Here is a 72,089-nt window from a genome sequence, read left to right on the forward strand (position 1 = left end):
TTTAAGTTCTTTAAAAGTAATTAAATACATTACTTATACAATATATGTATAACATTATAAGTCTTAAGTATATATGTCAAATAACGTTACGTATTGTTATCGTTTTGAAAACTTAAGTTAGTAGTTTCAAAATACACATATAACTTGTTGTTATTAATATAAAATGAGGTATTAAATCATTCTTTAATCATGTTAAATATGTATATATACATATATATACACAGACGTATAATTATCATATATTGTATAGTTCGTGATATCATCGGTCAAACTAGACGGTCAAACGTTGTATAAAACTCTTTTCGGAAATATAAGTCTCAACAATTTGGATTACTTATCATGTTGGTAAGGTTTAATTTATGTAAATATCAATCTTATAAGTATAGAACGATCGAAAAAGTGCGGGTCGTTACATTACCTCCCCGTTAAATAAATTTCGTCCCGAAATTTTAAAATTGTACCTATTTTGCGTCATCGAGAAACAAGTGTGGATACTTTTGCTTCATCTGATCCTCTTGTTCCCAAGTAAACTCGGGACCTCTTCTAGCATTCCAACGAACCTTAACAATCGGTATATTGCTCTGTTTGAGCTGTTTAACTTCACGGTCCATGATTTCGATTGGTTCTTCGACGAATTGTAGTTTCTCGTCGACATGGATTTCTTCAAGAGGAATGGTGAGGTCTTCCTTTGCAAGACACTTCTTAAGGTTCGAGACGTGAAAGGTATTATGTACTCCGGCGAGTTGTTGCGGTAACTCGAGTCGATAAGCTACCGGTCCAATGCGTTCGATGATCTTAAACGGGCCTACGTACCTTGGGTTCAGTTTACCCCTTTTTCCGAAGCGTATTACACCTTTCCAAGGTGACACCTTTAGCATAACCATGTCCCCGATCTGAAACTCTAATGGTTTCCTTCGGACATCAGCGTAGCTCTTTTGGCGACTACGGGCTGTTTTCAATCTCTCCTTGATTTGTACTATCTTCTCGGTCGTTTCGTGTATGATCTCGGGACCAGTTAATTGTCGATCTCCTACTTCATTCCAACAGATAGGAGATCTACACTTCCTTCCATACAATGCTTCGAATGGCGCAGCTCCAATGCTCGCATGATAACTATTATTATACGAGAATTCTGCTAACGGTAGATATTTATCCCATCCGTTTCCAAAATCGATCACACATGCCCTGAGCATGTCTTCGAGAGTCTGAATCGTTCTCTCACTCTGTCCATCGGTTTGTGGATGATATGCGGTACTCATATCCAACCAAGTTCCTAGTGCCTCCTGTAGTGATTGCCAAAACTTTGAGGTAAATCTACCATCACGATCGGATATAATGGAAATAGGTATTCCATGTCTTGAAACAACTTCCTTTATATACAATCGTAATAGTTTCTCCATCCTATCTGTTTCCTTTATAGGCAAGAAATGTGCAGACTTGGTGAGACGATCAACAATTACCCAAATGGTGTCGTATCCCCAGGCAGTCTTTGGTAACTTCGTGATGAAATCCATGGTAATACCATCCCATTTCCATTCTGGGATTTCTGGTTGTTGAAGTAACCCTGACGGCTTTTGGTGTTCTGCTTTAACCTTGGAACAAGTTAAACACTCCCCAACATATGTTGCAACGTCTGTTTTTAAATTAGGCCACCAATAACGTGTCTTAAGATCTTGATACATCTTTCCAACTCCAGGATGTATCGAGTATCTTGTCTTATGTGCCTCGTTCAATATCAACTTCCTTAATCCACCCAACTTCGGTACCCAAATACGATTTGCAAAATACCGAATTCCATCTTCCCGTACAACAAGTTGTTTCTCGTACTTTTTCATTATTTCATTCTTTATGTTTTCTTCATTGAGTGCTTCTCGTTGAACTTCTTTGATTTGTGAGTTGAGATTCATGCGGATTTTTATGTTCATCGCTCGTACTCGAATTGGTTCTCGTTCTTTTCTGCTTAAAGCATCAGCCACCACATTCGCCTTCCCGGGATGATAACGAATTTCACAATCATAGTCGTTTATTAACTCGACCCACCTACGTTGCCTCATGTTCAATTGTTTTTGATCGAAAATATGTTGAAGGCTTTTATGATCAGTAAACACAGTGAATTTAACCCCATACAAGTAGTGTCTCCACATCTTCAATGCAAACACGACTGCTCCCAATTCTAGATCATGCGTCGTATAATTTCGCTCGTGAATCTTCAATTGTCGGGATGCAAATGCAATTACTTTCTTTCGTTGCATAAGAACACAACCAAAACCTTGTCGCGAAGCGTCACAATATATTTCAAAATCATCGTTCCCTTCTGGTAACGATAAAATAGGCGCCGTAGTTAACTTCTTCTTCAGTATTTGAAATGCGTTCTCCTGCTCCGAGGTCCATTCATATTTCTTCCCTTTTTGCGTTAACGCTGTCAACGGCTTAGCTATTCGGGAAAAATCTTGAATAAACCTTCTATAATAACCGGCTAAACCCAAAAATTGGCGTATCTGTGTTGGTGTATTAGGAGTCTCCCATTTTTCAATAGCTTCAGTTTTTGCTGGATCAACCTGAATTCCTTCGCTATTAACAACGTGACCAAGAAATTGCACTTCTTTCAACCAGAAAGCACACTTAGAAAATTTAGCATAAAGTTGTTCTTTTCTCAACAACTCCAGTATCAACCTTAAATGCTCTTCATGCTCTTGCTCACTCTTGGAATAGATAAGAATATCATCAATGAAAACGATAACAAACTTATCTAAATACGGACTACAAACTCGATTCATGAGGTCCATGAATACAGCTGGCGCATTCGTCAATCCAAACGGCATGACCAAAAATTCGTAATGACCATAACGTGTCCGAAAAGCAGTTTTCGGAATGTCCTCTTCTTTAACGCGTAGTTGATGATAGCCCGATCTTAAGTCGATTTTCGAATAAACACATGATCCTTGCAATTGATCAAATAAGTCATCAATTCTCGGTAGTGGATACCGATTCTTGATAGTTAACTTATTTAATTCACGATAGTCTATACACATCCTAAAAGATCCATCTTTCTTCTTAACAAACAAAATTGGAGCTCCCCACGGTGAAGTACTCGGTCGTATGAATCCACGGTCCAGTAATTCTTTTAACTGACTTTGAAGTTCTTTTAACTCGGACGGTGCAAGTCTATATGGAGCACGAGCCACTGGTGCAGCTCCTGGTACTAAATCTATTTGAAATTCTACCGATCTAAATGGAGGTAATCCCGGCAATTCTTCCGGAAAAACTTCAGGAAAATCTCTTGCCACAGGCACGTCGTTGATGCACTTTTCTTTCTTTTCGACTTTATTAACATGTGCTAAAATAGCGTAACATCCCTTTTCTAAACACTTCTTGGCTTTCAAACAGCTAATGAGTTTTAGCTTTGAATTACCCTTCTCTCCATAAATCATCACTGGCATTTTATCCTTACCAGGAATACGAATTGCCTTCTTGGCACAAACAACTTCCGCTCCTATTTTGGACATCCAGTCCATGCCGACTATTACATCAAAACCTCCTAATTCTACGGGTATTAAGTCGATTTTAAACGTTTCTCCGGCTAGATTTATTTCACAATCACGACAAATTTTATCGGCTTTAATTAGCTTACCATTAGCTAACTCAATCAAGTACTTAGCATCTAGAGGTAATGATGAACAATTCAATTTAGTGTAAAAATTTATACACACGTAACTTCTATCGGCGCCAGTATCAAATAAAATAGATGCTGATAAGTTATTAATGGTAAACGTACCCGTAACAAGCTCCGGGTCTTCTCGTGCCTCTCTAGCATTAATAACAAACGCTCTTCCACGTGCAGGTCCGCCATTCTTTTCTGGATTCGGGCACTGACTCTTATAATGACCTTGTTTTCCACATCCAAAACAAGTAACGTTAGCCAAAGCAGTTCTATTTGCGTTGGTGGCAGGAGTCTTGTTACCATTTGCATTTGTAACGAGAGCCTTACAATCTTCAGCAAGATGTCCCTGTCGATTGCATTTGGTGCACAACACACTACAGTAACCAAAATGATGTTTGTGACAACGGTTGCATAAAGGACTTTGTCCTTTATAACCAAAACCTGAACCACTACTCGCACCTTTTGTGGTTTCTTGTTTCTTATAAGGTTGTTGTTGGTTACCTCGATCATAACTTCCATTCCACTTTTTCTTGTTTCCCAATACCTTCACCTCAGTATTGAATGCTTTCTTGTCCAAAATGACCTGATCCATTAGCTCGTTCGCCATGGTTATAGCTTCATGAATTGTCTTAGGTTTCGATGCTGTAACATTTGCCTTGACCTTTTTGGGCAAACCAGCTTTGTACATTTCAATCTTCCGTTCTTCGGTTGGAACCAATTCAGGACATAGCAAAACTAATTCCATGAATCGCTGGTTGTAGTTGGTGATTTCAGTACCAACCACCTTCAAACTTCGTAACTCATCTTCTAACTTAATAACCTCATTCCTTGGACAATACTCGGTGATTATCATTGCTTTGAATTCTTCCCATGGAGTATCATAAGCTACATCTCCTCCTACCGCCTTCACATAATTCTTCCACCATGTGAGTGCACTATCTTGTAAAGTGCACGATGCAAACTTGGTCATGTCTTTTTCATCACAACCACTGATTTTAAACACCGTCTCCATCTTTTCTATCCATCGGGTTAAACCGATCGGCCCTTCCGTTCCACTGAATGATGAAGGCTTGCAAGCTTGAAACGTCTTGTAGGAGCATCCTACACGAGGATTTGGATTAACTGCAGCAGCTCTTGCAGCCTCAACCCATAACATTCTGTCGTTCACTCGCTGGTTGATGAGTTCCTCAAGTTCTTGTTCCGTCATTCGATTCAATCGCGCCATTTCCTAATGAAAGAAAATAATTATTCACATGGAATATTATAGATGTAGTGTGTATTTATAGTACATTTATAGCTTGTTAATAATACGAACCAGGTATTATTATAAAAGCCTTTTCTTCTTATTAGCGTTTTATAATTATATCTTGGGTAGTACCTACCCGTTAATGTTCATACTTAATAGCTTAGTACAGAATCAATTACTACAATCTAAATAATACTTAACCATGGAAAATTATTGCATTTCATACTTCAATATTTTACATATGCTTATCTTACATCGAACATTAAGCAAACCACACTATTAATATTATACAAAACATTATTCGGTTCCATGGTTTGACACAGCAGCGCATCGTTTGATCTATTTTCTAGGACGTTTAGACACAAAGATTTGCTTAACGCTTATCCTAACTGTCTGCCTATATTTTGGCTGTGGGACTGAAGAACTGGATGCCGGGACAGAACGAATAGGAATAGCGGGGATAGGGGTGGTAGTGTTGAGTGGAATTGGTGCCACATCATTCTCATTAAACTCGGGATTTGGATTTTCTAATTCATTAGCCTTTCGTTTCTTTCCTAGTTCGAACTCGTCTTTTGTAATTTCCTGTATTTCTTCCTCGGGTTCACTTTCCTCCTCGGGTTCACTTTCCTCCTCGGGTTCACTTTCCTCCTCGGGTTCACTTTCCTCCTCGGGTTCACTTTCCTCCTCGGGTTCATCCGGAATTTGTGAGTCTTCCCCAAGGATATCATTTTCGTCATCGGACAGGTTAATGACTGGAACGCCATCTGAAGATTCTGATTCGGAGTCGTTGATTGTGATAACAATTTTTGAGCTCGACATCTATCACACAACAACTAACCCATTAGTACTTATATAATATTTACATATAAATTTTAACCAACAGTGATAAGCAATGGTTTTTTTTTTTAAATCAGACCCGGTCAAAGTCCAGACTTACTAATGTATCCTAACGGCTTCTCGGTTAGACACACTAATGCAGACCTGGTTCGCTAAGACCAACGCTCTGATACCACATGTCATAACCCGTCCTTAACCATAAGAACGTGTTAGATAACGTATGATTTCATTGCGAGGTATTGACCTCTATATGCGACATTTTTAAAAAGGAAAACTGCATATATTATACATTACAAACCAAACCATTATTTTTGTTACAAGCTTTAGACAATAAAAAGATGATTATCGTTTAACGATAATCTTCGACTTACAAACTTTACAAATGATAATAACAACACGATTTCTAGCATATTTTACAACACACGTCCTCGGATATGCAGTTTTATTTTTGACACAAATATGAGTACGCATGATCCTGCTTAGATTCAACATAATGCAGCGGAAGCTTTAATTATCACCTGAGAATAAACATGTTTAAAAACGTCAACATAAAGTTGGTGAGATATAGGTTTAGTGCGCAGCAATATATATATATAGACCACAAGATTTCGTATATAAACATTTCAATAAAAATATTCTAAGTGGTTGAGCACTTGGTAACCATACTTAACATTTTCACGTCGCATATTCCCTTTAATATGAAATCTTACTACACCGTACCAAGTGTAGTCACAAACGAAGTACTGTGCAACCGTTGAATACTGGTCGTCCAGTCCGGTTGGGGTTGTCAGGCCCGATAGATCTATCAACAGGATTCGCGTTTACAATACCGCTGTAAATATTAGTTACCAAGCTACAGGGAAGTATGCCAGTGGTACAACTCAACGTAGAATATATTTTTCAGTTACTTGTGTCCATAGCGTAAAACATAAAATACATGTATTCTCATCCCGAAATATTTAGAGTTTAAAAGTGGGACTATATACTCACTCTTGTCTTGATGATATAAATAATTTGACTCGGTCTTCCGGTTGATATCACGAACCTATCCATATATAATATATCAATATGTTTTCATTTTTAAACAAACGTTATAAATATATACTTGTTATACTTTTAATACTTTGAATAATTCCTTAGTCCGTAGTTAGCAGTCCGATGTTAGTAATTCAATTTTAATGGTTCATTTTTAGATGTTTAATATACCCGCAATGAAATAAATAAAACCCCCAACGAAATAAATAAAACCCCATCGTATATGTATTGGTCGAGATTAATCTTGACCCATGGTACCGGTGTTGTCAAATGACGTGTTGCGTACAATCATGGGATCTTATGATTAATCTTCTCGTATTGTTTACGGGTGATCCTGAACCATATAAAATTGAATTATAAGTACATATATATAAAATATCATGTTATCTTAGAAATATGTGATTTATATCATTTTTTTCCAATTGATCCCGTAGTTGAAATGATCTAGGATAACCAATTTTGTTTCGGTCATAGTTTCTTCGTTACAAATCCGTTTTCGTTGATTCAAATTGCCATCTTCTTGGATCGAGTTCTTCTTTAAGACTATGAACTGTAAATACCTTAGTTTGTATTCAAAATCATACGGCATAAGTGAAACATTAGTGAAACATATGAAGTTAAACATTTTTGTTACAACAAAATCATTTAATGACCATTTTTCTAAAAATACTTATACTTTGAAAAACCAAGTTTTACCTTGTTAAATTAGCATATACATAAGTTATATTACAGGTCTTGAAGTATTTTAAAAGTTAAGTTAGAAGGATCTATTTAGTTTGCAAACAAGTTTGAAAACATTCAAACTATGTTCTTGTTGTTAAACTTGTATACCACAAAATATGATAGCTATATATATATGAATCGAATAAGGTTATGAACATAGATTCTACCTCAAGTTCCTTGGATGAAGTTGCTGTAAAAGAGAAGTAAGAAGCTAGAATCAAAAGGGTGATAGAAGTGGATGAAAGATTGGAAGTAAGTTGGTGTTCTTGGAAGGTTTTCTTGAAGTGTTTTTGTATGGTTTTCTTATGGTGTTTTAGTATGGTTTTTGAAGCTAGATCTTTATGGAACTTTGCTGGATTGTTATGGAGTTTAGAGAGTAAGAAAGAGTGTGTGTTTTTAGTTAAGAGATTGAAGTAAAAATGAATCAAAAATGATGATACATATATACTCCTAAAAATGTGATCTTTAAGGATAACATGACAAAATTCTAGTTTGTATTTTTGTAATTAGTCTTGCAATGATTCAAAAGTAATTACCTAGCTCTAAGGGCATGAATAATGGCTGGTTAGGTGGTGATTTTGATGTGTATTTACTATTAGTAAATACGTATAGGAGCTAGGTATGATACGAGTACAAATACTCTAGGTATACGTATAGAAATTTTGTGAAAAATGAAATGAGGATTCAAATATAGCTATCTTTTGTGAATACACTTATATGATTTTATGTATTTAAGTTCTTTAAAAGTAATTAAATACATTACTTATACAATATATGTATAACATTATAAGTCTTAAGTATATATGTCAAATAACGTTACGTATTGTTATCGTTTTGAAAACTTAAGTTAGTAGTTTCAAAATACACATATAACTTGTTGTTATTAATATAAAATGAGGTATTAAATCATTCTTTAATCATGTTAAATATGTATATATACATATATATACACAGACGTATAATTATCATATATTGTATAGTTCGTGATATCATCGGTCAAACTAGACGGTCAAACGTTGTATAAAACTCTTTTCGGAAATATAAGTCTCAACAATTTGGATTACTTATCATGTTGGTAAGGTTTAATTTATGTAAATATCAATCTTATAAGTATAGAACGATCGAAAAAGTGCGGGTCGTTACACGGTCTATCAAGTTTAGGCACAAATTTTGGAGACACAAACGACAAATTTGCACCGCTATCAAAAAGAATCCTTGCCGGATTAGAATTTACCAAGAAAGTACCTGAGACAACTTCGTTGGATTGCTTGGCTTCGTCGTTAGTCATCAAATAGTTTCGACCCCTAGCCGTACCCGCCGCTTTCTCTAACCGCTTAACGTTATCATTATTCAAATCGGGGCATTCCTGCCTCTTGTGCCCCTCTTTACCACAATTAAAGCAAGTGACTTTGGTTGACGCCTTGGTGCAATCACGGGCCATGTGTCCTCTTTGATTACAATTATAACACGTGGGCCTGAAACCCCCGGAAGCACCCTTCTTCACACTATTAACGCTTTCGAAGCCTTTCTTGTTCTTTTTATTGGAAAAGTTCTAATAACTCGAACCTTCAAACTTTCTTTTAGAAAAAGTGAAATCACTCTTCCTTGGAACCTCCGGCTCAAAACCCCGAGCCAACTCGAATAGCTCTTCAAAAGTCTTAGCCATTCACCGACTAATCTTACCCTTTAACTCATCGTTCAAGGTACGGTAGAAATCTTTCAGTAGCTTGTGGTCGTCACCAACATATTTCGGGCAAAAGCGAGTCTTTGCCAAAAAGGTAGACTTGAGAGTAACCAAGTCCATCAAACCTTGTTGCAAATGATGCAACTCGTCCCGGATTCTATCATGGTCGGAAGAAGTTCGGTATTCTTGGAAGAATTCCTTCTTAAACTCCTCCCATGACAAGCTCATGCATTGCTCTTCACCATATAAATTGATTTTGTCGTCCCACCATAACTTGCCTTCTTCACGTAACATGCTAGACCCATATCTCGTCTTCTTCTTGGGAGGACACTCCGCGGTACAGAACGCTCCCACGATATCAGAAATCCAACAAGTGCTTTTCAATGGATCCCTCACCTCATTAAACGTCGGAGGTTGAGTATCCTTGAAATTCTTGTAGTGGAAGTCCCGTCTCCCTTCACCTCCTTCACCGCGAGGATAAATGTTTCTAGCATCAAGGGCCTCTTCGATAGTGGCCTTCATTCGTTCATTTATCAAATCGGTCACTTGTCCATCGACCGAATCTTGGAAGACCTTTCGGACGTCCGTAAGAAAATCCGCTTTTAACTTTTTAAAGACTGCCTCAACCTTAGCCGAAAATTCGGCGTCCTCACTCGTACTTCCGTAATCATGATCGGGACCGTTTCTTGTCTTCATTCTATAAAACGGAATAGGTTAAACCAGGTAACGAAAAGACATAACACGTAAGTATATACATGTACACCACACTACCCCATCTTGCTCAACAATCGTCGTACATTACTCGTTTGACACGATTTGCACCCGTAACAACGGTAGCTAATCGTTGCTATGCGAGCACGTAGCATTAACTCGCTAGTACGACGTCCGTCTTGCTTGAAGATTGCTAAACACAATACAAAACAATTAGCACAAGTTTAGTTCACATAAACCAAGGCACTAACAATTCCCGATTAGACCCAAAGTCCTACAAGTCCCGCATAAAGCGCTCACACAATAAAGCCCAAGTCTAGGCACCTATCTCAAGTCGCCTAAATCCCTTAGACCATGCTCTGATACCACTTGAAACAACCCAACCCGTACTCCGTACGATAAATTTTTATTTATTTATTTTTTTAAAAAATATAATACACATTTACGCGCCAATTAAATATGTAACCCATTCCACACGATTCGTCAAAACATACTACGAGTTTAATGTTTACAAAAAGGCACATAGGCCATTAACGAATGTGATACAAGTTTGACCAACAACAAATGATAGTTTATAATCCAAATGACACTCGAGCATGGTTTGGGGCTAAACTACCCAAAACGTTCGGCCACTTCAAAAGCTATCCCAAAAGCATCCCCTGTCAACACAAACGGGAGACAACTAATCCAACCGTATGCCCTTACCCATGTCCAAGCCGGAACCTATAAAATGGTAAACAACGAGAGGGTAAGCAATGCTTAGTGAGTGCAACAATTATACATACATTTATATAACCTATCCATTTGCAATCACAATACCAAATACCTCATACGAACTTGCAACTCAATTAGCATGTCAACATACCCGTAACACTAACAAGTCGTACATTATCACACCACTTCATTAGAATATACTCAACTCAATATATTTTATATGCTAAACAAACAACAATCTCAATATGGTTAACCAATAATGCTATGGTGCTACCGGCTCGTGGTTCACACCATACGCATTTGAGTCATACTCGTTTATAGTGCTACCGGCTCGTGGTTCACACTCGATGCTACCGGCTCGTGGTTCACATCTTAGTTTATAGTGCTACCGGCTCGTGGTTCACACTCGATGCTACCAGCTCGTGGTTCACATCTTAGTTTATAGTGCTACCGGCTCGTGGTTCACACTCGATGCTACCGGCTCGTGGTTCACATCCCATCCCACACATGTTATGGCACTACTGGCACGTGGTTCATACCATAACATTCACAAATAAACATGCCATATACATGAACGCATAATTATTCCACTCCCCTTGTCACAAGGGTGATGATTTAGCACTTTCGAGTTTCAACACAATGTACCTAAATCATTAAGTGCACATTCTATGATGACCCGAAAATTTTCAACCAAATTTAAACTTGATCTTTATATTATTTCGACACGATGAGCAAAGTCAATAATGTTGAGTCACAAATATTTTGAACTGTTTCATATATTAAATTGACCTTCGACCATTCCCGACGATTCACGAACAACTATTTGCGAGTAGATATGTATAAATATAGATAAATATATGTACATAATAAATGTTATTAATCGTTATATGAAATTATTATTATAAATAAATATGTAAAATAATATACAACTTAATTGTTAGAAATAAGTATGAAAAATGATGAAATTAATAATAAAACTTATTGTTAAAATAAATCTATATACATAAAGTATATTTTGAATATATATATATATATTTGGTTTCGAATTAATTTAGTAAATGATAGTAGCACTCGCTCATCATTCAATGGATATTACATAAGTTAAATTCAAACTATTATTATTTTAAAATAAACGGTTAGCCGAAAATGAGTTTTATAAATTTTAGGCTTATTAACATATATTTGGAAGTTGTTTGTCAAATTTTAAAAGTTTTTATATTTTACTTGGGGGATGGGGGTGAATAATTAATGTAATTTTTATTTAATAATTTATGATTGAATTTTATACCATAATGACCAAAATAAATAAATAAAGTTAATCTAAAAATTTGGAATTTTTTTGAAAGACCTTTATCCGCCACTTAATTAATCAACGGGGCATGATATAATAACCCGTAAAGAGTGTCGGTAGAATAATTCAATGTTGTGGCTGCATTACTATTTAATTTACTATTTCACACTGTTTATGCACGATTAATAATTAGATACTGTAGATACTGTGTTTGGTTCTTCTATAACTTAAATTCTATAATATGTATGCACATCATACTTGCATAAACCACACCCACATTTCTTAATTGTTTAAGTGCCTACTGTCAACCACACCTACACCAATCACCTTACACCCACTACTACTAATTATTCTTTAAATAACTCTTTATTTGAAAACTGCATATCCATCCATTTATGTTTACAGGTTCATCTACCGAATCATACCATTAAACGAAAATTTTAAAAAAACACAAAAATCAGATCTTCTCCATCGACTACTACCAACACAAAACCACCGACACCCTTCACTATCATAAACCATCTCCGCCATTGAATCAACCCAACCAATGAACCGACACCTTGAACTTCGGTCACCATCCTAAACCGTCACCTTGAAGACACCATCAAAACTACCTTGAATTATCATCTATTGAAAACTTTCTCCCACTTTGATCACCAACCATCAACCACTTCCCACTAACTCCTAACATCATCGCCACCACCACTGGAAGAACCACCACAACTCGGCCACCATCTCCTTCTCCTCTCTCTCTCTCTCTCTCTCTCTAAAACCTTTGTTTGATCAAACCTACTAATACCATCACCACCTTCCTCTATCTCCCTCTTACTACTTATCTTCTGTTTAATTGAGCTAATCGAAACTCACAACCGTCCCAAAACGACTCAGAAACTTCTTCTTCTACAACATATTACTGCTGCTGTAATATTCATACGTTTCTGTTTGATCGAATCCCAACCTACGAACCATTAGCTACGGCTGCCTTTTCTTATCAATCTCACAACAAACCCAGATACAAAACCCTCAAACACCACCTGCAATTATTATGGAATCGATGAATAGTGATGATGACAAATGAAGGTGATAATGAACAGTGACAATGAAACGTGATGATAAAGTTCGATGGGGATGCATGATGATAACTGATGTTACTGTTCTCGCTGCAACCTGTCAAACATAATCAAGAAAACAACTTGTTGCTGTATATTTTTTTTCCTATTATCCGAAACCCACTTACTTTTTAATTCAATCATAATCCAAACAACACCCCTATTCGATGAATCAATACAAACCCAGATATGTTAAAGGGACGACGGTTTCTGCTGTTGTGTGTGGATCAAATCGCATACAAAAACCAAACCACTCGTTTACTGGTACCTCGAGTTTAAAAGAAACTGAGAAACCGTATGTTTAAAAGATACTTGGATTAATTAATTTTTGGGCTAATTGTGAATCTAAATCATCACAATAATTTTGGGCTGCTTTTGATTTATGATCTTGGGCTTCTATTGGGCTACATGTATAATGAGATGTTGGGCTAATTGTTATCAGACCATAATATAATTTTAAAGAGGTATAAACATTGTTATTTTATTATTATTATTATTATTATTATTATTATTATTATTATTATTATTATTATTATTATTATTATTATTATTATTATTATTATTATTATTATTATTATTATTATTAATATCACTATTAATATTATTACTATGATTACAACAAATATTATTTATATAACATATATTTATTACGTACCTATACTAATATTACATAGTTTTGTATTTTTAAACGAAATATTATCTTTATTAAGTGATACATAATATGTAAATATCTTACACAATATAGATAATAATATGATTATATATGTAAAAGTTAATCTTAATACATTATAAACTTAGTCGATTAATATTATACGTGTTAATATATATACTTGATATAGGTTCGTGAATCCGAGGTCAACCCTGCATTGTTCAATATTGTCATATGTATTTTTACTACAAAATACATTAGGTGAGTTTCATTATTTCCCTTTTTATATATATTTTTGGGCTGAGAATACATGCAATATTTTAATAACTATTTTTCAATATTTATATGCGTGAGTTTCATTTGCTCCCTTTTTCTCTTTACGTTTTTGGGCTGAGAATACATGCAAATGCTTTATTAACTGTTTTACAATAATTATATGCGTGAGTTTCATTTGCCTTTTTACCCTTTATATTTTTGGGCTGAGAATACATGCGCAATTTTTATAAATGTTTTACGAAATAGACACAAGTAATCGAAACTACATTATATGGTTGAATTATCGAAATCGAATATGCCCCTTTTTATTAAGTCTGGTAATTTAAGAATTAGGGAACAGACACCCTAATTGACGCGAACTCTAAAGATAGATCTATCGGGCCCAACAAGCCCCATCCAAAGTACCGGATGCTTTAGTACTTCGAAATTTATATCATGTCCGAAGGAGGATCCCGGAATGATGGGGATATTCTTATATACATATTGTTAAGGTCGGTTACCAGGTGCTCAATCCATATGAATGATTTTTATCTCTATGTATGGGATGTATATTTATGAGAAATGGAAATATGAAATCTTGTGGCCTATTAAAATTATGAAATGATTATTTATGTTAAACTAATGAACTCACCAACCTTTTGGTTGACACTTGAAAGCATGTTTATTCTCAGGTACGAAAGAAATCTTCCGCTGTGCATTTGATCATTTTAAAGATATTACTTGGAATCATTCATGACATATTTCAAAAGACGTTGCATTCGAATCGTTGAGTTTATCAAGATCATTATTAAGTCAATTATAGTTGGATATATTATGAAATGGTATGCATGTCTGTCAACTTCAGAAGTAAGGAAAGATTGTCTTTTCAAAACGAATGCAATGTTTGTAAAATGTATCATATAGAGGTCAAGTACCTCGCGATGTAATCAACTGTTGTGAATCGTTTATAATCGATATGGACTTTGTCCGGATGGATTAGGACGGGTCCTTTCAGTTGGTATCAGAGCGGTGGTCTTAGCGAACCAGGTCTTGCATTAGTATGTCTAACTGATAGTTGTTAGGATGCATTAGTGAGTCTGGACTTCGACCGTGTCTGCATGTCAAAAGTTTTGCTTATCATTTTTAGTCGGAAATCATCTGCTTATCATCCTTAGGAAATTAACTGCTTATCATTCTTAGTCTAGACACATCTTACTGCAATGATTGCATGAATAGTGTATAGACAAAATTCGTATCTTAACGTATCTGCTAATTCATATCTTAGCATATCTGTTACTGTAGACTTTGTCTGACAACATCTGTAGATTCCTCCGTAACTTATGAGATTTTAGTATTATATATGCATATCTAAATTATGTATTACAGGGTGCTAATCTGCATCCTATAATCTATTTTTTATCAAAAATCCTTCATCTGATCGTACGAGATGAATCCCTCAACAAGTTCGAGTCCCTCAGATTTCGATAGCTATTTCGATAGTTATTCCGACAGCTAATTCGACATGGATATTCACCTAAGCTCCGAAAGCGGTGTCACCAGAATAAATCAATCAATCAGCCATCCCTAATTCATCTGATGGGTTCGTAGCCAACTTAATCAATGGAGACGCGAAGAAAGCGATCCCTTCCACCAACCAGATTCACCTCTTGGTGAAGAACCTGAAGCACTTACCGGCGAACCTGTCCGAAACATCATTTTCACTCTCATCTCCTGAATAGCTCGTAACGATTACGAAATATCCATAATTCTAAACCTTATTCATCCGCTCGTTCCGACCGACAATCATCCTGGAGTAATAAGTCAATGAACTTCGCGCTCGAATAATAAATTTGGAGAATATGGTGCAAAATGTACCAGCTTCAGCAACATCACCGACATCAACAGAACCATCAGTAACAACACCAGTACCATCAACAATCCATGCCTCGACATCTCATTCTGTACCTCGAATATAATTATTGTTCTACGAATCGTTCTACATCATTTATCTTCGTTCGACATGGCGATTATGTAATCTCTAATGTTTTAGAGATTATATATTCATGTTCTAACGATAAATCAAATGAGTTTAATATCATATTGACTCATTAAATCCATGATTACATCTGAAGAAAATATATATGTATATATGTTTTCATAAAGATTGTAATTAAAAATTCTTTTGTACAAACTGTTAATGGTGATAATATTTTAACGGGTAGGTAATACCCGAGGAATATTTAAATTTCACATTAATAAGTTACACTGTATATTCTTCGAATCTGATTCAACAGTTATTCACTATCCTACTTACATCCACCGATATACAAATTCGTTCACCACAGAATAACCATATTCATCCAATTTCATATTGGGATTTTGATTTATCAGAATCCAACAAGTGGCATAATGAAGAAAACATTTGACAAAATAAAATCTGTTAGAAACAAACAATTTAACTATGAGAAGAATTTTGTTAAGAATCCACGCTAACAAAATCATAGCTAACTATTCCTAGCTAACTGTTAATTCCGTATTACATTTTATTTATTGCAATTTATTTATCGCAATTTAATTATCGCAATTTATTTTATCGCAATTTATATTCTCGTAATTTTATTTATCGTCATTTAATTTCTGTTATTTACTTTACGCATTTAATTTATCGTCATTTAATTTCTGTTATTTATTTTACGCACTTTAAATATCGGGACACGTATACAAAGTTTTGACATATCATATCGACGCATCTATATATATTATTTGGAATCACCATAGACACTCTATATGCAGTAATGATCGAGTTCTCTATACAGGGTTGAGGTTGATTCTATAATCATATATATAATTTGAGTTGTGATCGATTCTGAGACATGTACACGGGTCACGATACGTATTAATTAATTCGAATATTATATATTAAATTATATATGAATATGAATTATTGGACTGTCAACTGTGGACTATCCACTGTGGACTAATAACATTGGACAATTAAAATAAATTAAAATATTGACTATAACATATGAAACTAAACAATTTTTCAAGTTTGCCACTTGATTTCATCTTAAACCTCATTTGTATCTTGACAATTCTAATCTGCGTTCAAATCTTTCATAATTCTTGAAAACACCTCAATCGAAAGGATGAACCACCTGCACTTCATCCACGAAAGAAAAGATTTATGCATATAGTTATGCACCTGAAAATACTCGGGACCTGAGTAAACGTTTAACACGCATCTGTGCTACCTCCTTCGGCATTGCTATTACCGAAAATAACCATGCAATTCCTTTTCAAATTAGCCAATTTTGTCACAGCTCCAACAAATCAACATGGACTTTTCATTCAAACAAACCTTGTTGTAACTTTGATATATAAGAGTGCCCATTTATTGTTACCGGAGAACATTTATATTCTACCATATAACCATCAGCGTTTAATCATCTAAAAACACAATTCTCCTGAAACCACCTCGGATTGATAACTGATGATTCAGATATCGTAGCTTTAAATGCAGAGGAAACAGAAAAATTGTAGATGGTCTAAACAGCCAAGAGTTTGACGATAAAGAAGGAAGTGTTAGGAACGCTCGATAGAAAATTTGGTACTGAAAAACAGATTGAGCAAACCATGAAGAAGATCTAGGTCAAATACAAGGACCATACCATATATTCAAAGAAACCAGGTAATTCTGGATCCGATGAAACCTTCAACGAATATCTTGCTCCGTACTCATGTTAAAATCTTTCGAAAAATCTTTCTTCATCAACCATCGAACTTAGAAATTCCAAAATATCATCATCAATATCTTCGATATTTCTGAGGATATTTTCATAAATATTCTCGTCCGAAATTATATACCTCTTTGTGCTTCATGTGTATCATTATATTGGAAACATTCAAGAGAAAATTTTGTACCGAAAAGCAGATTATGCGAAACTATGAAGGAAGCCGTGGACAAATCACAAAGAATAAGTTTGACTTCAAAGAATCCAAATGATTCAATGCCAGCTGAAGTCTTTAGCGAATATCTTGCTCCTTACTCTAAACCCTTGTGGACAATAGTTTCCATCATCCTCTGATCTTAGATATTCAAAGATATTGTCGTATATTTCATTACAAATATCCTCCATATTTCTGAAGATATTTTCATAACTATTCTTAGCTGAAATCATTAATCTCTTCGTGCTATCAGAATTACATCATATAGAAACTGTTAGTTTCTATATTCTGTAAACTTTCGAGCTTAAAATATGAATGTTATTGAAGTAATGTTGGAAATTGATACATGAGTTAGTATAATATAATGACACTTGATCAACGTGATTATATTACGGTAAGTCATGCTAAGTTTCTAATGGAATGTGATGATTCACAGATCATAACGTCATCATGTGCCATGTTACATAACTCTTTCATTCTGCTTAACTTCTGAACATATTAAGAAAATATATTCTTGATAGTTCTATTCTCAGTAATTATGGTAATTTGACAAATCAAATCGTGCTATTACGTTCTTTCTTGTTTAGAACATTAAGTTCCTTCAAAACTCCATGCTTATGAATTCTGAACCGTTACTCGCTTTACTAGAGGTCGGGAGGATAATAAAAAAGGCAAAGAGCTTCAAAATATAAGAGAAAGTATAAAGCCCAAGGACGACACAGAGGTTACAAACTGTGGATATTAATACGAATAGCAATATAAAGACACGGTAGAATTAAGAATAGTATCACCCTAAGGTAATAGTAGAAGCAACCAGATTCTTCTGGTGGAAGATTAAAAAGAAGGATGATAGAAATGATAATTAAGAAAATATCAAGGAGTAAACTGGATTAAGCATTTTCCCAACCTTTTAGAAGTAAGAACTAAGAATGAAAGTATAGGAATGATGAAAATAAGGGAACGGAAGAAGTTCATTTATAATGAAGATACCAGACAAAGCAATCGACTCAGAAACTTCTTCTTCTACAACATATTACTGCTGCTGTAATATTCATACGTTTCTGTTTGATCGAATCCCAACCTACGAACCATTAGCTACGGCTGCCTTTTCTTATCAATCTCACAACAAACCCAGATACAAAACCCTCAAACACCACCTGCAATTATTATGGAATCGATGAATAGTGATGATGACAAATGAAGGTGATAATGAACAGTGACAATGAAACGTGATGATAAAGTTCGATGGGGATGCATGATGATAACTGATGTTACTATTCTCGCTGCAACCTGTCAAACATAATCAAGAAAACAACTTGTTGCTGTATATTTTTTTTCCTATTATCCGAAACCCACTTACTTTTTAATTCAATCATAATCCAAACAACACCCCTATTCGATGAATCAATACAAACCCATATATGTTAAAGGGACGACGGTTGCTGCTGTTGTGTGTGGTTAAAATATCATACAAAAACCAAACCACTCGTTTACTGGTACCTCGAGTTTAAAAGAAATTGAGAAACCGTATGTTTAAAAGATACTTGGATTAATTAATTTTTGGGCTAATTGTGAATCTAAATCATCACAATAATTTTGGGCTGCTTTTGATTTATGATCTTGGGCTTCTATTGGGCTACATGTATAATGAGTTGTTGGGCTAATTGTTATCAGACCATAATATAATTTTAAAGAGGTATAAACATTGTTATTTTATTATTATTATTATTATTATTATTATTATTATTATTATTATTATTATTGTTATTATTATTATTATTATTATTATTATTATTATTATTATTATTATTATTATTATTAATATCACTATTAATATTATTATTATGATTACAACAAATATTATTTATATAACATATATTTATTACGTACCTATACTAATATTACATAGTTTTGTATTTTTAAACGAAATATTATCTTTATTAAGTGATACATAATATGTAAATATCTTACACAATATAGATAATAATATGATTATATATGTAAAAGTTAATCTTAATACATTATAAACTTAGTCGATTAATATTACACGTGTTAATATATATACTTGATATAGGTTCGTGAATCCGAGGTCAACCCTACATTGTTCAATATTGTCATATGTATTTTTACTACAAAATACATTAGGTGAGTTTCATTATTTCCCTTTTTATATATATTTTTGGGCTGAGAATACATGCAATATTTTAATAACTATTTTTCAATATTTATATGCGTGAGTTTCATTTGCTCCCTTTTTCTCTTTACGTTTTTGGACTGAGAATACATGCAAACGCTTTATTAACTGTTTTACAATAATTATATGCGTGAGTTTCATTTGCCTTTTTACCCTTTATATTTTTGGGCTGAGAATACATGAGCAATTTTTATAAATGTTTTACGTAATAGACACAAGTAATCGAAACTACATTATATGGTTGAATTATCGAAATCGAATATGCCCCTTTTTATTAAGTCTGGTAATCTAAGAATTAGGGAACAGACACCCTAATTGACGCGAACTCTAAAGATAGATCTATCGGGCCCAACAAGCCCCATCCAAAGTACCGGATGCTTTAGTACTTCGAAATTTATATCATGTCCGAAGGAGGATCCCGGAATGATGGGGATATTCTTATATACATATTGTTAAGGTCAGTTACCAGGTGTTCAATCCATATGAATGATTTTTGTCTCTATGTATGGGATGTATATTTATGAGAAATGGAAATATGAAATCTTATGGTCTATTAAAATTATGAAATGATTATTTATGTTAAACTAATGAACTCACCAACCTTTTGGTTGACACTTGAAAGCATGTTTATTCTCAGGTACGAAAGAAATCTTCCGCTGTACATTTGATCATTTTAAAGATATTACTTGGAATCATTCATGACATATTTCAAAAGACGTTGCATTCAAATCGTTGAGTTTATCAAGATCATTATTAAGTCAATTATAGTTGGATATATTATGAAATGGTATGCATGTCTGTCAACTTCAGATGTAAGGAAAGATTGTCTTTTCAAAACAAATGCAATGTTTGTAAAATGTATCATATAGAGGTCAAGTACCTCGCGATGTAATCAACTGTTGTGAATCGTTTATAATCGATATGGACTTCGTCCGGATGGATTAGGACGGGTCCTTTCACATTCAATTTCACAACTAGTGGGATTAACCACAATACTCCCACTAGAGCATTTAATGACCCAAATTGCATTAAATGACTCAACTACTCACAACCGCCCATACATGGCCAAGACTCGACTTTAATTACTAAGACTAGTGAATTAAAGTCTATTAACTTCAATTAACACAAAACTTAGGGTAATCCATACCCATTTCATCCCATTAGGTCAACTAGTACATTTTGACCCATTTTATCTCACTTAAACTCACAATCAAGTCAAACTTACCTATTAACTCTTCTTTCATAAATATTAAAGTGCATTAGTGACTAACAACACCAATTGACACTTACAACCTCAAATCACAAGGCCATATAACCCAAACTCACCCATTTTACTACCAAACGGGTCTTACAAATCTCTAGTACCCAAAACCCTAGTCATTAACCAATTAAAACTCAAAACTTAGAGTTATAACATACCAAGACTATCCACGCGTAGCTAGAGACACAAGGAACAACTTTAAATCTCGCTCCTAGGTTTGATTCACAATTCTCCAACTCCAAATCTCAAGATTAAACTAAGTAGGTTTTGTGTTTTGGGAGAGAAATAGGAAAGAAAAAGGAAAAGGAAATGAAATAAATGAGTATGTGGTGGAGAGTTAAAGCTCCCATCAGATCCACATGTCAATTTACCATTTTGCCCCTTAAAAACCCTTAAAATGAGCTAAATCCGACACCAGTTCAGCAGACCTGTCGCGGCGCGACCTTACTCGTCGCGGCGCGACACATAAATGGAAATTAGACCCTTCTTAAACCAACTTCTGATCTAAATTTGCTTGTTATGCCGCGGCGCGGACCCAAATGTCGAGGCGCGGCCTAAGGCTAGAACTGGACAGCTCGACCAACTTAAACACTTTTTGATTTTATTTAATTTGTTCACTTAAATCCCGCTTCCTACATTCGCGCAAACTTCAACAATAGTCTCATAAGACTTAACGCTATCAAAGCCCATGTATAAACTTGTAGGCGCACACATTATCAAGTATATATATATATATATATATATATATATATATATATATATATATATATATATATATATATATATATATATATATATATATATATATATATATATATGTCATAACCCGACCTTAACCATAAGGACGATTACAATAACATATGATTTCATCGTGAGGTATTGACCTCTATATGCGACATTTTTCAAAAACTGCATTCGTTTTTACAATACAAACCATAGCTTTTATTACAAATACAAGGTTTAAACAACTTAATAATGATTATCGTATAGCAATAATCTTAGACATACAAACTTTACATGTGATAATAACAATACGACTTCCAACATATTTTACATTACAAATCCTCCGATATGCAGTTTTATTTTTGACACAAATATGCATACTCAAGATCTTGCTTAAATTCAACATGTTGCAGCGGAAGCTTTTAGTTATCACCTGAGAATAAACATGCTTAAAACGTCAACATAAAGTTGGTGAGATATAGGTTTAATGCCGGCAGCGTTATAAATATAGACCACAAGATTTCATATATGAACATTTTAATAAAAATATTCTAAGTTGTTGAGCACTTGATAACCATACTTAACATTTAATCAACGTCGCATATTCCCTTTATTATGAAATCTTACTACACTGTACCAAGTGTAGTCACCGAAACGAAGTACTGTGCAACCGTTGAATACTGGTCGTCCAGTCCGGTTGGGGTTGTCAGGCCCGATAGATCTATAAACAGGATTCGCGTTTACAATACCTCATGTAAATAATAGTTACTAAGTTACAGGGAAGTATGCCAGTAGTACAACTCAACGTAGAATATATATATTTTTAATCACTTGTGTCCATAACGTAAATCATAAAATGCATGTATTCTCATCCCGAAGTATTTAGAGTTTAAAAGTGGGACTATATACTCACTTTTGCCTTGAAGGTATTTAACTCGACTTGGTCTCCGATAGATATCACAAACCTAACCATATATATAATATATCAACATATTTTCTTTTCAAGTAATCGTTACATATATATATATATATATATATATATATATATATATATATATATATATATATATATATATATATATATATGTATGTATATATATATATGTATATATATATATATATATATATATATATATATATACTTTTAATACTTTTAATATTTTCTTAGTCCGTAGTTAGCAGTCCGATGTTAGTGGTCCACAATTAGTTGCTTAAATAAAATAAATAAAGACCCCATCGTATTCATATTGATCAGAATTAATCTCGACCCATGGTACCATGTTGTCAAGTGACGTGTTGCGTACATAAAGTACCGTGTTGTCAAATGACGTGTTGCGTACAATCATGAGGTCTTATGATTAATCTTCTCGTGTTGTTTATAGGTGGTCCTGAAATATATAAAATCAAATCATAAGTAAATATATATGAAATATCATATTAATTAGAAAATATATGATTAATTTAATTTTTCTCCAAATATTTTCGTAGCTAAACTAGCTTCGGATACCCGATCTTGTTTTAGTCGTAGTTTCTTCATTACAACTCCGTTTTTGTTGGTTCAACTTGCCACTTCCTTGGATCGAGTCAAATTTTAAGAATATAAACTGATAATACCTTAGTGTATATTCGAAATCACAGGTTATAGGTCAAACTTTGGTGAAACTTATGAAAGTGATCATTTTCCATCATAAAAACAACATTTAATGATCATTTTTCTAAAAATACTTACACTTTGAGTTAAACCATGAAATTTTTATGTGTTAACATATTCATAAGAAATATCATTTTTCCAGAACATGAACTTCCAATTCAAAGCTTAAGATGGTTTTTAATTATCCAACCCAAAACAGCCCCCGGTTGTACTCCGACGACGTAGATTCAGTTTTTAAGATGTTCTTTGTAAAACCAAGTTATACCTTGTTAAGTTAGCATATCATTATGATATATTACAGGTCTTGAAGTGTTTTAAAAGTTAAGTTAGAATGATCTATTTAGTTTGCAAACAAGTTTGAAATCATTCAAACTATGTTCTTGTTGTTAAAATTTTACAACACAAAATAAGATAGCTATATAAATATGAATCGAATAAGGTTATGAACAAGGTTACTACCTCAAGTTACTTGGACAAAGTTACTGTAAAAGATGAGAAAAATCTTAGAACCAAAAGAGTGGTGGAGTTGGATCAAAAGGTTGGAAGTAAACTTGTATTTTTGGAAGGATTATTAAAGTGTTCTTGGAAGGTTTTTCTTATGAAGATTAAGGCTTGTTTTTGAAGCTAGATCTTCATGGTAACTTGTTAAATTGTTGAAGAACACTTAAGGTTCCTAAGAGTGTGTTTTTGGTTAGAGAAAATGTGTAGTAAAAATGAAATTGGAATGGAGTATAAATGGTGGTGAAAAGATGTATAAATATGTAATATTGTGCAAAAGTCTTGTAATATGCCAAATTGATTAATCATGCATGCTAAGATCCAAAATTGGCTGACTCATGGCTGCTAATAAAGTGATTGTGATGTATATATACTAATAGTAAATACGTATAGGAGCTGGGTATGATACGAGTACATATACTCTAGGTATACGTGTAGAAATTTTGAGGAAATGGAACGAAAATTCAAATATAGCTATCTTTTGTAAATATACTTATATTGTTTTATGTATATAAGCCCTTTAAAAGTGATTAAATACATATTTATACGATACTTGTATAAGTATTATAGGTTAAAGGTATATATGTCAAATAACGTTACGTATAGTTATCATTTTGAAAACTTAAGTTAGTAGTCTCAAAGTATACTTATAACTTATTGTTATTAGTATACAATAAGATGTTAAACCATTCTTAGATCATGTTAAATATATATAAATACATATATATACACAAACGTATAATTATCGCTTGTTATATAGTTCGTGATATCATCGGTCAAATTGGACGGTCAAATGTTGTGTAAAACTCTTTTTAAAAACATAAATCTCAACAATTTAGATTACTTATCATGTTTGTAAGGTTTAATTTATGTAAATATTAATCTCATAGGTATAAAATGATCGAAAAAATCCGGGTCGTTACAATATATATATATATATATATATATATATATATATATATATATATATATATATATATATATATATATATATATATATATATATATATATATATATATATATATCTACACATATGTCTATACAATTACGCATAATCTAGCGAGTTACAAACGTATAAATGATTAAGTATGTACCTTTCGATACGTACGGGAAAACGGGGTGTTACACCATCCTACTTACATCTACAGAGATATGAATCCGTTTACCGCAGAATAACCATTTTTATCTAATTTCATATTTGGATTTTGATTTACCAGAATCCAACAAGTGGCATAATGAAGAAAACATTGGATAAAATAAAATTTGTTAAAAACAAACGAATTAACTAATCGAAATTTTGTTAAGAATCCACACTAACTGATCCTAGCTAACTATTCCTAGCTAACTGATTACATTTTATTTATCGCAGTTTATTTATCACAATTTAATTATCGCAATTTTAGTTATCGTCATTTAATTTCTGTTATTTACTTTAGGCACTTTATTTATCGTCATTTAATTTCTGTTATTTATTTTACGCACTTTAAATATCGGGACACGTATACAAGATTTTGACATATCATATCGACGCATACATATATATATTATTTGGAATAACCATAGACACTCTATATGTAGTAATGATCGAGTTCTCTATACAGGGTTGAGATTGATTCTATAATAATATATATACTTTGAGTTGTGATCGAGTCTGAGACATGTATACGGGTCACGATACGTATTATTTAATTCGAATATTATATATTAAACTATATATGAATTATTGGACTGTTAACTGTGGACTATCGACTGTGGACTAATAACATTGGACAATTAAAATGAATTAAAATGTTGATTATAACATATGAAACTAAATAATTCTTCAAGTTTGCCACTTGATTTCATCTTAAACCTCATTTGTATATTGACGATTACAATCTGCGTTCAAATCTTTCATGATTCTTGAAAATACCTCAACCGAGAGGATGAACCAACCGCACTTCATCTATGGAAGAAGAGATTGACGCATTTAGTTATGCATCTGAAAAACTCTCGAAAACTGAGTAAACATTTAACACATAGTTGTGCTAATTCCTTTAGTGTTATATTTACCCAAAATAACTTGGTAATTCCTTTCAAATTAGCCAATTTTGTCACAGCTCCAGCAAGTCAACTTTGATTTTTCATTCAAAACAACCTTATTATAACCTTGATTTATATGCGTGCTCTTTTATTGTTACCGGGGAACCTTTCATATTCCACCATGTTACCATCAGCGTTTAATCATCTAAAAACACAATTCTCTTGAAACCACTTCGGAATGATAACCGATGACTCAGATATCGTAGCATTAAATGCGGAGGAAACAGAAAAATTATAGATGGTCTAAACGGTCAAAAGTTTGTGATAAAGAAGAGAGTGTTGGGAACGCTCGATAGAAAATTTGGTACTGAAAAACAGAGTGCGCAAACCATGAAGGAGACCAAGGCCAAATACCAGAACCATACCATATATTCAAAGAATCTAGGTAATTCTGGATCCGATGAAATCTTCAACGAATATCTTGCTCCGTACTTATGTTAAAATCTTGCGAAAAATCTTTCTTCATCAACCATCGAACTTAGAAATCCCAAAATATCATCATAAATATCTTCGATATTTCTGAGGATATTTTCATAACTCTTCTTGTCTGAAATTAGTTATCTCTTCGTGCTATCCGTATTACATCATAAAGGAAACCATTTTAGTTTCTAAATTTCTTTAAAATTCGAGTTTAAATTATGAATGTTTTTGAAGTGGTGTTGGGAACTGAAGCATGAGTTAGTATAATATAATGACACTTGATCAACGTGATTAGATCTTATAAATGCACTAATTAGATCTTAACAGCTCCTAAGAGGTCTCTTTGGAACAGTCAATAGGCATACTAGGTCATTCATGTCTCAATTCCTAAGTTTCGTGTCCCAAAAGCGCATTAAATGCCTCTCGGGAACTCCAGCCATACCGAGTTCATAGAATCTTCAGGTACAATATAACCATGGGTCTTAATCCTATGAAGTAGCTAAGTTCATATAGGTGGACAAGTCCTGATCACAACCTAGGTTTGTCAATCCTTAAGATGCTAGAATACAAATCTATCAGACTTACTGGTTCAATATTACGACAGCAATCGTACTAAATTAACATAATTACGCTAACCCAAACTTCTATCATGGCAACATACAGATTAATTAAGCTATCATGGTAATATCGGAACACATTATTATACATAAAAAGTAGGAACACATGTTTAATACAAAAGACAAGCGTTTCAGATAAAAAACCTGAAAAGGCTGAAGAAATATGCCCGAGATCGCAGAGACTCGCCGGGATATCCTTCAGAAAATAAAAGCTAAGCTAACTACTACTACTAAAAACTAACTAAAAGCTTGAAAATATAAAGTGAATTACAAATTGAGTGTGTGTTGAAATGGATGGAGAGAGCCCTTTAAATAGACTTGATTTTTGCTAGCAAAAGGCTGGCCGGCCGTTTGGCAAGCCGTTTGCTAGGCCTGTTTGCTTGTTTTTCCCGTTTAAGGTGTCTGTTTGATCAGGCCGTGTGGTAAGCCGTTTGACATACAAGCAAGCCATTTGGCAGGCTATTTGGCTTGCCTGGTTAGCTGAAATTCACTAGATCATAACTTAATTTCTTGTCTTTCACTGTTTTCGCTCTAGAATCTTCGTTTTAGCTCCGTTTTACTTCAATCTTTTTACATTGCCTTCGTAATTACTTAATCTACAAAACCAACCGAAAAATAGATAATTTTTCTGACAACGTGTGAAACTTTGTTGATTTAGGGCTTAATATCGGGGGTAAAAACGTGACTTTTTGGCCGATATCAAATACCCCACGCTTAGCTTTGCTTGTCCTCAAGCTAAAAAAGCGGGATTATAAGGTTCTTTCTAATAGATTCTTTCTTGCCCACTCGTGGATCCTTTTATTATGCCTTCATCAGAAGTCGTCACATCTTTCGAAAGTATTAGAAAAATTTTCGAACTTTGATGATTTTGGTCTCTAGATTTCAATTGCGTCCATAGTGAAAAAGGCGTACTTTCCAACTCTCGGATGTAGAGTATAGATGACCAGGCTCCTCACTAGCGGATCACTCATATCACTCAAGTATTTAGAGTGCCCTAATCTAATTGTATTGTCTCTCAGAACACTACAAGAAAACTGCGTTCTTAGGACCCCCATAAGGGTCCTGAAAGGCCTATTCTTAGGACCCTTTGCCTGATAGGACCCCCAAAATGCACGATCTAACAACAGCGGTCGTATTAACCGAAAATGGTCCTAATGCTTATAGGACCTTTTATTTGAGTCCTATAAACAACATAGAAAGGGTCCTAAGAATGGGCCTTTTAGGACACTTTATAATATTTTGAGACACACAAAAGGGTCCTATGACACCTAAATTTGTATGTTAGATCATATTAGGACCCCAAAAAAGTGTACTAATATAATGAGAAACTATGTTAGTAACAATAAAAGCGTCCTAAAATAATTGTAAATTATGTAAGTACCCAAAAAAGGGTCCTATTATAAAAATATAGTAGTTTAGTACCACAAAAAAGGGTTCTAATATACATTTAGTAGTTTAGTACCACAAAAAGGGTCCTAATATATATAAAAATTATGTAAGTACCCAAAAAAGGGTCCTATTATAAAAATATAGTAGTTTAGTACCACAAAAAAGGGTCCTAATATAACTATATGTTAACTTAGTACCACAAAAAAGCGTCGTAACAAGTCATATGAGTTTCGAATATCCGGTTCGGGTATTCGGGTCCATTTCAGATTTTGGGCCAGGTTATAGTAATTGGGCCTTTCCAGGCCAGTTCAGATAATTGGGCCTTTTGGGCCAGGTTATGGTAATTGGGCCTTTCCAGGCCAGTTTAGATAATTAGGCCTTTCCAGGCCAGTTCAAATATTTGGGCCTTTTGGGCTAGGTTATGTTAATTGGGCCTTTCCAGGCCAGTTCAGATAATTAGGCTTTTTGGGCCAAGTTATGGTAATTGGGCCTTTGCAAGCCAGTTCAGATAATTGGGCCTTTTCTCCCCAGTTATGCTAATTGGGCTTGTCACCACATTTAAGCTTACTGGGCCTTTCGGGCCTGCTTCAACTATTTAGGCCTTTTGGGCCCTGTTAGGATCCAGTTTTCTTTTGATTGCATCAATTTATTATTCATTGCAATTACAATAATTTTAAATTTTTAAATTACAAAACAAATATTAAATATAAATTATAATATTGATCACTACATGATTACATTTACAGTAAGTTATATTGTTTCAATAATAATAAAATCACGACAGGATAAATCATTGTTTCAAACACACCAACACATACATCGTATCAACAAATTGTTTCAAACACAAACATTCATTAATAAACCGGCCCACATTAACAAACACAAAAACTCTTCAACCCTTCACCATCCAATCTTGATCAATCCTTACGTACCAACTACAAATTAAATCATCTATGTATAAGCATAAAGGTGCACATTATAAAAATTAATCTTAATTATTACAAATTTAACAAGGACATACCTCGATTAACTTAGCAGGCCAAGCAATAGATGTACCAGTGACGTCATGAATTCATTTCAAATAATCATATGGCCTAAACAAAGCTTCATCTTTTTTAATGGCCACCTGAACATGGACCTCACACCAACCACGTCCAAGTTCTGTTCCATTAAGAACCGTATTTGGATCAACGCTCCTCAACCTTCCTATTGCTACGTTCTCAAAGTTTGTAAGGTTTTTTTTACATAAACTTCCTTATCGACCTAAAATTTAGTTGTCAAAAAAACATTTATGAACGCTAAAAGGGTAGAAAAAACAGTAAGCTATTAAATTGAAACATACCCATAAACGGTGATCACCCGAACCATTAGCATGAACACGCGAACCATCATTCTGAGCACCCGAACCATTGTTCTTCTCGGCTTTTAACCTTGCATTTTCTTCTTCAAGTTATGCATTTCTAGACATCAGCTGAGCATTTACTTTGCTAACAGCTAATCGACTAGGTCCTGTACCCCATAAATGATTGGCGCGAACACCAAGTCCGTACATTTCTGCAGTACCATTTTTAGCTTTACTCATTACCGTGGCAAAAACATTATCTGGTCCAGGTGCATCAGTTGCACCATCACCGAGTTTCTCGGTTAGGTCTTTCATTTGTTCCTGCATAAAAGAGATAGTAAATCATTGATATTTGATTCAATAATATGACCAGTATATATACAGGAGATGGCATCGATATACATGGAAAATTGCCAACTAATTTGTGAGCTATACAAAGGATAACTATCATATTATAATTCTACTCTGATATTCGATATATGCAATGCCCAATCAGAGTATAGCCCAATCACAGTATATGCAATGCTTACCCTTGTAACTAATTAAATTAAAGATATGGTTGATAGATATTTTCTTTTATCTCTGACCTAAAAGTATACTTCAAATGAAATAAAAACCTCACAAGTGGTTTATGGTGATTAACATATATATAAATATACATCTACTGATATCATGTGTAGGATATATTTGATCTACTTTTGTAAAATTACTTACAAAGACACGAGCAGCTGCACCTTCACCGCTTTTGTAACATTCCTTAAACATATCCACCCTAGTTGGCTCTCTTCCCAGCTTCACCTACAATGAGTAAAACCGAGGTAACTATTAACGGTGTATATTCAAAAGCTATACGTACTATATAAATAATTCCCCCATGATATATTACCTTCATTTCTTCACGAATTCTTGCAAAACTTTTTTTCCCCGTCATTTGTGACAACTTCTTTTTAGCCCTATTGGCTTTGTTTTTTTCGGTCATCTCCTGAACAAGAAAAGAGTGGTCAGTATTCGAGGAGATCAAATCACGAGGGTTAGTCTATGTTGAGTCCGCAAAATAATTAAGGATTTAATTATGATAAAACTGTAATTTATTTGCACTAAAGTGTTATGTGCAGTCAGCACAAGTTTGTTCATGTATAGACAGCAGATATTGTTGTGTCGAGTGTTTAGTTTGCTGCTCAGTCTACCAGCACAAGGTAGACAGTGTTCTTCAATCAGCACAGGATGTGTACTCAGCAAATCAATAACATGAAGTGGCTCAGCAATGAAGAACCAGCACAGTTGGAATGCAGCTCACTACACGAGACAGCTATGCTCCATTAAAAGCATAGTCATTTCCCGAGTGGTCTACATCAATGGTACTATTCAACAGAAGTCAAAGACAAAGTTGAACAGAAAAGGACACGCGTCGGCGGCTGACAAGTGACCTTACAAGACCACGTGGGAATGCAGAAGGTTAACGCATGTGCAGACATGGGTTATACTTTGTCATCACCTAGGGAAAACAACATTCTATTTGTTTAATCAAATAGTGGTGCCAAACCGAATTGGGGTGTTCCTGCAAATAGCTACCAAAGAGGAAAGAAGAGAGCATGCTCTCTGATATAGTTATCTCCACAAGTACAGACATCCTATGTACCAGTGGACAATAGAACCATTACACGGTTAATAGGACTACTATAAATTGTTATATCCACTATTGTAACAACTAGTGGTGTGGGTTTATTTTTATAGAGTCAAAACGTGTAATAGTTGTTAGTTTACCTCTTAGCTATAATCTAGGTAATCTGTATCAACCAACTATCATTCCGCCAAGGATAGTTGTGATTATTTGTGATTCAATCAATAAAGAATAACTGTTGAAAATTACCTGTGACTCTATTTATTTGCATGTTTGAATACTAATCGAGTTTACTGTTAAGTTATCTTAAAAGAAATTGTATTCACCCCCCTCTACAATACTCCTGTTGTTATCAAGGGACCAACAACTGGTATCAGAGCTTCAGTCTTGATAATTAATATCTTGGATCTGAATTCTCTCATGGCTGCATATTCTAATACAGCTTACCTTGAAAATGGCTCATCCAATAGACCACCCAAATTTGATGAAGATGAGTATGAAACTTGGAAGGCAAGATTCATGCTTCACCATTGAGTCTATTGACCCACTCATGCCAGGTATCGCCACAGATGGTCCATTTGTGCCTACTGAGACTATTGGTAGTGCAGCAGCTACAGTTGACACTCCTGATGTTCCTGTTCCTGGCAGAGAGGTTATTCTCACTCCTTCTAGATGGGATGCTGAGGATAAATGTCGTGTTGGACTTGACCCTAAGATCAGAACCTTGTTAGCCATAACTTTGCCTAACCCACTGTTCAAACTGATTAAGGGAAAAGAAAATGCCAAGCTTATGTTGGACTATCTAGATGTTACCTATGAGGGTATGGGAGAAGTTAGGCAGAACAGAATGATTGCTTTAAAACGTGAATATGAAATGTTCTTTCCTACAAGAACGAAACCCTTAAGCAAACCTTCATTAGGTTTAACTCCTTGATTGCTGACCTGATCACTTTGAATGTCACCTATAATGAGTTTGAACAAGTTAACAAATTCATAGATTCACTGTCTACTAAATGGAAATCTGTTACTGACCCCTTAAGAACCACTCAGACCCTAAAGAACTTTAACATGTCTTTTCTCTACAGTTCACTTTGGAACCATGAGAAGGCAGAGGCTAAATTTGAACTTAACTTGAAAGAAAACTTTAGGTTTACCCCCACCACTTCAAAAACTTCTAAGACAGATGATACTGCTCTTATTGTTGCTTCTAAAAAGAAAGCTCAAAAGGCTTTACTGGTTCAAAAGATGCTGGCAGAAGAAGAGTCAGCTGGGAGTGATGTGGATAGTGGTACTGGGTCTGAAGAAAGCAGTGATGATGAAAGTGATGCAGAAGGATTTGCTGAAGGTATGGCTTTGCTGGCTAGGCAGTTCAAAAGGTTCAATCGTAATAGAACCAGCAAGTCATACAAAGGGAGTAAGAAACCGAGTGCTAGGTATAGCAGCAAGTCAGTCAAGGGTCCTAAATCTGAGTGTTATAATTGTAGGAAGGTTGGACATTTTGCTGCTGAATGCATGTCCAAGAAACCTTCAACTTCACATGCTAACTCTTTCTCAAAAGCTGACAAGTACAAGAATAAGTACAAAGCTATGAAAGCTCGGATGAAGGAAAGTGCTAAGACTGATAAGAAGGGTAAAAAGCCAGAAAAGGTTCTAGTTGCTGAGCATCATGATTGGGATGAAACCAGCTCGTCGTCTTTCTCTGATAGTGATACTGATGATGATGGTGCTGGTTATGCTCCAGAAAAAAGCTGTGTTTAATAGCCAAGGAGGTCAAGGAGTCTGATGAGGATGATAGTGGTAGCAAGTTTTTGGCTGATATGAGGGAAGCTGATCAGAAAAGAGATTCTCCTCAATGGAAAATTGAATTGATGTATAAGGTTGATAATTTTCGAACTTATACTGATGATGAAATGGCCAAAATGTTTGACTACCTAAGAGTTGACTTATGCAGAGGCAGCAAACGTGAAGAAGTTTTGATAACAGACAACAAATCTTTAAATGAGAAACTTAAATGCAAAAATGATGAAATTAAAATCTTGAAAGATGATATTTCCGAACTTGAAATTTTTTTTTTGCTTTAAGGTCTCTTCACGTTGAGGCAGCAGAAGTCAAGAACCAGCTGGATAATCTTAAAATGGTTGTCGCTTCATGGTGTACATCTGCTCAACGCACAGCAAAGTGTGTTAACGAGTAGGTGCCTGCCCAAGTTGAAGCTTTCTTTGTTGGTGACTATGCTGCTGCTACTGCTATTGAAGAGGTTACTTTCATGGACCCAATTCTTGAAACAGATCCTGAAGCTGTCTTGCCAAATACTTTTGCCAAGATAGTTAAAGGTAAAAAGGTCTTGACAAATAAATTTGTTAGACCTGCTACTGTGTCCCCACCACCTGCCATGAAAGAGATTTTGGAGGATGAGGTTAGAGCAAGAGAAGCCAGTACCTCAATTGATGAGACTACTGACCCCTCAAGCATCTACTACATGACTCCAAAAGAAAGACGTATCAAAAGGGAAATCACTGAAAATAATCTTAGAAAAATTAAACCTACTGATTCCCATTCGTGTTCGAGTTCCAATTGTGCTGAGCCAGCTGATGACAAACTTACTGGTCAACCAGTTGCTGCAGACAAGCCAGTCAAACGTAATACTGGCAAGTCCAAGGCAGCAGGAAAAACTTCTTCTAGTTCATCAGCTTCAGTAGACAAGCCAGTAACTTCCCACGCTGGCTCGTCAAAAGATAAAGGCAAAGCAATACGTCATGACTATGGTACTGGTTCCAAGAAGAAAGCTGCCCTTAAGGGAAAAGCAAAAGTGGACTCGAACGAAGAGCTGTCTATCACTGAGATTATGACAGTCAAGCTTGACCAGCTAATTGAGGCAGTAACCAAACATCGCCCCGATCCTCTTTACAATGTGTATGACCCATCACCGATACCAAATGTGAGAAAATGATACAAATGTGGCAGCAAGTTTAACTTAGCCAACCGGTGTCCTTTTACCCCAACCCCGTTTGCTGCTGTGTCTTCAAGCAAACCAGCAGACAGGAAGAGATCATCAAAGATGACCCTTCCAGAACCCATCCTTGGATGGATTCCCAAAAAGAACTAATCTCTTAGCTACTGTGCAGGGCATTCAAAACAAGCAAATCTGGTATCTCGATAGTGGATGTTCGAGACATATGACCGGATGTAAGTCCCTGCTGATGGACTATCAAGAAAAATATGGTCCAGTTGTTTTGTATGGAGATAATTCGTTGGGTTACACAAAGGGTTTTGGTACTTTGACTAATGGAAATGTCACATTCTCAAATGTTGCATATGTAGTTGGGCTTAAACATAATTTACTCAGTATAAGCCAACTGGCAAGTAAGAACAAGATAGTCCAATTCAGAAGGAAAATTGGCACTATTTTTGATAAGACAGGGAAGCCACTGCTGACTGCAAAACGTCATGAAAACATGTATCAAATTGACATGAACACATCAGTCACAACAACTGATACTTGTTTCTATCCGAAGGCAGCAGACAACCTAAAATGGTTATGGCATAAGAGACTCTCACATCTCAACTTCAAAGATATTCACAAATTATCCAGTAGAAGTTTGGTGTCTGGGCTACCCATCATGTCTTATGCAAAGGACAGACTGTGTCCTGGTTGTGAAAAAGGAAAATATCACCATGCCTCATTCAAATCAAAGCAAATCTCATCTTTTGAGAAACCATTTCATTTACTTCATATGGATCTTTTTGGTCCTGTTAATGTGGTCAGCTATAGTGGGAAGAAGTATACACTGGTTATTGTTGATGAATATTCCAGATACACCTGGGTATTCTTTTTGAAGCAAAAGAGTGAAGCTGCTAATGAAATTATCAATTTTATCAAAAGAATGGAGCTTTTAAATGGGCAACTGGTGAAACAGTTGAGAAGTGATCATGGTACAGAATTCAGAAATGCTACATTAGAAGAATTTTGTGCTGATAAAGGTATTTCACAGAACTTTTCTGCTGTGAGAACACCTCAACAAAATGGTGTTGCAGAAAGAAGAAACAAAACTCTCATTGAAGTAGCAAGATCTATGTTAGCTGAGTCTGGGCTGAAAAATTCATATTGGATAGAAGCTGTGAACAATGCATGTTTTACCCAGAATAGATCTCTAATTGTGAAAAGACATCAGAAAACAGCTTATGAAGTTCTCAAAGGAAGAAAACCCTCAATCTCATTTCTTCACGTATTTGGCACTCCCTGTTTCATTCTAAACAATAGGGGTCAGTTGGGAAAGTTTGATGCTAAGGCTGATGAAGGTATATTCTTGGGATATTCCAACATGTCAAAGGCATATAGGGTTTTCAATAAAAGAAGGGGTTGTTTTGAAGAATCAATTAATGTTACATTTGATGAAACTGCTCCAGCCTCATCTTCCAGTTAAGAAGATGAAGAGTTATTGTTTGAAGAGCCTACTCAGCAAGCTCTTGACGATGAAGAGGAACCAGCTGCAAATTCCTCGCCAATCCATGTTGCTGGATTCTTTGATGATGAGTTGGAACATTCTGTTCCATCTATGTGTAAACCAAGTGGACCTACTGGCTCTACTGAAGTCCTACAACTTGAGCATAGGTTTACTGGTTCTGAAGAATCATAAGCTGGTACTGGTTACATTAATACTGAACAGCAGTCTCCAATTGCTGCTCATACCTTTGAACCAGCTGATGATCAAGATGCTGTGTGTTCCACGACAAGCTCACCTGTTCATAACACTAGATGGAAAAAGAGCATCCAATTGAGCAAGTCATTGGTAATCTGGCTAGTGGTGTTAAAACAAGAAGGCATGCAACCAGCAATTTCTGTATGCATGTAAATTTTGTGTCTACCATTGAACCTAAATGTCCCGATGAAGCAATCAAAGATCCAAGCTGGGCAGGAGCTATGCAAGAAGAGATCTCCTAGTTTGATAGGAATAAGGTTTGGACATTGGTACCTAAACCTGATGATGAAACTAAGAAAATCATTGGTACCAAGTGGGTTTTCAAGAACTAGATGGATGAAGATGGGATTGTGATCAGAAACAAAGCTAGATTGGTAGCTCAAGGGTTCAAACAGGAAGAAGGATTGGATTATGGAGAGACTTATGCTCCAGTGGCTAGGATGGAAGCTATCAGGCTGTTCTTGGCGTATGCTGCTAAGATGAACTTTAGGGTATTCCAGATGGATGTTAAATCTGCATTTCTAAATGGGAAGCTGCAAGAAGAAGTTTATGTCAAACAGCTGATGTGCAGCGGGGTAGTATATAAAATAGTTATTATTTTACTAGGAAAAACTATTAAATACGATACAATTTTACACAAGATATTTATTTATTTATAGAATGGATATACTTAAACCTTGCTACAACACTTATAGGCAGTGTACCTAATCGTACAATAGTGTAGTTTTTAGTAAGTCCGGTTCGTTCCACAGGGAAATCTTTAAACAAAGCTCAACGCTATATTAGTTTATTTTTATAAAAATACAAATATATATATAGGTAATATTATTATTATAAAGGGGGGTTTTTACCGTTTAATGACCGGTTTGTCGATTTTAAAACTTTAGTCGCAGTTAAAACCTAATGTAAAATATAAAATAAATACAAGACTTTAAATTAAAGCGTAAAGTAAATAACGATAATGAAATTGCGAATAATAAAAGTGCGATAAAATAAACTTTGCGATAATTAAAAAGTACGATAATTAAAAGTGCGATTAAATAAAATAACAATAAATAAAGGTGCGATAATTAGAAGTGCAATTAAATATAAAATAAAGGAAATTAAATATGAAATAAAAGAATTATGCTTATTTAAACTTCCGTAATCATGATGTTTGACGTGTTGATTTTAGTTTTATGCCCTTGGGTTAATTGTCCTTTGTCCTGGATTATTCAATATGTCCGTCTGGTTTTTGTCCATAACAGTCCATCAGTCATAAATATAAATTGCAAGTGTCCTTGTCAAATTATTATTATACCCGAAGATAAATATTCCAACTAATTGGGGATTCGAATTGTAACAAGGTTTTAATACTTTGTTTAATGAATACACCAGGTTATCGACTGCGTGTAAACCAAGGTTTTACTACTTTGTTAACAATTACACCAATTACCCTTGAATTTAATTTCACCCCTGTTTTAATTATTCTAGTGGCTATTAATCCATTCCCGTGTCCGGTTAAATGAACGATTATTCGTACATATAAATACCCCGCCCATCGTGTCCGATCGAGTGTATATGGTAATTTATAGGGACGCCCAATTGTAAATCTTTATATTAACATTAACAAACTTTCATTTAGTTAAACAAATATAAAGCCCATTAATAGCCCATAGCCTAGTTTCCACAAGTGTCGTTCTTTTGTCCAAACCCCAATTATGGTACAAAGCCCAATTACCCAATTTTAGTAATTAGCCCAACATCATGATTACTTCGTTTTAAATAAGCATAATAATAACTTAGCTACGAGACATTAATATAAAAAGGTTGAACATAACTTACAATGATTAAAAATAGCGTAGCGTTACACGGACAGAATTTCGACTTACACCCTTACAACATTCGCTAACATACCCTTATTATTAGAATTATAATTAAAATTAAAATATAAATTATAAATATAAATATATTAACGTTGAAGAGGAAGAGAAAAAGGATGCCCATAACTCGGCACAAAACTGGCTTTATATAGGACCTGACCAGCAATCTCACACCATGCGACTCGCATGGTTTTGTGCCTCTGGCCATGCGAGTCGCATGGCCACCCTGGATTCAGCCAACTGCTTTTGTTTTCTTCTTTGTCGACGTAATATAATAATAATAATATATATAATATATAATTATATATATATTATATTATATTCTTGTGCATAGTAGACTAGATATTTTTGGTCCGTTGCGTCGGGCGTTTCTTCTTGGCTCAGGTCCCGGTTCCGGATTTTCGGACGTCCTCGCGTATTATTTTAAATCGCGTACTTTGTGTTCCGCAACTTGTACTCTTGTCATTTTGAGACGTTCCTCATCAATATTTTGAACCTTTTTAGTTGTATCTTGTACTTTTTAGCTCTTTGGACCTTTTTGTCTTTAATTTGTCGAATCTGTCTTTTGTCTTCACCTTTTATTATTTAAACGAATATCACTTGTAAATAGAACAATTGCAACTAAAAGCTTGTCTTTCTTGAGGAATAATGCTATGAAATATATGTTCGTTTTTAGCATTATCAAATATTCCCACACTTGAGCGTTGCTTGTCCTCAAGCAATATTGTCTTGAAATACTAGAATCACTTCTTTATTCTTCACACTTTGTACATCAGTGATTTCTATACGGCGGTATAAACAATGGTAGTAACGATATGGTTTACAGTCCCACATGACTATAAAAATTTAGATCCATTAAGGAAATTGGATTTTTATGAAAACATTTGATCTTTCGAAATCTAGTTTTTACCCTAGATAAGTTTTCCGGAATAACCCTTTACCGGTGTTTGCAAAATATTTTTGTGGGTTTGGTGGGTTTCAGATTTGAAAATTTTAGCTCAAAACTTGCGGTTTTGTGTCACCCACTTGCTAACCTTGTATTAGGAAAGCAACACGTCCAGTTTACTTGTCCCGTATATTACCTTTCGGCAAACTACCGTCCGGTTGTAAGGAAAGCGTTGAACAAGCAACTGTTAAGGCAATGTCCCGTGACATGCTTTTGATTATGGTCTATAACGTGTCGGACGCAATTACTATCCTTGGTAGGAGCAATAGTAAAGCTCACCCTTATAATTTGTCGGTTTGGCACAAAGTCCTGTCTTTGACCATGTTATGCAACCACCGTTCTTACGGTTGACACCCGATTTAGTTCAGGTGACCTAATGAATTCCAGGTGAATTCCTAGGATTTTACGTTCAATGGTAATGAACGTATTGAAAATAGGGTTTTTAGAAAACAAATCGGTTTGTATTTTTGATCAAAATATTTTCTCGTTCAATGCTCGAGTTTAGATATCATTGAATTCCATGAGTTTGAATTCTCAATCTTTAAGGTCAATCTCTAGGATTGAGTAATATCAGTCTTAAAAGCTGATTTTTAATCTTTAAGGAGATTATCCTTTCTGGGGATCTGATTCATTAGTCTTATCCAGCTAATTTGCATGGTGCCCCCCCATTGTACTTGATAAATCCTTCTCGTGGTTAGGATAAATCTGACCACTTGGCGACCCTGTTTAATGCTGAGGTCCGTGGATTTCCTGCTGATTTTAGTGATGACTTTTCTAGATTTTTCGTCAACCTACAGCTGGTCTGAACGACAACTTCATGACCTAAATCAAGAAGCGCGTGTCTTTTTTCGGAAGACTTTACTTCCTTTTAATGATGGAATTGATTCATCGTGTAGATCCATCTCTTCTTTTCTTTCATCGGGTAAAACAGTTTAGTTTAGTCCAAAGCAAAAGTATTTTCAGTTATTTGTTACAGATATATGTGACATATGTTTAAAATAACTTGGTAAATTTTCCCACACTTGGCTTTTTATTTTTCTTTTTATCGTCCTCTATTCCATTTTAAATGAATTTTAACATTTTAGTTTGTTTCTCAATTTATGTCCTTTCCGAGGTAACAATAATTTCGGTGTTAAAACCTAGTTTTATCGTTCATAAATATGTATAAACATGATTTGAATTCATTTAATTGCAAATTTTGAAAAATTTTACTAGAATTGGGTAGTCAGTATATAAGACTAGGGCTGTTCTTTTTTTATCAGAGAGCACTAGATTCTAATACAACTACTGCTTTACTAGTATTTTTAATGGTAACCAAGTGTTTAATATAAAAATTTTAAAATCCGAAAGAATTTAATCCCTTCCCACACTTAAGATCTTGCAATGCCCTCATTTGCAAGAAATCAGTAACAATTTAAATTATTGAGGGTGATTTGTGTGAAAATGATTAAATTTTTACCAAAGTTTCCAAATATATTGGCGTTTGTTTGCTGAATGATAAATGGTGCACGTCATTTGTTCATTCCGTCTTGTTGTTATTTCACATATATTTTGCATCATTGTCGTCAAAATTACTTGCTTTTGCTGAACTTAATGCCAGTCTTTGAAAACGCGTTGTTTTACCCTGTTTTGTGCATAAAAGAGAATACATACAATACAAATATAATCATACATGCAATTTGAAATGGAACTTTGGCATCCCACTTTCAAACTATAAGAAAAATATTAGTACACAATAATAATAAAATATCAAACATTACATAAACATAATAAAATGTTAAGTGTTTAAAATAAAAATAGAAATTACCACTTATCTCTACTGATCAGGAGGTGGGTTAGGAGGAAAATTAGGATATGGATCCCAATTCATGTTCGCTTCCGGGTTCCATGGCTGATTATAGGTGTAACCTCGAGCATTCATTGTCTTTTCTTCTAAACATATGAACGGTCCATCTCTGCATAAAGTAACAAATTCGGTATTTGAATAGGTTTGATTATTTGAACATTTACCTCCATGTGACCATTTTCCGCATTTGTGACATTTTTCTAGGTGTCGTGCTCTTCTTTTCGCTGCGGATTTTGATTTTCCTTTACCAAATTGTAACTTATTATCTTCGCATCTGGATCCTTTTCTAACTCCGTCCATTCTTTCTCTGATTACTGATACTAATTCACTCGGTAGTATGTCATTATTACGTTTAGTGATCAAAGCGTGTAGCATTAGACCATGGTTTAATTCACAGGCAGTCTTCATTTTGTAAAAACCTAAAAAAAATAAAAATTCAGAATGGGGGGAGAAGACTAGTTCTTTAGGGTCTGCTAGGGAAAGACCATACGTGTTCCATTTTCGAGAACTACACGAAAACAGACAATCTAACTCTAACAGAAATATATATTATCCTTTAAAGACTTGATTCTCCCCACACTTAGTTAGCTGTGGTGTCGAAATTGTGATTAACTTCGTTGTCAACTTCCATCGGACCATGTATGTAATGTTTAACTCTGTGACCATTAACTTTAAATTCAATCCCATTTGAATTTATCAATTCTATCGTTCCGTATGGGAAAACTCTTTTGACTATGAATGGTCCAGACCATCTTGATTTCAATTTTCCAGGAAATAGCTTGAATCGTGAATTGAAAAGAAGAACTCTGTCTCCTTCTTTAAATTCTTTTGAATTTCTGATTCTTTTATCATGCCATTTCTTCGTTCTTTCTTTATAGATTAACGAATTTTCGTATGCTTCATGTCTTAATTCTTCTAATTCGTTTAGTTGACTTAATCGTAGACGTCCGGCTTCATGTAAATCAAGATTACATGTTTTCAAAGCCCAAAATGCTTTGTGTTCAATTTCTACTGGAAGATGACATGCTTTTCCATACACAAGTCTAAAAGGTGTGGTTCCAATTGGAGTTTTGTAGGCTGTTCTAAAAGCCCAGAGTGCATCCTCCAATTTAATGGACCATTCCTTCGGATTTGATCCTACGGTTTTCTCTAGAATACGTTTTAAAGCTCGGTTGGTATTTTCAACTTGTCCACTTGTTTGTGGATGATATGCGGTGGAGATTTTATGAGTTACTCCATATCTTTTAAGAACTTTCTCAAGTTGATTATTACAGAAATGAGTACCCCGATCACTTATTAAAGCTTTCGGTGTTCCAAACCTTGCAAAAAGACGTTTTAAAAAGTTGACTACAACTCGTGCATCGTTAGTTGAGAGAGCTTGTGCTTCCGCCCATTTAGATACATAATCAATGGCTACGAGTATATATAGATTATTATGAGATTTTGGAAATGGACCCATAAAGTCAATACCCCAAATGTCAAATACTTCACATACTTGGATGACATTTTGTGGCATTTCATCACGTTGACTTATTCTTCCGGCCCTTTGACATGCATCACAGGATTTGCAAAGAAAGTGTGCGTCTTTGTAAATTGTAGGCCAATAGAATCCAGCTTCATAAACTTTTCTTGCTGTTAGTTGAGGCCCATAATGCCCTCCTGTTGGTCCTGTGTGACAATGGTTTAAAATTTTACTAGCTTCATCTCCAAATACACATCGGCGTATTATTCCATCGGGACAACTTTTAAACAGATGTGGATCTTCCCAGAAATAGTGTTTTATATCACTGAAGAATTTCTTTCGTCTTTGGTACGATAATCCTTTTTCAAGGAATCCACAAACTAAGTAGTTTGCATAGTCTGCAAACCATGGGATTTCTTTATAATCTATCTTCAATAGATATTCATCAGGAAAGTTGTCTTGTATGGCCGATTCATTCAGAACTTCTAATTCGGGATTTTCAAGACGAGAAAGATGATCAGCGGCGAGATTTTCTGCTCCTTTTTTATCTCGGATTTCAATATCAAACTCTTGTAAGAGTAAGATCCAACGGATTAATCTTGGTTTAGCATCTTGTTTTGAAAATAGGTATCTAAGAGCAGAATGGTCGGTATAGACCACCGTTTTTGCTAGAACGAGATATGATCGAAATTTGTCAAAAGCAAAGACAATAGCAAGGAGTTCTTTTTCAGTAGTTGTATAGTTCGTTTGTGCTCCTTGTAATGTCTTACTAGCATAATATATAGGTTGAAATCGTTTTTCAATCCTTTGTCCTAAAACGGCTCCCATTGCAAAATCACTTGCATCGCACATTAGTTCAAATGGTAGATTCCAATTTGGTGTTATCATGATTGGTGCATTAGTGAGTTTTTCTTTAAGAATATTAAAAGATTTGATACATTCATCTGAAAAGATGAATGGCGCATCTTTTTCTAGGAGTTTATTCATAGGAGTGGCAATTTTGGAAAAATCTTTTATGAAACGTCGGTAAAAACCGGCATGCCCTAGAAAACTCCTAACTCCTCTAACATTGGTGGGATGTGGAAGTTTAGCAATTACATCTACTTTAGCTCTATCCACTTCAATTCCTTCTTTTGAAATTTTATGTCCAAGAACGATGCCTTCTTTAACCATGAAATGGCATTTCTCCCAATTAAGTACTAGATTTGATTTTTCGCATCTAATTAGCATTCGTTCCAGATTAACTAGGCATGATTTAAATGTATCACCGAAGACTGAAAAGTCATCCATGAATACTTCCATGCATTCTTCTATCATGTCATGAAAAATCGCCATCATACACCTTTGAAAGGTTGCAGGGGCGTTACAAAGTCCAAATGGCATGCGTTTGTAAGCAAAAGTACCATAAGGGCACGTGAATGTGGTTTTCTCTTGATCTTCGGGTGCTATTGGAATTTGAAAATATCCGGAAAATCCATCTAGAAAACAATAGTAACTATTTCCGGCTAATCTTTCCAACATTTGATCAATGAAAGGTAAGGGAAAGTGATCTTTTCTGGTGGCGTCATTTAATTTTCTATAATCAATACATACACGCCATCCTGTTACAGTCCTAGTAGGAATAAGCTCATTTTTCTCATTTGTAATGACAGTCATACCACCCTTCTTAGGTACGCATTGAACTGGGCTTACCCATGGACTATCAGAGATTGGATATATCAAACCTGCATCTAGCAGTTTAATAATCTCTTTCTTAACTACATCTTGCATATTAGGATTTAGTCTTCGTTGGCGTTGCACATACGTTTTATGACCTTCTTCCATAAGGATTTTATGTGTGCAATACGAAGGACTTATTCCTTTAATATCATGAATTTTCCATGCAATGGCTGGTTTATGAGCTTTCAACACAGAAATGAGTTGTGATTTCTCATTTTCAGTAAGAGAAGACGATATTATTACAGGTAATTCAGATTCACCATGTAAATAAGCGTATTCCAAATGGTTTGGAAGTGGCTTTAACTCTAATTTCGGAGGTTCTTCTATCGATGATTTATATCGATATCTGTCTTCTTCTTTTAGCATTTGAATTTCTTCTGTTGTTGGTTCATATCCATTAGCTATAAGTGTAGCTAACATTTCAGCTTCATCAATTGGTTCATTACCTTCTCCTAAAGAACATTCTCCTGTTCCTTGTAATTCTGGAAATTCTTCTAATAATTCTGCATGTGCATCTATAGTTTGAATATAATAACATGTATCATCTGCAGATTGTGGTTGTTGCATTGCTCTATCAACTGAAAAGGTAACACTCTCATCCTCTATACTTAGGGTCAGTTTCTTACCGAACACGTCTATCATTGCTTTAGCTGTGTTTAAGAATGGTCTTCCTAATATGAGAGGAACTTGAGAATCTTCTTCCATGTCTAAAACAACAAAATCTACTGGAAATACTAAAGTACCAACTTTAACTAGCATGTTCTCCATTATCCCTCTAGGATATTTTATTGATCTATCGGCTAGTTGTATGCTTATTCTGGTTGGTTTCAATTCTCCAAGGTCTAGTTTAGCGTAAAGTGAATACGGCATTAGATTTATACTAGCACCTAAATCTGCTAATGCTTCTATTGAACTAAGGCTACCCAGAAAACATGGAATTGTGAAACTTCCTGGATCAGATAGTTTTTCTGGTATCTTATTCAACAGCACTGCTGAACAATTTGCATTCATAGTAACAGCCGAGAGTTCTTCCATTTTCTTTCTATTCGTGATTAGATCTTTCAAGAATTTAGCATACCTTGGCATTCCTGAAATTACGTCAATGAAAGGAAGATTTACATTTATCTGTTTAAACATATCCAAGAATTTGGATTGCTCGGCTTCAAGCTTTTCTTTCTTCATTTTACTTGGGTAAGGAAGTGGTGGTTGGTATGGTTTAACATAAGGTTTATCCTTAACTGTGTTATCTTTATTAACCTTTTCAACTACCGGTTCTTTTTCCTTATCTTGATCAGGTTGTGGTTCTTGTGGAGTAGGAATAGTTTCATCAGAATTTACAGGTATTTCAGGTGGTTTAAGTGTTGTACCACTTCTTGTGGTAATAGCTTTAGCTGTTTCATTCCGGGGGTTAGCATTTGTATCGCTTGGTAAACTTCCCGGTTTTCTTTCACCTATTAACCTTGCTAGGTTACTTACTTCTTGTTCTAGATTTTGAATAGAAGCTTGTTGATTTCTAAATGCTTGAGCATTTTGTTCATTGGTTTGTTTTTGAGATGTGAAAAACTGCGTTTGAGTTTCAACTAGCTTCGTCATCATATCTTCTAAATTCGGCTTTTTATCATCTGTTTGTTGTGGTGGTTTGTTTTGAAAATTTGGTCTTTGCTGATTGTAAGTATTATTGGATACTTGTTGATTGCTAGGACCTTGTTGGTTGTTGTATGGAATATTTCGGTTATAATTCTGGTTTTGATTGTAAATCGGTCTTGGCGGTTGATAATTATTCTGATAATTATTTCCAGGCCTTTGGTTTATGTATGAAATATTCTCTCTTTGTTCCATTGTTAATTCAATACTGAGACAATCTTTTGTCAAATGTGGTCCTCCACACTGCTCACAACTAATTCGTATAGCATGAATATCTTTAGTCATCTTTTCCATTCGTCTTTCGAAAGCATCTATCTTTGCCGAAATGGAATCTAAGTCATGGCTAGAATCGGCTCTAGCTGCTTTAGATGATCTAATGATATCTTTTTCTTGGTGCCACTCATGTGAGTGGGAAGCAGTATTATCAATAATTTTGTAAGCATCAGTTTCGGTTTTCTTCATAATCGAACCACCAGCTGCTATATCTATGTCTTTTCTTGTAGTGATGTCGCATCCTTGGTAGAATATTTGTACTATTTGACAGGTGTCTAAACCATGTTGCGGACATCCTCTTAACAACTTTCCATATCTTGTCCACGCCTCATATAGAGTTTCATTTGGCTTCTGTGTGAACGTAACAATTTCTGCTTGAAGTCTTACGGCTTTAGATGCAGGAAAGAATTGTTTAAGAAATTTGTCAATTAAAACGTCCCATGTATCAATCGCCCCTTCAGGTAATGATTCCAACCAATCTTTGGCTTCTCCCTTTAAAGTCCAGGGAAATAACATGAGATATATCTGTTCATCCTCCACTTCTCGTATTTTAAATAGTGTGCAGATCCTATTAAAGGTACGTAGATGTTCATTTGGATCTTCCTTCGGCGCACCACTAAATTGGCATTGATTAGTCACCATGTGTAGAATTTGTCCTTTGATTTCATAATCTGGCGCATTAATGTCTGGATGAGTAATTGCGTGACCTTGGCCAGTGCGTTTAGCTCTCATTCGGTCTTCCATACTTAAAGGTTCCAGATTCTCCATAATTGAATTTGTTGACTCGGTATCACTAGATGATTCTGATTTAATAGTTCGTTCCTCAACAATCTCTGTTTGAATGATTGGTGGTTCCGGAGGAAAGTTTAATGGTTCAGGATCTATGAACCGTTCCTGAATATTTTCTGGATTCTCAATTGTGAGGTTGGGTTCAAAAAATGGATTATCGGTAATTTGAACTGAAGTACTTGGTCGACTGGATGACGATTCTAAAGAAAAATCAACGGCGGTTATATTTGTTAAACGATGTCTTGATCGAGTTACAGGTGGTGAACGTACAAAAGGTGATGAACGTCTTGCTCGGTGCATTCACAGAATATCCTATTAGTTTTTAAAAGGAAAGAAAAATTATAATAAGTTATCCAATCAATAGACTTTTCTGATTTTGCCCACGTTTCGAATAGCCAAAAGATGCAGCAGAGGGGCAGGATTCGTTTGGTCTCAATATAATTGAGGACTGTTTGGCTCCAATAACCCGGTCCACGTACAAATCCAACTATTACTACGAACCAGAAAATTTTGATGTCTATTAATTTAACCACTTAAAATAAATTTTCGTAATTTTAAGAAATTTAGATAAGAAGTAGAAAAAATTCTAAGTCCTAAAACTAGAATAGCGAGAAATAAGAGAGAAAAAGAGTTTGTCGAAAAAGGTTGAAAAAGAAAAAAAATGGTTGAAAAATAAAAGACGACGGAAAAATAAAAGAAACTTATAAAAACTTAAAAATACTTAACTAACCTAACCTTATTACTACAACTAACTTAAAATTATAATCGCAAATTGAAATTACTAATTGGAATGATAATTGATACATAGTAAAAGGTCTAAAAATATTAAAGCTTACAAGGAAAAACTAAATCCCAAATGGAAATAACTTAAAAAGAAACTAAAACTTAAAAAGGCGTCGCAAAATTCTAAAGCACCTAAATCTTAGTCTAAAGAAAAAGCACTTAAGGGATTCTACGGCAAAGCCTAAAAATCTAGGAGTAAAAATGACTATAGCGAAAACTAAGTTTAAAATTAAATATGAGCTAAAAAATACAAATATTACGCTACAACGATTAAAAAGGGACAAAATATTAAAAGTTATAAAAAGTTATAAAAATATTAGATTTTATAAAAATATTATTTTCATATTTTATAATAAAAGTATTAAGTAAATAAATAATAAAACTAAATAAAAGTAAAAATAACTAATTAAATTAAACTTAATTATAATAATAATAATAGAATTAGGGTTTAGTTATAATAATAATATAATATACTCCGTAATAAATGCGAAATTAGGGTTGGATGTGGCCCTGTCAGACCCCTCATGCGAGTCGCATGATTTAAGCCGGGGGGTCATGCGAGTCGCATGACTGAACTGGACCGGTTCAACTGGACAGGTCCAATTTGACAGGTCACGTTTTATTTAATATTTATTTTCTTTTTTCTGTTTTATATTTAAAATATAAATATATATATAATTAAAATAAAACTTAATTTTAAAAACTAAAAATAAACTTAAAATACTTTATAATTTTGTAAAAATAAAAGAAAAACTTAAAAATATACTTAAAATACCCTTTTTTTTTTTCTCGATTTTAAAAGCTTTTTTTTTTTTTTATATCTTTTTAATTTTTAAACAAAAATATAAATTTTACAAAAACTAATTATAACTTAAAAATTAAAAATATGGCGTTTCGCTTCGGCGAAAATATCCCCGGCAGCGGCGCCAAAAATACTTGATGTGCAGCGGGGTAGTATATAAAATAGTTATTATTTTACTAGGAAAAACTATTAAATACGATACAATTTTACACAAGATATTTATTTATTTATAGAATGGATATACTTAAACCTTGCTACAACACTTATAGGCAGTGTACCTAATCGTACAATAGTGTAGTTTTTAGTAAGTCCGGTTCGTTCCACAGGGAAATCTTTAAACAAAGCTCAACGCTATATTAGTTTATTTTTATAAAAATACAAATATATATATAGGTAATATTATTATTATAAAGGGGGGTTTTTACCGTTTAATGACCGGTTTGTCGATTTTAAAACTTTAGTCGCAGTTAAAACCTAATGTAAAATATAAAATAAATACAAGACTTTAAATTAAAGCGTAAAGTAAATAACGATAATGAAATTGCGAATAATAAAAGTGCGATAAAATAAACTTTGCGATAATTAAAAAGTACGATAATTAAAAGTGCGATTAAATAAAATAACAATAAATAAAGGTGCGATAATTAGAAGTGCAATTAAATATAAAATAAAGGAAATTAAATATGAAATAAAAGAATTATGCTTATTTAAACTTCCGTAATCATGATGTTTGACGTGTTGATTTTAGTTTTATGCCCTTGGGTTAATTGTCCTTTGTCCTGGATTATTCAATATGTCCGTCTGGTTTTTGTCCATAACAGTCCATCAGTCATAAATATAAATTGCAAGTGTCCTTGTCAAATTATTATTATACCCGAAGATAAATATTCCAACTAATTGGGGATTCGAATTGTAACAAGGTTTTAATACTTTGTTTAATGAATACACCAGGTTATCGACTGCGTGTAAACCAAGGTTTTACTACTTTGTTAACAATTACACCAATTACCCTTGAATGTAATTTCACCCCTGTTTTAATTATTCTAGTGGCTATTAATCCATTCCCGTGTCCGGTTAAATGAACGATTATTCGTACATATAAATACCCCGCCCATCGTGTCCGATCGAGTGTATATGGTAATTTATAGGGACGCCCAATTGTAAATCTTTATATTAACATTAACAAACTTTCATTTAGTTAAACAAATATAAAGCCCATTAATAGCCCATAGCCTAGTTTCCACAAGTGTCGTTCTTTTGTCCAAACCCCAATTATGGTACAAAGCCCAATTACCCAATTTTAGTAATTAGCCCAACATCATGATTACTTCGTTTTAAATAAGCATAATAATAACTTAGCTACGAGACATTAATATAAAAAGGTTGAACATAACTTACAATGATTAAAAATAGCGTAGCGTTACACGGACAGAATTTCGACTTACACCCTTACAACATTCGCTAACATACCCTTATTATTAGAATTATAATTAAAATTAAAATATAAATTATAAATATAAATATATTAACGTTGAAGAGGAAGAGAAAAAGGATGCCCATAACTCGGCACAAAACTGGCTTTATATAGGACCTGACCAGCAATCTCACACCATGCGACTCGCATGGTTTTGTGCCTCTGGCCATGCGAGTCGCATGGCCACCCTGGATTCAGCCAACTGCTTTTGTTTTCTTCTTTGTCGACGTAATATAATAATAATAATATATATAATATATAATTATATATAATTATATATATATTATATTATATTCTTGTGCATAGTAGACTAGATATTTTTGGTCCGTTGCGTCGGGCGTTTCTTCTTGGCTCAGGTCCCGGTTCCGGATTTTCGGACGTCCTCGCGTATTATTTTAAATCGCGTACTTTGTGTTCCGCAACTTGTACTCTTGTCATTTTGAGACGTTCCTCATCAATATTTTGAACCTTTTTAGTTGTATCTTGTACTTTTTAGCTCTTTGGACCTTTTTGTCTTTAATTTGTCGAATCTGTCTTTTGTCTTCACCTTTTATTATTTAAACGAATATCACTTGTAAATAGAACAATTGCAACTAAAAGCTTGTCTTTCTTGAGGAATAATGCTATGAAATATATGTTCGTTTTTAGCATTATCAACAGCCTCCTCGTTTTGTAAGCAGTAAATATCCAGACCATGTCTACAAGCTAGACAAAGCTCTTTATGGCCTCAAACAGGCTCCAAGAGCATGGTATGAGACACTTCATGTGTATCTCACTGGTATATGTTTTAAAGTTGGATCAATTGACACCACTCTGTTCTCAAAAGAGACAGATGGTGATCTCTTGCTGGTACAGATATATGTGGATGATATTATTTATGGATCTAAAAATGAGAAACATTGTCAAGATTTTTCAAAACTTATGTCAAATACATATGAAATGAGCTTACAAAGAGACTTGCAATACTTTTTGGGATTGCAAATTAAACAACTTGATGATGGAATTTTTATAAGTCAGGATAAATATATCAAAGATATGCTAAAGAAATTTGGTCTGACCTGTTTAAAAGATATAGGGACTCCAATGGCAGCAACTATTAAAATAGATGCTGATCCCAATGGTGAACCAGTCAATATCACTGAATATAGAGGTATGATTGGATCCCTACTTTATCTCACAGCCATCAGACAGATATTATGTTTGCCACATATCTCTGTGCCAGATATCAAACTGATCCTAAAGAGTCACACTTGCTAGCAGTCAAAAGGATATTTAGGTATCTGAAAGCTACTGCTAAACATGGTCTTTGGTATCCCAAAGATCAGGATTTTGAGCTAATTGGGTATTCAGATGCTGATTTTGCAGGGTGTAAAATAGAAAGAAAAAGTACTACTGGTGGTTGCCAGTTACTGGGTGGTAGGCTAGTCAGCTGGACGAGCAAAAAGCAAAATACTGTGTCCACATCTACTGCTGAGGCAGAATACGTTTCTGCTAGTAGTTGTACTGCTCAAGTACTGTGGATGCAAAGCCAGCTAAAAGACTATGGTGTTCATGTTACAAAGACTCCAATCTACTGTGACAACACAAGTGCAATAGCTATCACCAACAATCCTGTGATGCATTTAAGAACAAAGCACATTGACGTTCGATATCACTTCATAAGGGATCATGTTCAAAAAGGAGATGTGGAGCTACACTTTATTTCAACAGACCAGCAGTTAGCAGATCTATTCACAAAGCCCTTAGATGAGAAACGTTTTAACTATCTCATCTCTGAGCTGGGTATGCTTGAACTTTAAATAAAAGACAATTTTTGTTGGTGTGCTGGCTCTACAACATGTAGGGCAAACCAGTAAGTCATTTTTGTGAACTTACTGCCTACATGTAAAACACTCAGCACAACAAGGTCTTTTATATTTTGGTTACTCAAAATGTTTTTAATTGAAATAATAAATAACTCACAAAATTAAATGATTCCTTAAATCTGAAACTCATTTACTCCCAATGATTTAAATTAATTTCATGACATATTAAATGTAACAAAGTATTTTGTATTTAATACAAAACTTATTTTGTCGTTTTTAATTTTTTTTTTAAATTAAAACCTGCTGCATTTAATGTTGAATGGGAGGTATGAGTGTTCAAGCCGTATATACGTCAAATCATCATTCTGTGTCCCCTCGAGTGTGCAAGTCTGTCACATCTGCCCACGCGCCTGCTAATGGCAGTTGTCATTTTCACTCTCCTGCCTTTTTCACCCAATCACAATGGTTAAAAGAGTCTTTTATCTTCCATAATAACCTTCGGTTATTCAGTTTTCAAATTCACACTCTTCTCTCTAAAAATCCCCAAATCTTCAAATCAATTCATACATCCATCTTCTACGAAATCATCAATGGTAGAACAACAACAACATCAATCACCACCTGCTTCAAACCAGCCAGAGGAACAACAACCACAGCAACAACAACCGGTAGCACCACAACCACCGGAACAACAACCACCACCGGTCATCGAAGAACAAGTGGTGCAGGGCCCTCTGTTCAACCTACACCCAAGCCTTGTTAAGGTTGCAAATGCACCAGAACACTCTTCCATTCGCTTATCAAGAGGCAATGCTGCTCATGCCCTTTCAATTCCCAAATCCAAAGCCAACTTGGGCTATGATACACTTATCGATTACATAAGACAATCACCACTGGCTCAAGCTATTACCGACATACCTTCTCGTCTTTATCCAGCTTGTTTGGCCAGATTCTAGTATACTGCCACCACAGCCACCACTCAACAGAACGTTTCATGTATTCGTGGCATGGTGACTGAAACCCTAGCCTGCTCCATTACTGTTGATGCCATCCCATGTGCTCTCCAATTACCCATTGGTCCGTTCGTTAATTCACCAACCAGTGATGAGTTTAAAAGAGAGGTACTGGAGATTATAGGGTTTGATGGACCAGTGGCTCATACGCCCTTAAGGAAGCAGATGCCACCTCTGTGGAATTATTTCTTTGACTTGCTGACTCATTGTATCAGTCAGAAGTCCGGGAGGTTTGATTAGTGTTCATATTTTGAGCTGAAGATTGGTCATGGGATACTGTTCAATTGAAATATTGATTATGCCGGTGAAATTTACTTAAGGCTAAGGGAAATGGTGCTTGCACCTAAACGAACACACTTAATCCCCTTTCCAAGGTTTTTGAGCCTTGTTTTTGAAAATGAGCTGGGTGAAGCTTACCAGCAGATTACTGATGAATCATTCGACCTGCCTCCAAAAAAAGGGGAATGGCAAAAGATGCTCCTGCTGCTCCATATAATGTCCTGACACTAGGCATGCTTGAGTATCTTGCTGCTCGAGGTGGAGTGAACCAACCGGCTGCCTCTTGTGCTGCACCAGCTGAGGGGAAGGGACCTCAGTGAAAGCCAGCTGTAAAAAGGAAGAAGCCAGCTACCTCAACTAGTACAGCCACCGTCTCACATACTGGTAAAGCAGTAGTTATATTAGAATCTAGTGCTCTATGATCATAAAGAACAGCCATAGTCTTATATACTGACTATCCACTTCTAGTATTGGATTCCGTTAATCAACTATTTCTTGGTAACAGGAAAATCCAAACGAGCAAAAGCTGGCTCCAGGCTCACCACAGGGGAGATTTCACCAGTCTCAACTGCTGTTCCTGCAAAGGATGTGGCTATGGAACCTGGTGCGTTTCTAGACCAAACAGCAGAAAATTCTAACATAATTAAAAATCTTTTATCTGCTGACTTGAAAAATGAAAGTGGAGTTAAAGGTATAACCCTAGCTTCCAAGCTGACTGGTTTTAAAACTAGTGTTAAGAAGAGTAGCAACCCATACTCTTCTAGCCAGACACTTCCACATTTTTCAAAATTGAACTTAATGCTATATCCTCTGCTGACAATACAACCAACAGAGCACATACCTAACCCCCAAAGCAAACTTGAGCTGGGTCCTCATCGTGTTGAACTAGCTCAGGATACTGCACATCCGTTATGTTACTCAGATCATGATAAGAGTTCACTCCTATATTATTACCAGCCAGAACTCTTACACTATCTGGGTCAACATGTGTTGCCAATGAGTCAGCAGAGTCACAGCTGTACTTACAGACACCTTATTCTATCTCATTCGAAGGGCTGACCAAATTACCAGTCTGTCCCCAGAGACCAACACCAGATGCAATTGTTGAGTCAAATTTATTTGGGTCTAGAGTTGTTAACATAAAATGTTCTATTGTTTCAGTTCTTAGCAGGGTAGATGAACAGGCAGAGGGGGAGCAAGTTAAAGATGATATTATTCCTACTGAGTAGATTGCTGCCTCTGCTACTGGTATTGGTGCTACTGTTTCTCCTACTGGTGGTGCTGATGCTAGTACTGTTGCTTCTACAGCTGCTGGTGATACTGCTCCCAGTATTGCTGCTTCCACTACTACACCTGAAGTGGAAGATGAAATCATAGTGGGTCCTCCTGTTCTTAAAAAGGTAATTGACAATATTGTCAAGGATGTTCTACTTGATGAACCTGTCACTGAACCAAAGGGTGACATTGCGTCTGCTACTACTACCGATGCACAAAATTTTATTGTGGATGCTAGTACTTGTGCTACTTTTCCATCTGATGTTATCATGAAAGCTGGTACAAGTGCTACTTTTCCATCTGATGTTATCATGGATGCTGGTAAAAGTGCTACTTTTCCATCAGATTCTAGTTCACAGGGTAATACTATTCTGGAGGGTCATGATTTTGTTAATACTGGCTATGTTAGCTATGTCCCCACAGAGCCAACGGTGGATACTGATGCTACTAGTGTTGTTTTAGATGTTTCTGATTCCACACCGGATACTTTCTTTAAAGATGCTGCAGATGCTGCTTCTTCACCTACTACACAATTACCTACCGCTGCTACTGGTTCTACGGAACCCGTTATGGATGCTGGTACCTCTGTTTCTGCCATTATTGACTCTTCTCAGGCTACTATTTCTACTGAGAAGAAACCTTATGTGTGCCAGGTACCAGATCCTGATGAAGTTGTACCTAACTTCATCTATCGGGGAGCGTCTATTACTCCCAAAGTTGCTCTGCTGGTGGATCAGCTAAATATTGATCCTCAAACTACCATAGTCTCAGCCAGCAAATTGCCTCGCGAGGAGCTGACTGAACTATTGTCTCAGCCAGATCGACCAGCTCGAGAAGAGGTTTATGAGAGGCTGGCTACTTTAGAACAGATCAACGAGCGACCATATTATCATTTTTTTGGCATGGCTCCAGCTGCTTCTCCATGGCCTGGTACATGGAGGCCTCTCAAGTTCATTAGAGATCCCTCTACTGGTAAATATGTTATGCAGCATATTCCTGATTCACCAGTACCTTCTGATTCATCAGCTTCTTCCTCATCATCTTCTTCTTCTGATGGTGATGCTGATAAAGGTGCCGGTAAGGATGAACCAGTCACTCATGATAATGTGACTGGTACCAAAGATAAACTAGTGAATCTCACTGATGATGCTGATCTTGATGCTGACAAGGATACCAGTGGTTCTAAACCTTCGGGTGAAGGTAAAAATGATGGTGATCATGGTAACGAGTCAGATTCTGACCTTCCACCTTCACCACCCCACGGAGGTAATCCCGTGTTAGCTGCTTCTGACCACCCCTCAAGCAACTATGTTAAATTTAATACTGATGAGGTGGCTGACATCTCTACCCTGACTGTCTATAAGACACTAGCCGAGGTTACACCTGATCTACAATCCACCATTGCCACTGCTATTGCTGATAGTGTGACTAAAGCTATACGTAACGCTGGGCAAGCTACCACTTCCAATATTGAAGCTCAGCTCAAACAAGTATGTGCCTTTGCAGATCTTGCGGTGGCTGCCATTGTCAAACAACATGAAGAGGAGGAGGACTTAAAGAAATGAATCATCTCTCACAATGAGTATACTGAGGACATTGACCATCTTCAAGCTGATTTAGATGCTGCAAATTGTAGAATTCTTTTTCTTAATGAAGAAAATACAGTGCTACATGAGAGATTGGATTCACAGGAACAGTAAATGGCTAACATGATTCCTGCTTCTGCCTATGTTCAAATGGTTGAAAATATGTATTGACTGGCTACTATACAGGGTGATGTTAGGGCCATGGTTGAGCAGATGGCGATGGGTGTTGCAAGGATTGAAGTTAGGTCTTCCAAACTCCTTCTTCGATAATTTGGCGTGGATCCTGGTGCCCATCTTACTCCTGAAGTTGCTGACTGGAACAATTTGGCATTCTCTGTTCCGGATTCAGATAGTGACCTTGATGCACAGGTCTCCCCTGTTCACCTTTCTGCCCCTGCTGATGACAAAAAGGGGGAGAAGAAATCTAAAAAGAAACTCAAAAGGAGAAAACAATCAGAGGTGGAGCATGAGCATGAAAAGGCTCCAAAACAACCAAGGAGAGATGGTGATGGTGATGGTGGTGATGGTTCTACTGGTCAAGACTCTGGCACTAAGCCCAGCAACGCTCATACTGAAGCTGGTGTACAGGCAGCTGGTGAATCTCAACCCAGTGTGTCTGCCACATCAGTGGATGATATTGGTTCTAGCAGTAAGCCCAGTGATGTTTCTGCTTTGGCTATTGCTGAAGCTTTTGTTGTCTCTCAAACTATTGAAAGAAGAATGAAAAGAAAAATGGAGAGACATCAGAAGAGACAACAAGAATTAAATGATGCCTTCAATGTCAAATGGGATGCCTATGTTGCTCTTAAACGGTACATAATTGAGCATAGGAGATGGCTGATCCCAAAAAAGAGGGACATTGATGATGACCTAATTGGCATTGATAAATTCAAAAAGGATGCGCGAAAAAGAAATGTCAAATTCATGGTCAAATATGACAAAAGGAGGGCAAAGCTGTATGCTGAGCGAGCAGATAGGATCAAACGGATGACTTCAGAAGAAATGAAAGATTATCTTGTATCTACTGAGTCAGGGGGAGGAGTTAGAGCTGACATTTTTATGAAGTGGTTAGATGCTATGCTAGAAACCAGCTCATCTTCTTGCCCAACATCTTTTGCACAGCCATCTACACAACATAAGCCAGCAGAAACAATCAATCTTGTTGATGATGATATTCAGGGGGAGCATCTTGCTATCGTTCCCTACCTGCCTCCACTTGAGCCAGTATCAACACAAGAACTATCAGTTGAACCCATGCCCATAGATAAACAAAGGGTAAAATCTGCTCCTAGGGACAATCAGCCCCTAAGGAAAGGACCTTTATTTGAGGTAGCTGATGAAGATATTGAGGTGGTTGTACCAGCTGATACTAATCAGTCAGCTGGTACTGAAGACATAGCAAGGAGTGCTGTGAATGAAGACCCAGTCAGAAGTGTGCTGCTGGGTGTTACAAGTGTTGAAGACCCAGCCAAGGTGATTGAGTTGGGTGCTAATCAAGATGATGATACGGTTAATCCTGCTGACTTTATAGTCTGGCGTAGTGGAGATCATTTATTTGTTCAATTACCTATCTCTCCCCATACCCTCACTTATTTTAACAGAACAAAGGATAATCGTGTTAATCAGTTTCCAGTAAGTTCATCTGGCATAGGTGAATCAATCATGTATCCTCCATCTTCCCCAAAACATTATGGTAAACACAGAACTTGGGAAGATGATTCAGTTACCCGTGGTGAGCCAGACTTATTTAAAATGAATCCAGATGAAAGAGATGCTTACCGGCTGGAGATCACTGTACAAGAATTGCTTGAGCAAAGACAAGCTGCTATCAATGAAAGAATACGCCAAGTTAGATTGCTGCATCATCCCCTTGATCAGCCACTTTACATCACTGCCTTGACTTATGGCATTGAAATTGGTGTATACTTAAACAACAGTGGTCAAAGGCTTTCTACTGATGAGGAGAAAGCTCAATTTCAAGAGGCTCACCAGCTGGGTATGGATCTAAGGGAGTATCGTGCTGCCCTGAGAACTGAAGAGGGTAGAAAGATGATTGAAATAGCAAAATCCCTGAAAATCACTGTCGAAGATTATTTGTTGGGTCTACAAGTTGAAATTCAAAGAAGGGAGGCTGCTGATGCTGAACTCGCTGAGAGGGTAAGGCTCCAGGATATAGAAGACAAATTGGCTGCTGATAGAAAGAAAGAGGCTGAGTCCCTAGAATTAGCCAAAGCCATTGTCAAAGAACAGGATAAGGCATTTGATAAGATGGAAACTACTGAGAAAGCACCTGCTACTGATCCTATAGAATCTGTTCGAACCAGTGAATTTCCTGATCATTATTATAGGAGTAGGTATGGTGATGTGATGAATAGAAGATCCAATCCCAGCAGGATCATCAAAGTAAAGAGAGGGTCAAAAAGAGCGTTCAATGTTGTAAGGGAGAATAAAGTTCAAGAAATAATAAACTATGATGAGTTAAGATCCCTTGGATTTAGTGAATGGATGGAGATCTTGGAGTATTTCATTGGCAAAGGTGAAAGTGCTATCAAAAATACACTTAAATCTGAACTCCAACAGCTGTTCAAGAAAGCAACAAGGTTTGGGAATGCACCATTGGTGAATGTAGATGAAGTCCTCTCTCAAAAAACCTAAAGGAAAGCAAATCACTGGTGAAGGACCAACCGAAAAGGCCCCATCATTCTACTTCCCCATATCCCTGTATTTGACCCTGCTGATGTACCTTATCTGTTCTCTGAAGCCTGGAGAATCAAACAAGAGGAGCTATCTGAAGAAGAACGAGAAAAGGATAAAGATAGATAGTCTCCTATGTGCTCAAATTGTATCTTTTGTTTAATTCACTTTTCATTCTGCTGTTGTTGTAATTACTGTACATATTGTGTTGTAATGAAAGTGAAATGAGTTTATCTTCCAAATCATATCAAATTATAAGATATGGATAACTCAGCAAAAGATCCCAAAATAAACTTAAAAAGGGACAAATTTACTGCCTATTTTTTATTAGGTCCCTCCGTGCTAACTTTATGTTTTCTCTACATGTCATAGGTTTTGTCATCATCAAATAAGGGGAGAATGTTGAGTCCCTAAAATAATTAAGAATTTAATTATGACAAAACTGTAATTATTTTGCACTAAAGTGTTATGTGCAGTCAGCACAAGTTTGTTCATGTATAGATAGCAGATATTGCTGTGTCGAGTGTTTAGTTTGCTGCTCAGTCTACCAGCACAAGGTAGACAGTGTTCTTCAATCAGCACAGGATGTGTACTCAGCAAATCAAGAACATGAAGTGGCTCAGCAATGAAGAACCAGCACAGCTAGAATGCAGCTCACTACACAAGACAGCTATGCTCCATTATAAGCATAGTCGTTTTCCAAGTGGTCTACATCAATGGTACTATTCAACAGAAGTCAAAGACAAAGTTGAACAGAAAAGGACACGCGTCGGCGGCTAACAAGTGACCTTACAAGACCACGTGGGAATGCAGAAGGTTAACGCATGTGCAGACATGGGTTATACTTTGTCATCACCTAGGGAACACAACATTCTATTTGTTTAATCAAATAGTGGTGCCAAACCGAATTGGGGTGTTCCTGCAAATAGCTATCAAAGAGGAAAGAAGAGAGCATGCTCTCTGATATAGTTATCTCCACAAGTACAGACATCCTATGTACCAGTGGAAAATAGAACCATTACACGGTTAATAGGACTACTATAAATTGTTATATCCACTATTGTAACAACTAGTGGTGTGGGTTTATTTTTATAGAGTCAAAACGTGTAATAGCTGTTAGTTTACCTCTTAGCTATAATCTAGGTAATCTGTATCAACCAACTATCATTCCGCCAAGGATAGTTGTGATTCTTTGTGATTCAATCAATAAAGAATAACTGTTGAAAATTACCTGTGACTCTATTTATTTGCATGTTCGAATACTAATCGAGTTTAACTGTTAAGTTATCTTAAAAGAAATTGTATTCACCCCCCTCTACAATACTCCTGTTGTTATCAAGGGACCAATAGTCTATCTACATGAAAGTGTAAGAATATATCATACCATCACATTATCTCTGGTCCAATATTCAAGAAGTCTTCTCCAGTGTCTTTTGGTTAGTTGTAGAGGTGGTGACTTTAATAGCTCCTCCATTGGTTTAGACGTGTCAAAGAAACATTCCTTAACTCTCGCCCTCCAATTTTTCATCTTGCGCCCATTTGATTGGAGTATCCACGAATTAGCAGTTGGTGGAATATCAAACTTTGTCTACAAATTATAAAAAAAAACATATAAATCACATGCATGAGAACAAAAAAAAAACATATTATCACACAGATTTTAAAATATGTACCCTCAAGAACTTCAGCAACTTATCCTTCTTTTCGGGTTTAACTTTGTTCCACGGTCTATAAATTGGACAATACTGGTAACTCTGCGATAAGTGACCAAGAAAATGGGTAAATTGACTACTGTTTGCACCAATTGGCTGGCCATGTTCATTAACAGTAATAGGAAGTCGAACATGTGACTTTTGCATATAAATCTACCGCATAAGAGTCATTCCTCTAGACTGATTATCTACAAAATATGTGCACTTGATTTACAACTGATACACTAAACAAGAAACAATATAAATCGAATAAACAAACCAAATTAGAAAAAGAAAAAATAACCTGGTTCAGTTTCTTCATTCACACATGAACCTTCTTCAGGTTGTTCATGTAGTACTTCAGTTTGTTGTACTTCAGTTTGTTGTAGTTCACCTTGTTGACGATGCACTTCAAAATCTTCATAATAGCTTGTGCAATTATCGTATTCTTCATTTTGTCGTTGTGCATCATCCTCGGGATCCGTATCTTCATCTTGCAGTTGAAGACCCAGATCTTCTTGGCTGACTCGTTGAACTTTACTTTTACTTAACCTCGTCCTTTTATCACTTACATGGCCCTTTTGAGACTTGGATTTTGAGGATGATTCTTTGGAGACATGAGAAACACTAACTCGTTTTCTCATGGTATTGGGTGCAACGAACTGGTATTTTCTCATGGTATTAGCCTCAACCTATTGAGAGGATCTAAGTGAAGACTTTTTAATTCCTTCAATTGCCATAATCTACAAGAATGTAAAGAACAATAATGAGCAATTATATCATTAACGCAACAGAGTTATAAACAATTTTATATACAGAGTAGTTAGGAACAATTAAAATTACAGAATCGTTAATCCATTTTCGTGAAAAAAGATATACAGTTTGGTGAAAAAATATTTACAGTTCTTGTGAAAAAAGATACATGTGTTCGATCTTGTGAAAAAAGATATCTGTGTTCTTTGAGAGTTAGTTAACTGTGTTCTTTTGAAAAAAGATATACAGTTCTTTGAATTGGTGAAAAAAGAGGTAAGTGAGTTGTTCAGAAACCTTTTAACTAGCTAACCCCAATTTGATTTGGCGCACACACTAGTTTTGATCCATCCACACTAAAACAATCTAAAAAACCTATTTTACCCTTGTAAATAGTACATTGACTTACAAGTAGTTTAAGGGTAAAATAGGCATTTTGTATTATTTTAGAGTGGATGGATCAAATGCTAGTGTCGAAAGATCTCCTCCCAAATTTTGGAGGTGAAATTTGAATTTACCCAAATTTGGGAGGTGATGTTTGAATTTACCCAAAATTTTCAAATGAAAAAAAATGGATCAGGTTCAAAATTTGGGTCCGAAATCCGTGATATTTAGCGGTTTCTTTTGAGAGGGTAAGTTTACCCTAAACCCTAAACCCTAAATAAATGTACACGAAATTAATTTAATTATTCATAAAATGTATTTTTTTTAAATATATCATAATTTATCGTAATTTAACATCGTTTATCATATGTGTTAATCTATTTAACGTACGTATTGTGCATTAAACCCTAAACATTAAATCATAGCTAGACACTTAACCCTAAACGTTAAACCCCAAACCCTAAACCCTAAACCCTATACCATATACCGTAAACGTATACATTAAATCATAAACACCTAATCCTAAACCCGATACCCTAAATCCTATATCCTATATACCATAAACATTAAACCATGCATGTACCCTAACCCTATACCTGGCCTAAACCATAAGGGTAATAATCCGTACACCACCGGCCAACTTTTAGCCACACACCACCAAATTAACATGCTTAATTACAATTTTGTACTGTACAACTGATCCATATATATATATATATAATGCATTTTTGGCGGTGTACGGATAAAACTTGGTGGTACGTGTAATGTACGGATCAGTACTAGCTCGATCCCCAAACCATAACCTATACCCAGAACCCATATACCCTATACCATATATAAATTAATTACAAACCCCATACTAGCTTAAAAACCACCATAAACGACCAAACCCTACACATTAAACCATAAACAACCCTAAATTACCATAAAACATATACCGGCCCTTGTAAACCCCCAAACCCTAAACCCTACCCAAAACCCTAAAACATGCATATACTTGTATGGCCTGAACATTATACCATATGCATGAACCCTGACATTGAACCATAGCCCTAACCTGGCCTAAAGCCGAAACCATGCATGCATAAACCCTATCCAAACCATGCATAGACCATAAACCCTAAACTCGACCGACCTGAACATTATATATATATATATATATATATATATATATATATATATATATATATATATATATATATATATATATATATATATATATATATATATATATATATATATATATATATATATATATATATATATGCATATACAAGTACCCAGACATTATTATATTAAACCATATAAAAACCCTGAATAATTAGTCGTCTAGCTTGAGCTTGTCCGACCAAGTTGATCTTATGATGATATCCCATTTGCGACTGATCTTGGACAAGCTTTTGTTGACCTAAACCCCAATTAAACCTTATGCTTGAATTAATGGCGTGGTCAACGAAAGCTTGTCCAAGTCGCTCGATCATATCATATTACACCTTTAATTCAAACATATATAATAATATTAATTTGGACAACCTTAACCTACATTATGTATATTATTTTATATTTTATTAATTATTTGAATTTTTATCTTGAACTTATACTCGTATTAGATCTTATTAGATGTATCAAAATCATCATATAATAATAATAATAATAATAATAATAATAATAATAATAATAATAATAATAATAATAATAATAATTATTATTATTATTATTATTATTATTATTATTATTATTATTATTATTATTATTATTATTATTACTATTACTATTAACAATTTATAATAACATCGTACGTATTTAATTGCAATTGCAATCATCATCTGTTTTTGAAGATGTGTTTGCAGATCTAAGTTAATTTCAATCATCGATTATTAATCAGTTAATACGTAATTGAAGATATAAAGCATGTTTCATACGCTTTGTCCATACCCTTTAATTTTGAATCTTTGATTTTGAACCAGGTTAATTTCTTTTGTTTCATGTCCATACCCCTTAATTCTTACAGTACAATCTTTGATTTTGAACCACGTTAATTTTTGTCCAATTAAATGTGTTTGTAGAATACAGGTCTATATATGATGGACTCGACTTGGATGTCCTTGTGTAGATCTTCCCCTGCATACAAAAAAGGACTTGACAAATTTATAGAACATATTTTCTCTAAAAAGGTAAAAGATGGTCATATATATTATCCGTGCAAATATTGCGGTAATCACAAATGGGTTGATCGGGTCCAGGCTAAAACACATTTGCAATGTGACGGGTTTTTCGAAGGTTATAAAATTCCAAATGTGTATTTCGAACCAGATGATACGCCAATGTTTGAAGATGATGATGAAGATGATATGCAAGCATTGGCCCAATGCGTCTTCCATGTGTTTGAAGATGAAGATGATATCCAACAAACTGAAAATCAGACTGTACCAAACTTAAATGCTGAAAAGTTTAATAAAGTATTGGAAGATGCAAAGAAAGAATTATATCCCGGCTGTAAGTTCTCTGTTCTTTGGTTCATTGTTAGACTCTTCCATTCAAAATGTGTTGGAAAATGTAATGAAAAAGGATTCAGCATGATTCTTGACACAATGAGGGGAGCCTTCCCTCATGCTGCCATACCGAAGTCATTGTATGAATTAAGGAAGATAATAAGAGATTTGGGTCTAGGTTATGAGAAAATTGATGCTTGTCCAAATGATTGTATGTTGTGCTGGAAAGAAAACAAGGATAAAATTAAGCGTGACGTATGTCAGACCTCAAGATATAAACAAATTAATAATGATTCTAAAAATGAGTCAACCACAGAAGCTGATAATGATGGTGATTATAAAGCTAAGAAGGTTGGAGCAAAAGTGTTGCGTTATTTTCCATTCATACCGCGCTTGCAAAGATTGTTTATGTCGCCTAAAATGGCCGGGTCGATGAGATGGCATGAAGAGAGTTGTACGAAAGATGGTAGATTAAGACATCCCGCAGATTCACCAGCCTGGAAAACATTCGATTATCAGAATAGTGAAATTGCTAAAGAACCTCGTAATGTGAGGCTTGGTTTGGCGAGTGATGGGTTTAACCCTTTTGGAAACATGAGTGTTTCACATAGTACATGGCCTGTTGTTTTGATGCCATATAATCTACCTCCATGGTTGTGCATGAAAAAACCTTTTTTTTCTTAAGTTTACTTATACCCGGTCCATCTGCTCCAGGTAATAATATAGATGTCTATATGCAACCTCTAGTTGATGAGTTGAAAGAGTTGTGGGATACTGGAGTTAATACTTATGACGCATCAACTAAGAGTTACTTCACACTGCGTGCTTCTTTGTTATGGATGGTAAGTGACTTTCCTGCGTATGCGAATTTATCGGGTTGGAGCACTAAAGGTAAATTAGCTTGTCCTTCATGCCATAAGGAAACCAGATCAACACGGTTATCAAACTCCCACAAAGAAATCTTCATGGCACATCGTCACTGGTTAGAATTGTTGCATCCTTTCCGTATGGATAAAGATTCTTTTGATGGCACGGAAGAATGTGAAGGGCCACCGCGTAGCTTAACAGGGGAACAAGTGCTTGCGGAGCTGAAAGGTTTTGAAATAAAATTTGGAAAACTTGTGAAGGATAACCCATCCTTACCATATAATTGGAAGAAGCGAAGTATTTTTTTCAGTTACCATACTAGAAAAATAACTTAATACGTCATAATATAGATGTAATGCATACTGAAAAGAATGTATGTGACAGTCTCATTGGAACGTTAATGAATATAGATGGAAAGACCAAGGATCATTTAAAAGGACGTTGTGATTTGGAAGAAATGTGTATTAGACATGAACTTCATCCAGAACCTTTATCAAATGGCAAAGTGTATTTGCCTCCTGCATGTTTTGAAATGTGTAATGTGCTAAAAGAGGTGAAAGTGCCAGATGGTTATGCTGCTAATATTTCTAGATGCATTCAGGTAAAACCTACTCCAAAAATGTTAGGCCTAAAAAGTCACGATTATCATATTTTGATGCAGCAGTTGCATCCCGTGGCAATAAGAAATATTTTACCGAAGCATGTGCGTTCTGTTATCATGAAGTTATGTCGGTACTACAGACAATTATGCTCAAAAGTTCTTAATCCTAATGATTTATTTAAGATGGAAAAAGATATTGGAAAAATACTTTGTAATTTAGAAAGGATTTTTTCGCCATCATTTTTTGACGTCATGATTTATCTATCGGTTCATCTAGCTTCAGAGGCCAGATTAGGGGGACCTGTTCATTACCGTTGGATGTATCCAATTGAGAGGTGACCATTTATGCTGTAGTAAATTATACTCGTTTGAATACAACTTTTTTTTTTGAATCTGATATAAACTTTTTTTGACCACTCAGGTATTTAGGTACATTAAAATCTTATGTGCGAAACAAGAGTAAACCCTAGGGTTTAATTGCAGAAGGATATTTAGCGAAAGAGTGTTTGTCATTTTGTTCTCTGTATTTAGCCAGTGATGTCGAGACCATACATAATAAGACTAGCCGAAATCATGATGATGGTGGTGATGATACTGTCTTACCAATATTTTTTATGCCTGGTCGACCAATTGGTGCAACAACCGTAGTAAAACTCGACTATGACACTTTGGCTATTGCACACTCACATGTGTTGTTCAATTGTAGTGAAATAGATTTCTTACGAACGTAATTTATTTAAATTTACTATGCTATGAGATTATTTTTTTATATGACATTGTGTAATTTTGACGATAATGTACATTATTCTCTTTTTGTTACTTTGATTGCAGAGAGCATCTGAATATTCTTAGTCATCAAAATCCGAAAAAACGTAAGCGTGACATTCAACATTTACATAGTGAGGAGTTTGAGGAGTGGCTGTCTGATTACGTAAGTTATTTTTGCTAGTTTTATTACGATAATGTAGTGATGATATAACTGAGCCAAACTTATTACTGTATAAACAAATTGCCTCAAATCAAGTTGATGAGGACATGACTAGTTGTCGGGATAACAGAATCACAAGTGATATAGAGACATTGGCAAACTATCCAAGTGAGGTTGTAAAGAAATATAAGGGATATATCATAAATGGTTTCCGATTTCACATTAAAGATGTAGAGAAGAATAGGACAAAACAAAATAGCGGAGTCATACTTCAGGCTCTAACAAGTAGCTTCTCGAGTGCTAGAGATAACGATCCTATTGTGGGAGATGTCACTTACTATGGTGTTTTAAATGATATAATCGAGTTGCAGTATGGTGATGAGAAGAAAGTTGTTTTGTTCCATTGTGATTGGATATCAAGTGGTTCCAGGATAAAAGTTGATGAGAATGGGTTTACGACACTCGATTTTCGAGGTCTGAAGCAAACTAAAGAGCCTTATATCCTAGCAAGCACAACAAGTATTCTATGTTGCAGATCCTGTTCGTAAAGATTGGAAAGTTGTGATCAAGACAACACCTAGAGATAATTTTGACATGGATGAACAAATTTGTATCGATGATGTAGAAACACATTTGCAGAGTGACACACCGACGGGTCCTCAACTTGTAGAAAATGAGACTATTGATATGGTTAGAGGCGATTTGGATGGGGCCATTGTTGACGATGATACTTTAGTTGCTGCTACAGATAAAAATCAAATTGATCATGATCAGGGGCGGATTTGTGAGTGTTCAACATGTGTGCTAGAACAAGGCTCATAATTCAAAGGGGCCTATAATCCTACAATATATACTCGTAGTACTTATGAAAAATATTGTTATGACTAATGCTGGTATTTAAGAAAATGAGTGTGTGTCATTTAGTTCTTTTGTATTTATCAAAAATATCCCAAAACTATAGTTTTTATCGATGATGACGGAATTTATGTTTCTTATGATACATATATAATCTCAAATTTCAAATATAGAGAATGGTTAGTGTTGTACGAGTGTAACTTGTACTTAATTTATTTGTGTTGTAATTTCTATATCCAACAGATAAAAAAAATATATCATAGTACACAATGGTTGTTACTTGTAACTTATAACTTACTTTATCGGTAACAGTAGTATGGTAATTAATGGATTGTGTGCTGTGATGGACTTGTAGGTCCCACCTTTTTATTTAGTTTTGTTTTATTTTTTGTATAGTTAGTTATTATAGGATATAAATTGTCTATCTTACCCTTAAATGGTATATTGACCTAATAGCAATTTAAGGGTAAAATAGAAAACTTGTATCACCAAAAATCTTCTTGTAAAAGCAACCTATTTCTCTCTCTTCGGTTGTATTTTCCCATCATATATATCATATATCTTCTTGTAAAATAAACCTCTCAAGTACACATACACCTTTTTTAAAATACAAAACTAGAAAATTTTCGTCTATTTTATTTTTTAAACAAAACACAAAGATGGATCTTCATTTGTTCCCATATTGTAGTGATGCATAACCCAATTTTCATCTAAATTGGTTATGCCTCACTACCATTTGGGAACCAATGAAAATGAAAATGGTGGATCTATCAATTTTAAAGGTTGTATTGTACAAACAAACAATGCATAATGTTTGGTGATGTTAGTTTTTTTAAAACACAAAACTAAAAAATTTTCATCTTTTAAACAAAAGACAAAGATGGAGCTTCATTGGTTCCCATATGGTATTGATGCATAACCCAATTTACATCTAAATTGGTCACTACAATTTTCATCTAAATTGGGTATGCCTCACTACCAATTGTGGCTCAATGCATTGCTAACACCATGAGGGTCAATGATCCGAAAGACAGGTTTTCATGATCTTTTTTCATAATGTTTAGTGATGTTATTTTTTAGTGATGTAATTTTTTTTTATGCTTTATTTTTGCAAGACATGTATATCTATAAGATGAAAAAGATGGAGATATGTGCTTTCTAAGATCTTTTTTCAGGCTCAAAACCCGCAGGTCAAAAATCATGCTATTGTTAGCAACGGATTGAGTCACTTTTCCACAATCAGAATAACTATGATCTCTCTGATCTGATTATGGAACAGTGACTCAATGCATTGCAAACACCATGAGGGTCAATGATCCGGAAGACAGGTTTTCATGATCCTAGATTTGGTACCTTTTGTATTTGGGTGTTGAAAATGGTGGATAGATAATGGACAATTAAAAGTTGAAGTGTAAATTGGAATAAAATGTATGTTGATTTTGAAAAGGTTAAACTGCTATTTAAAGAAATTACATTGGAACACTCTGGTGGATATACATTGGAAATCGAGTTGCGTATAAAGTTGAGAAAGCAATATTTTGATCATTTAGTTATAGAATACACATATTTAATTTAAATATAAATAGTTTAAATTATTACATCATCAATAGCATTTTACAATTGTTTAAAGCACATGTTACAATAGCCTAAAACATGTCATTACATCACCCCAAACTCCCTTTTAAAAGATAAGAATAGAAGATTATTATTAAAATAAATATAAACACCATATAAATTATCCCTTTTAAAAGATAAGAATAGAAGATTATTATACAATGGATATATTTGCAACGGTAGGTTTTCTCCTATATAAATACGAGTATATGTCCATTCTTCCATACCTCAACACCATATAAATTATCAAATTACTCCAAAATCAAACGGTCATCACTACAATAAAAATCACTCAAAATGGCACCTACTGTCATCCCAATTTATGTTTACTACAATGGTGAGTATTCGGATGATTGAAAATGGTACACACTTGGCGAAAGAGAAACTTCTGAAAAAGTGGAGTACAAACAAACGGACTTGGTATGATTTAATTTCGACTAAGGTGGTCGCCTAGATCTCTTTGTGTTTTCACCTTCACTTGGACTGCCTCAGTCGAAAACACAAAGAGATCAGGTAACCACTTCAGTCGAAATCATACACAATGTTGGCCCTCTCCCTGCTACTAAACCCGAGTTCTCGAGTACAACAATGAACTCGAGTTTAGTAGCAGGGAGAGGGCCAACATTGTGTATGATTTCGACTGAGGTGGTCACCTGATCTCTTCGTGTTTTCGACTGAGGCAGTCCAAGTGAAGGTGAAAACACAAAGAGATCTAGGCGACCACCTCAGTCGAAATTAAATAATACCAAGTCTGTTTGTTTGTACTCCACTTTTTCGAACGTTTTTCTTTCGCCAAGTGTGTACCATTTACAATCATCCGAATACTCACCGTTGCAATAAACATAAATTGGGACGAGAGTGGGTCCTATTTTGAGTGATTTTTATTAAGAATCATCATTCCATTTATTAATTAAGATCCATTTATTATTATTTATTATTATTATTATTGTGTTTTGTAGAACTATTCGTGGTCAAGGCAGTCCAAGTGAAGGTGAAAACACAAAGAGATCAAGTTTTTATAGATTATGACTAATTTTAGTTTTTATTTGTGTTGTAATTTCTATATCCAACAGATAAAAAAAATACCATAGTACAAAATGGTTGTAACTTGTAACTTACTTTATGGGTAAGGTAAATGCATCCTTATTATGTAGGTAATTATTATGTGGGTAATTAATGGACTGTGTGCTATGATGGACTTGTAGGTCCCACCTTTTTATTTAGTTTTGATTTATTTTTTTTATACTTAGTTATTATAGGATATAAATTGTCTATCTTACCCATAAATGGTATATTGACCTAATAGCAATTTAAGGGTAAAATAGGAAACTTGTATCACCAAAAATCTTCTTGAAAAAGAAACCTCTCAAATTGCATATGATATTATTCGTTTATATGGGTAAATATGCTTTTTCAAATGTTAGTAATGGGCATATATGATACTATTAATTTATGTAAGTGGGTATGTATATGTGATTTTAAAAGTTAAGAAGGGTATATGAAGTTAAAAACTCTAATTAATTAGTCAATTTATTTATTGATAATTAGTTAAAATTGGAAGATATTGAAGTCAATCCAAATTACTTAAAGATTATTAGATATTATATCGTGAAATTTAAATTCAAAAAATTAGCTTCTATATTCTTATCTTTAAAATGGGAGTTTAGGGTGATGTAATGAGGTGCTTTAAGGTGTTGTACTATGTGCTTTTAACAATTATAACATGTCATTACATCGTACATAACAAAGAGAAAGCTAATCTTCTTTGACTCTATAACAATTATAACATGTCAAAAAAGTAACTAAGTGCCAACGTATACAAAAGGAATACTAACCTTCTACGACTCTCAAAAAAGTGGTGGAACATCGACTTCTCGTTCTATAATCTGTCACTTTTAAGTAGTTTGTTTTCTTCACTAATTTATTTTTATTTTATCAACATTTTCTTATTCTAATGTTGTAGTAATAATGACTTGATTAAGAAGTAGAAGTAATTAATAGGAATTATGATCCTAATAATTTATTTTGTTTGGAGTCAGTATTTAGTAATCTGTCAGTATTTGCTGCGATGTTTATGGTTATTTAACCGCCGTCCTTTTGCTGACGTGGCAACGCCGTGCCCTATCTCTGACCACCGTGGTTGTTTTCCACACATCCATGGGTTTGAACCCACGATACCAGAATGCATGTCGTGTTTTTGGGCCTATGAGTTGGGTGTTTTTGTAAACTGATTTGCATATAACTAGATTTATGTTAGTATCTTTTAGATTTTGTATAAATTATACTCCTTTAATTTAATGTAAATATTAGTAGTAATTTCTATTAATTATATGATGATCAGTTTATTTGCTTCCATTTTTCCTTCGTATTATCTGGATTGCTTCCATTTTGCTTAGGGTTTTTCATCACAACATAGTTTTTAATTAATACATTTTAACATGAACCAATCAATGGGGCTGCACGAATTTATGTTCTTTATGCTAATAGAAACAAAGACCACCCATAAGGTGATTCCTTTTTAATGTTTGTTGTTGACTAGCTCTGCTCTTTTACTTGTATATATGTTTGTATGCAATTTGCTGTTGACTTGTTGCTTAAAACTGTCACTGGCCATTAGTCCCTTTCTGATCCAAAGTTCAACTAATATACCTTAAAAAGGAAGGGTTCCATTTGTTTTGTTTCTTTTATGTTTTGTCTCTACTGCAGAATTCAATTGAGTGCAGAATTGAATTCAACTACTTATATTCTTTTATTTTCTTAACTGCCGAATTCAATGCTAATAATTCTATCCCAAGTAAATGTGAAAAGGCTAGGGGCCGTGTTCAATTTGCATCATTAATTAGATTACTAACTAACATCATTAATTACATCATTAACTATATATTGTTTGGGCGAGTTACTTTGCAATCATGTAAACTGAATATATATACACTGAATACGCATTGAGAAACATAACCTATTTTTGCATTAATGTTGGGTTGGAAGCTCATTAAGAAACATAAAAACTTTACACATTTGTTTATCCTCCAAAAGAAACAATCATGTTTTTTGGGCTATGTTTGAACTATTGATCGACAACCATGTTTATTCAATGAATTATTAAGGATGTACCGATGGAAAATCGGCATCGATATGGAAGGAGTATTGGATAAAAATGTTGTTGAGAAATGTGAATTATAAGTTGTAAAATGTGTAGGCTCAATGGATTGTAAACCTGCTTTGTTAATCTAATGATGTTAACTGTTACCTATATTGTTTTGTATCTCATGAAGTTAATGTAATAGTTTACGTTTTTA

The 72,089-nt window shown here is 34.9% G+C and overlaps 2 protein-coding genes across 2 annotated transcripts; one reads left to right on the top strand and one right to left on the bottom strand.

Annotated features, from left to right (window-relative positions):
• Positions 1-30,146: 30,146 nt before the first annotated feature.
• LOC139859979 (uncharacterized) lies at positions 30,147-60,470 on the bottom strand. Its single transcript, XM_071848753.1, has 5 exons — positions 60,285-60,470; positions 59,996-60,199; positions 30,925-31,020; positions 30,753-30,836; positions 30,147-30,359 (listed from the first exon to the last, which is right to left on the bottom strand). Exons 1-5 carry the CDS (start codon positions 60,468-60,470, stop codon positions 30,147-30,149), a joined length of 783 nt encoding a protein of 260 aa, XP_071704854.1.
• Positions 60,471-63,520: 3,050 nt separating this feature from the next.
• Positions 63,521-67,146, top strand: LOC139859980 (uncharacterized). Its single transcript, XM_071848754.1, has 9 exons — positions 63,521-64,538; positions 64,643-65,092; positions 65,206-65,396; positions 65,457-65,731; positions 65,818-65,825; positions 65,928-66,123; positions 66,228-66,317; positions 66,365-66,798; positions 66,860-67,146. The coding sequence occupies exons 1-9, from the start codon at positions 63,521-63,523 to the stop codon at positions 67,144-67,146; spliced, it is 2,949 nt and encodes a 982-aa protein (XP_071704855.1).
• Positions 67,147-72,089: the final 4,943 nt, after the last annotated feature.

This window comes from Rutidosis leptorrhynchoides, chromosome 7, assembly GCF_046630445.1.
Source record: "Rutidosis leptorrhynchoides isolate AG116_Rl617_1_P2 chromosome 7, CSIRO_AGI_Rlap_v1, whole genome shotgun sequence".
In the NCBI taxonomy this organism is placed as follows: domain Eukaryota; kingdom Viridiplantae; phylum Streptophyta; class Magnoliopsida; order Asterales; family Asteraceae; genus Rutidosis; species Rutidosis leptorrhynchoides.

Coding starts and splice junctions, on each gene's coding strand:
- LOC139859979 (XM_071848753.1), bottom strand. CDS start 60,470: ATGCAAAAGTCACATGTTCGACTTCCTATTACTGTTAATGAACATGGC. Junction 30,837..30,924: donor GAATTCGTGAAGAAATGAAG/GTAATATATCAT, acceptor TACTCATTGTAG/GTGAAGCTGGGAAGAGAGCC. Junction 30,360..30,752: donor GTGCAGCTGCTCGTGTCTTT/GTAAGTAATTTT, acceptor TCTTTTATGCAG/GAACAAATGAAAGACCTAAC.
- LOC139859980 (XM_071848754.1), top strand. CDS start 63,521: ATGGACTCGACTTGGATGTCCTTGTGTAGATCTTCCCCTGCATACAAA. Junction 64,539..64,642: donor AAACATGAGTGTTTCACATA/GTACATGGCCTG, acceptor CATCTGCTCCAG/GTAATAATATAGATGTCTAT. Junction 66,799..66,859: donor TACGACACTCGATTTTCGAG/GTCTGAAGCAAA, acceptor TCTATGTTGCAG/ATCCTGTTCGTAAAGATTGG.